We start from the raw sequence: 52,413 nt of genomic DNA, 5'->3' as shown, positions 1-52,413 counted from the left end.
TTGAAGAGTTAGATTGTAGAATAACGGCTTCGGAATTAATTAATGTTGTAAAATCCCTCAAGCGTGAGAAATCACCAGGTAGTGATAATCTATTGAATGAATAGTTTTTGGAAAGCAATGATATCCTAGCTGCGCATATTTGTGACATTTTTAATGCAATTTTAGATAGTGGTTATTTTCCTGATAAATGGATGGAGGGCGTCGTTATACCGATACATAAAAAGGGAGATAAGTCCAATGTGAATAATTATAGAGGAGTTACGTTAGTCAGTTGTCTGTCCAAAGTATTTACATCTGTTATAAATAAACGAATTTGTACTTTTTGTGAATATAATAATGTAATTTCAGATGCCCAGTTTGGATTTAGAAAAGGGAAATCTACTGTTGATGCATTGTATATTTTATCTTCCAAGCAAAAGTATTTAAATGAAAACAAACATCTCTTTTTTGTTGCTTTATTGATCTAAAAAAAGGCATTTGATTCGGTGAATAGAGATGCACTATGGTTAAAGATATATAAAAGTGGTATACAAGGAAAAGTTCTCCGTATAGTCAGGGACATGTAACAAAAAGTTAAGTCATGTGTACGATCATGCAATAGCTACTCTGAATATTTCCATTATGCTGTCGGTTTACGTCAGGGGGAGGTAATGTCACGTACCGATCCTTTTTTCCCTTTTCGTAGAGGACTTAGAATTATATTTACAGGATACCTTAGAGTCAGGATTATTAATAGACGATGTAGTTCTTATTCTGTTATTATTTGCAGATGATATGGTATTATTAGGAAATTCTCCCAAAGAGTTGCAGAAAAATTTAGATTCATTGTGTTGTTATTGTAACACGTGGGGCTTAGAAGTAAATATTGAAAAAACAAAGGTCATGGTATTTAGAAAAAGAGGTCCGGTATTACGTAATGAATCTTTTACATACAATGGAGAATCATTAGAAGTTGTTAGTGATTTTAATTACTTAGGAACAGTTTTCAATTACACTGGTAGCTTTGCTCTAAACCAAGAACAGCTTGTTGGAAAGCTTTAAAAGCATTGAATGTTCTGTTAAGTAAATGTCGTAAATATAAATTGAAACCTAATGTACTTTGCCAACTGTTTGATTCCTTTGTTGGATCGATATTAGGATACTCCTCTGAAGTTTGGGGCTTTAGTAAATCTAAAGAAATAGAAAGGATACATTTAAAATTTTGTTAAAGTATTTTAAAGGTTAAATCAAGTACATGCACAGCTGGTATTTATGGAGAACTTGGAAGGTATCCGCTGTATATTTCACGTTATATGAGAATTATCAATTACTGGTACAAGTTGTTGAATACAGATAATTTGATTTTGCATAAAGTGTACCAAATATCATATGAGGATTGTATTAAAGGGAAAAAGAACTGGGTGTCGAATGTAAATCAGTTATTAAGTGAATATGGTTTCTTATATGTGTGGGAACAGCCTAATTTGATTAATAAAGAGTTTATTTTCATGTTTAAGCAAAGAATTATCGATTGTTTTGTTCAAAAGTGGCAGTCAGACAAGAGACGTAGTGGAGTTCTAGAGTTATATGATAATGTTAAAACTTCTTTTGGGTATGAGAAATATTTAGATGTTCTACCAACTCAGCTGAAAACATATCTTTGTAAAATAAGATTATCTGCCCACTCGTTAAGAATAGAAACAGGTCGTTATGCGCGAAATAGAATTCCTAGAAATGAACGTTTATGTCAGTACTGCAATATGCAAGATATAGAAGAAGGATTCCATTTTATTTTGAAATGTCCATCTTATTCGGAGCTGAGAAAGAAATATGTCAAAAAATATTATTACTGTAGACCAAGTATGTTTAAATTTGTACAATTATTGCAATCAGAAAATAGAAATGATATGATTAATTTATCCAGATATATAAAACACGCAATGTCTGTGAGAATGTCCATGTCACATGTAATTTAAATACAACCATCCTCATTAACCTGCCTGTTGTATTTACAACAATATGCATATTTACCTCCTTAATCACGAGACTACATTGTATTTATATTTTTTTATATTGATATGTATGTATGACGATGTATTATGTACGAGTCAATAAAGTATATGTTCTGTTCTGTTCTGTTCATATATACAAAAACAAGAGACAAAAATACATTCATATAACTAAGAAATTATATATACGAGTGCAACAATAATAACTACTTTATCCAACAAGAGCTGTCGGAGGACAGCAACGCTCGACTATTCAATAGCCTTGTCGCTTGAATGAATATGAAAGTCGAAAAAGGGACATAATTTAGTAAAAAGTAAGATAGGGTTATGGAACCTGCATAGTGCTTATCAGCTCATGACAGTGGACAAGTGTATGAAGTTTCAATCCATTCCCATTAGTGGGTACTGAGATACAAGCTTACATATAAGAATTTAACTCAAAACTCCTAAGTTGAAAAGGGGGCATACTTTTGTAAAATGCGAAGTTGAGTTATTGACCCTTTGCACTGCATGTCATATCATGACAGTGAACTAGTGTGTGAAGTTTCAATCCTTTCCCATTAGTGGATACTGAGATACCAGCTAACATACAAAAACTTAACCAAAAATTTCTATGTTGAAAAAGGGGCATAATTTTGTAGAAAAGCAAAATAAAGTTATGGGACCTGTTTTGTGCATGTCAGATTATGACAGTGAACAAGTGTGTGAAGTTTCAACCCATTCCCATTAGTGAGTACTGAGATACCAGCTTACATACAAAACCTTAACCAAAACATTCTAAGTCGAAAAAGGGGCATAATTTTGTAAAAAGCAAAATAGAGTTATGGAACCTGTGCAATGTAAGTCGGTTTATCACAGTAAATAAGTGTGTGAAGTTTCAATCCATGCCCACAAGTGGTTACTGAGATACCAGCTTACATACAAAACCTTAACCAAAAATTTCTAAGTCAAAAAAGGGGCATAATTTTGTAAAAAAGCAAAACAGAGTTATGGAACCTGTGCAATGTAAGTCAGTTTGTCACAGTGAATAAGTGTTTGAAGTTTCAATCCATTCCCACAAGTGGTTGCTGAGATACTAGCTTACATACAAAAACTTAACCAAATCGGGATGCGGACGCCTACGCATGGGCGAGTCTAATAGCTCTACTATTCTATGAATAGTCGAGCTAAAAAGGCTACATATATGGGATTTACCGAATATAATACACTATATTAAACATTTTTGATAATGCAGTCTTTTTTTTGGCCTTAATGTAGAAAAGTTAAAAATAGGTCATGTTCCAAGGTTCCAATACTCGTTGACAGACCTTGGGTCAATTACTTTAAAATGTAATTAATTAAATCACAATTACATTGTGCAAGGTACAGGTATTTGTTTTATTCAATTTACTAGATCAGTAGTATATTTTTGTTTCTTAGTTTATACTAAATTTATTCTAGCTCGAGTGGGATGAAGCTTCAAGCTTATTTGGACCACTTTAGAGTTCGCTTCCTGGAAAAACACGTACTGGTGTCATACGAGAAGGCGTGGTGTTGATTCTAGTGGGGCTCGATCCCCGGTTTGTGCGGCCGACACCTTAACCACTAGATCACCGCTCCACATCTGTGTCTTCTGTTAAACATTGTCGCATATACATTATGCTTTCATTAACACTGAATACTATTCTAATATAATATTTCATTGTATTCTTGTAAAATTGGGTTGAAGCTGGTCTATGGGATAGCAAAGGCTTTTCAGTAAGCACATATGTACAAAATTATTGGACCTACATGTTTTATCAAATATTAAAATACATGTATATATTACTTACCTAGGAGTAAATTTTGACTACTATTTGTCTCGATGAAGCAATTTTTGGAATTCCATGAAGCGAACTTGTTTCTGCTAGCTCCTGAAAAAGCATCCTAAAGTTTTTATCCTCCATTGTGTATACATTTAAGGATTATGTAACTAGCTCCAGATTCGATACATCGCCAAAAGAAATATTTCAGAGTTGTCCCTCTTTATATCTCTGTAGTCCTCTATGAGGTTGACTCGAACAAGGGTTGTTTATAAAACACATGTGCTTCCAATGGTGATGGACTTTCGGAGGTAACTGGGTCTCAAGTACCATATGACCTTGACCTACTGACCCTCAAAACAGTAGAGATAATCTAGTACCATATGACCTTGACCTACTGACCCTCAAAACAATAGAGATACACTAGTACCATATGACCTTGACCTACTGACCCTAATAATAATAGAGATAATCTAGTACCATATGACCTTGACCTACTGACCCTCAAAATAATAGAGATAATCTAGTACCATATGACCTTGACCTACTGACCCTCAAAACAATAGAGATAATCTAGTACCGTATGACCTTGACCTACTGACCCTCAAAATAATAGAGATTATCTAGTATCATATGACCTTGACCTACTGACCCTCAAAACAATAGAGATAATCTACTTACCTTAAGCAATCATCCTGTAATGTTTAGGTTTCTCGACTATAGGGCCTGGGCTCATTTACTGGCCACAGGCAATCATTCTAAGAAGTTTGAGTATCATCTGTCCTAGCGGTTTCCAGGTATTGATTGGAAAACAAATGGTCTAACGACAGACAACCGGACCAACCAGGATGTGCAAAGAAATTGTAATACTACCATGTTTTCGTCACTGTATAGGTCCTTATAATAAAAGTTGTCTAGACAAGTTGAAGGAGAGAATGTACCGATACATTGTTGTATGTAATGAGATCTTTAAACTGTATGTACCATTTACAGGTCTCTTTGCTTGGTTGCATTCTATGCTTCCAAAGAATCTTCTTAAAGGTTTTATCAACTATCACAACAGCAGTTTTTAAGTGTTGCGTGGTGGCTGTAAATAGTCTCCCCGTACTTGGACTCGTTGTTATATGGTCCCTTGACATCATGGAGTCCATTCAATGTCCATGGATAATAGAGTTCCGCTTAAGCTGATGTTGCACGTATTATTACCACTCATGAACAGACTTAATCAAACCGTGTCTGTCATTTGGTTTGCTTGGTTGTGTTCTATGCTTCCAAAGGATCTTTAGATTTTATTCAAGGAGTCATGGGTCAACATTTCATTTATCTGGGTCGGGCACATTATTCTAGCGTCGATTTAGGCAGGTTTCTTTTGAAGAGTTGAAAAAAGGGACATAATTTTGCCAAAATGTAAGCCTGCCATGTGATACTAAAGATATATCTAGAATCTTGAGTAATTCCAGAGAAACATGCGGACATGCAAAACTCACAAAATTCCTATTTCAAAAAGGGGCACTATTAGACAAAACAATAGCTGTCCATATGACAGCAAATACTTGACTATTCAAACTGTTGTCCCAGAAGCAGGAATATTACCCATAATATTAGAGTATCTATAGAGTTTCAATCCAGTATCTGCATTAGTTTTTGTGATAGTCAATTGCATGCAAAACTTCAACCAGAAGTTTAAAGTTCACAGGGGACATAATTTGGCCAAAGTACATGTCAGAGTTTTGGCACTTAACCCAGCGAGGCTGGTAATTGATCTAGAAAAAGAAAAAAAATATGTTTCAAATCTATGTCTTTTAGTAATAGCTGTATGTACTTGCATACAAATCTTTAACCAGGATTTTCTAGGTCCAAAAGGGGGCATAACTTGGCCAAAATGCATGTCAGAGTTATGGGACTTGATGCTATTAACTAATTCTATAATCCTGAAGATGCATGTAAAGTTTCAATTCAATATTTGCATTTAGTTTTGGAGATAGTAACTTGCATGTAAAATTTTAACCAGTATTTTCTAAGTCCAAAAGGAGGCATAATTTGACCAAAATACATGTCAAGAGTTATGGGACTTAACACAGTGAGGTTGGTAATTGACCTAAAAAAAAGAAAAAATAAGTTTCAAAGCTTCATGCCTTTAAATGATAGCTATAATGTACTTACATGCAGATCTTTAACCAAGATGTGACGCCGACGCCAGGGTGAGTAAAATTGCTAGACTTATCTTCGAATAGCTGAGTTAAGAAAAGCTATGTTACTTGCCATTTGAGGTCACCTCATGATACCGAAGTCATATACAAAATGTATGAAGTTTTAAAGCATTTGGCCTTGTAGTTTTTGAGAAACTTGCTTATATGCAAAACTTTTGTGACGAAGACACCGATGAGAGTGGCAACAAAAGTTCTGCTATTTGAAATAGTATAGCTAAATAACTATCAATTTAGCATTTTTTCAGACAAAGGGAATACTACTTCATTTTTAAGTTTTTTTTGAGAGGACAGACTTTGCTAAGTAAGAAAATCTGTTGTTGATATTTGTACTTCTGTTGGTAAGGCATGTTCTCCAACTGTAATGCTCCAGTGAGCATAAAAATATATAAAACAGTCACATTTTCATAATCTAAATTCATTTTTATTAAAATATTTCATTTTTTCATACTTTTTCAAAACAACAGCATATCTGGTAATACTTCAAAAACTTTGCAAAATCATAAAATTGTTTCACCAAACTTTCTATTGACCCTATTTTTGCTAGCATCCTGATCAACGCTCACAAAGTCAAAAGAATTTTTTATTCCTTAAAATTCTAGCACTGGTATGGAATAAATTTAATGATTTTCCAACACCTGTATGAAGTTCAGTTTATATCATACCAGCAATCTGAAGAAGCATAACCCCATGTAGATCAAGATCAATATACTATACTATATACAGTAACAAATACATTCCTCAACACTTTCAAGCAAACAATATCTTTAACCATTTCCTACACATGAGCTTTCCAAACCTTACTTCCTATTGTCAATATGTATTATGTATGGTTCACATTTTTCATCAGATAAAATCAAAACTTTATCTCATGTAATAATGAAGACAAACAAAAAAACATATTTTCAAAATCAACATTGCTTTACTGGCAACACTATTTCGTCGCCTCAACGCGAAATTGTTCAACACAATTCTTCTTGAGGCCACAATTTGTTAAATTATTTAATTGTTCAACACAATTCTTCTTCTATTATACAAATGCCAGATTTATCATCACATATTTTCAAGTCTTATTGATAATAATATTTAATATGTGTTTTGGTAATGGTCCTGCAACAGATTCAGTGTTTGTTGTAAAGGCCCACGACCTAAGACTGAAAACCAACACAAATCTTAATCTCTATCAATGGGCCAGTCTGAAAACACTTGACAATTTTACTTATTTTTAACCATCACTTTTACTTAACTTTATTCAAATAAATGTCAATAAAATATATTTTCCTTGCATTGAAAAAACACTGAATGTTAGCATTCTAACAGACATTTTAGCAGTGCTGAAAAATTTACATGTTATGAGAAGTAAAAAGGCTGTCTTGATCTGGGTATTAAAAATATTGCCTGGTACTAAAGTCATGTTAAATAATATGCATGCTGGTAAATAATAATACCTAGGCTGGAATGTTTATAATATGAATTAATTATTGTAATTAAGTAGAAGGTACCAGAAATTCGCTTGTTAAAACATATAATCTTTATGAACTTACATACCAGTACATTTAAGATTTATTTATCAACTCAATTATTTTTCAATTAATAAACCATCACTTTGTTTTGATGCAGTGAAATAAAAATGTTTTCTGTCATAAGGCATCTGGGTACCAGCTGATATTACATCACAGGTTCTGAGCTATAGAGGAACCAGCTGACATTAGACCTTCATATGTTCTTAAGATGTTTTGGTACCAGCTGCATTACATCATCATGTATCCTGAGGTGTCTGGGTACCAGCGGACCTCCTTACACCAAGAGTCTGTGTTGAAGTGCTGACTCTATTTGGACTGGAATACACTCTCCAGGGCACCTGTCCAAACAAGCTCTGGAAACTGTTGTCACTTCCTGCATCACCTAGACTGGTTTCAGATCCATCTAAATCTGCTTTTCCAGCTACATGTTTGACCCTGAAACAAACAGAATATATGTCAGGTAAAAGACTATACCCTGATTGTGTAAAAAATGATGCTGAAACTAATATCACTTCCACATATTAAACCAAATTCATTGATAATAAGGTAACACTACAGCTTTCATTAAAAGTAATTCATTTTCATTAAAAGTAATTCCTATTACTACAAAACTGCTTTATCAGAGATAATACGAAGTCAAGATTGCTTGTAATATAACCAATATTTAGTACATGTTACACAAACAAATTCCTTTCAGAGGAGTTATAGTAATTAATAGCTGCTTTATACTATCTGTCACTGTGAAAACAGTTTTCATTTAGTTCTCTTCATTAGTTATGCATATAGTCCTAAATTTTCAAATAGATATGTGTCCAAAGGACACTGGTGCTCCTAATAACTGTCACTGCCACATGTTACTTGTTGACAATGACTGAGAGACTAAGTTAACTTTCATATTATTAAGAGTGGATGTGCTGTCAAAAGGTCAGAGGTTAGGAGCAAGAAACACAATAGAAAAGAAACTGAAGGAGTGAAGAAAACAACACTTTTTTGGTGTTAAAGGGGGTTGAGCGAGGAGATTGGAGAGGAACAAGCGAATCGCAAAGTAAAACTCTGTCTGATTGAATGTTTTCATCTACATATTTTAGTGGCCCGTCTGATGGAATGTTTTCAGCTACATATTTAAGGGGTTATATCTGATGGGATGTTTTCAGCTACATATTTAAGGGGTTATAGCTGATGGGATGTTTTCTGCTGCACATTTCATTGGTTTGTCTGTCGGGATGTTTTCAGCTATCTATTTCAAAGGCAATTGTGATGTAGTTTTCAGTTACATATATAAGGAGTCTGTCTGAGGGGATATTTTCAGCTACATATTTTAGTGGCCCGTCTGATGGAATGTTTTCAGCTACATATTTAAGGGGCCTATCTGATGGAATGTTTTCAGCTACATATTTAAGGGGTCTATCTGATGGAATGTTTTCAGCTACATATTTAAGTGGTCTATCTGATGGAATGTTTTCAGCTACATATTTAAGGGGTCTATCTGATGGGATGTTTTCAGCTACATATTTAAGGGGTCTATCTTTCTGAATGTTCCCAGCTAACTATTTTCATGGTTTTTCTGATGGTACCACTGACCTATAAGCCAACTTGATGGCTTCCTGACATGAAGAATTCATCACCCCAAGCCAGGTTTGAACCTACAACGGTGAGGGGCAAGTGATACGAGTCAGCGACCTTAATGACTCAGTCATGGAGGCCCACATCTGTCTGATTGGATATTTTCAGTTACCAAAACAGATCAAATAAGCTTGCCCTAAAGTGGTCTTCAACTACCCTTCATATCAGCTAGCCCAATGTGATTTTTTTTTTGTTACTTACAGATAATTTGTCAGTGAAAGTGATACAATTTTGTTTTTCATTTAGGCATTAAACCCAAGGAATAAACAGGCTAATGCAACAAGTATTTATACAATCACTCTACAGTGTAGTGATATACCAAACAGCTGGTGTACTTTGTACATACCCAGGTCTACATATATGGAGGTCGCCTCTGTTTGTTCCATAAACAAGTCCCTGTCCAGGCAGTGGAAGCCAGCTTGCAGAGTTGCCACTAACATGTGTACGTACATCTGAACTGCATATATGGTCAACATTATTCACATGCTGTAAAAATACGAAAGTGTTTTGAAATCAAAAGTTGTCACGAAGATTAATATAATTTTGTGCACTGATTATTGGTTCTTTTTATGTCATGTCAACTTCTGTGAAATCCTTAATATTTGTGATGGAGAAATTTCCCAGGACTTCCTGGTTGTATCAATCAATGAAATCTAATCCAGATAAACAAATATTTCTTTTCATTGTATCAGTAAAGTTTGAAATCCATGAATTCAAGTCCCAAGGAAATGGCCACTTCAGTCAAAACAGATCATTTAACCCCCCCCAAATATGAGTTTGCAGTATACAACTCCTGGAAAATATTTATCCCATGATACTAAGAGCTTGGAAAGGAAGGCTTATCCATTGTCCTGAATTGATCAGTTGAAACATTTTTAATGAGCTTATTCTGCCACTCTATGACTTAAAATTCCATATGTAAACAAAGCAATATCTGCGGAATAACCATTTAATAGACATTTATGTGTCATAGGAAGTCATTATTTGCAGTCTCCTGAGTTAAGGCCAATTACAGTGAAATCTTTCATTTTTTATGTGGAAGGGGGGAGGGGGCTAATTTTTGTGGATTTAATGGTAGTATGCCAATCCACGAAATAGAACACCATGTTCTATTCATTCTATTTTTGAATCCAAAAACTCATGCCTCCACAAATTCGTTATCTTTGCAAAAACCACTGAATTTCATGTCTGTAAAATTAAATGATTTCACAGTATGGCAAAATGAAAATACAAACATGTATGGTTACACAGCAGTTTGTTTAAGGACGTATGGTAGAATTTGGAGTGAATTTTTTCCCATTTTTTTTTACTTTCTTCAAACTTTGGATAATGAAGGACAATGATCTAAGAAACAAAAATATGCAATACAAATCATAGGACACGGATATCAAAAAAAAAGAGATATCTGCCCTTGAAAATAGCATTTCCCCCAAAAATGATGTTTTCAAGGGCAGAGAACTCTTTCAATACCAGTTACCTATAACTTTTATTGCATATTTTTGTTTCTTAGGTGACTGTCCATCGAAATCCAAAGTTTGAAGAAATTCCATTACTGGGAAAAATTTCGCCCATCTTATATACAGGGAATTCTAGCATATGCCTTCAACATACTCTAAATACTGAAAACTGAATATTAAATGGGCATTTCTTAAAAATTAAAATTAGAAGACTGGTTTTACCTTCATAGAATTTTCTCCTGCCTGTTTCTTTTCTAGTTTGTAAATATGTGCAACCAGCTAAAATAGAAGGAAGGGAAATTATCAGTGATTTCATGACTGTATTTACAAAAGACTACAGTAAAATAGGAAAATTCTTGATAATAATGATAAATAGTTACCTGTCACAATACCATAAAAAGAACTAAAATATGTTTATCTGAACAAAAAAGTTGTGAAAATCATGTGTGAATTTTAAAAAAAAGTATATAAAATAAGAACTGTTTGTATGGCTGATATGCTCTGACGAAAACTTGTCAGAGGTAATGGGTGTGCAATACTTTAACTTATTTAAGTAGAGGTCAGCTATTTTTACAAGCAAATCATGCTACCAAGTCTGACCATTTTGTATTAGGTTTAAGCCCTCTCTAGTTGCAGAGCAGAAACCACTTTCAGTGTTAAGTTCACCCTGACCTTGATCACTGACCTACTGACCGGTTATCTACTGACCAAAGGCAGTAATGCTAAGTTTTACCAAAGTAGGCCCAATTGTTCTCTAGTTATTGCTCAGAAACTAAATTGTCTACAGAAGGACCTACAGACCAAACACCAGCTAAACAATATACCCCTATATTCTATGAAGGGAGGCATAATAAAAACTGACATTTCAAAGTTAAGTACACTGTGAGAAAATGGATTACCTGTTGATTTGTGAAAACCCAGGATAGACGTCTGGCTGCTAGACACACCAAGATGTGGCTATTAGTAGGTGAAATACTAACAGACACAGCATTTGGACCTATAAAATAATATTAATAATGACAAGATGCGTGGGTCAAGATATAAAATTAGGCATAAAAAATTTTGATTTAAGTTGAATGAGAAGACATCAAATCAAAAAGAACGAATATGGATATAGCTCATATAAAAACGGCAATCCAACAATTACTTATAATAAACTGAATCTTTGTACATGCAGTGATTATCAAAATTTGGAATAGTTTAGACATGGTTAATAACTAGCATAGAAACAACAGTTGTGGTTACATATTTACATGTACCATTTGGTTATTAAATACATGGGCTGTTTAAAATATAGCAGAGGCCAAAGACCATCATGCAGACTTAAAATGAGCCACGCCATGAGAAAACCAACACAGTGAGTTTGCGACCAGCATGGATCCGGACCAGCCTGCGCATCCTCACAGTCTGGTCAGGATCCATGCTGTTTGCTTTCAAAGCCTATTGCAATTTGAGAAACCATTAGCATCTGCACAGTCTGGTCAGGATCCATGCTTGTCGCAAATGCACTATGTTGGTTTTCTCATGGTGCGGCTCAAATGTATTTCAAATCCAATTATTCTGTAAATTTAGTTTTGTTTTTCTTTCACAAAAACTTAATTAATGCAATTTTGCATAATTCCTAAGTAACAGATCTCTGAAATAATAAAATCCTCAAATAGCAGAGTGTGTTAAAGTAACAAACTTTCTAATGTCACATCACAATGCATGATTTCTACTGTCAACTTTGGGGAAAAAATGCACAACTGTGCATTATGACCACTGGAAAGGTAAGAAACTTTCTCTAGATCATCAGTTTTTATGCTTACAAAACAAACTGGTTCTTGTTTAGAAACTAAATGCCACTTGTTTTGTGTTAAAGTACTACGGAATATACTGTCAGGATATTAATAATGATTGCTAAAATAATGTTGCCAATAGCGTTTTATTACTGAATTCCTTACCAAACTGTTTAGTATAGAGGCACTGTCCTCTGGTTCCTGGTAGTAAAGAATACACTGCTAAGATATTGTTGTCAGGGAAACCATGATGATTAGGGACAAATGTGGCCAGCAGTGTGTTATCCTGGGATATGTTGGCACTGGCACTGTTATGTAGTTTACAGTGCGGAACAACAATGTTGATTTTACCTGCAACAAACAAAACTGACAATAACTAGATGACTGTTATACGTCATAATTCCTACGTCTCTTAGCTCTTTTACTAGACAAAAGTGACAATTGGTATGACATGATTTAACCTTTGAGTATAAAACAGCCTTCAAATCAACAAGACTGGAAGTTACTCTCAGTGCTAGAGCTGTCACCAAACAAAAATTTTGAATTAGCATGTCAACTGACAAATACTGACAAAACATTGACACATCAACTGATTCTTCAGTTATACAAAGCATTTGGCAGAATTAATCTATCCAAGTAAAATTTCATAAGAAAACCAAAACCAATCTATCCAAATAAAAGAAAAAGACAGCCTAGTTTTCATTTACAATACAATACAATACAATACAGTAAGTTTTATTTTAAGTCGGCAAGAAGACAACATTACAAAACATAAGCTCTGAAGAGCTTTTGAACCAACTATAAAACAAATTAAAACAAATATAACATATATTTGGAATCGTGTAAGGTTCAGAAGAAAGAAATGGTATACAAGTCAAGTTTTTAAGTTCATACATTCTGTTGTTTTGAATTTTCAGCTTTATTTTTCATTTACCAGATTATATGATTATGTGTTTCTGTAATTTTCTTGCATCGATTATGTAAAACTCTGTATCAATGTTATTGTATTGACTTTATCTTAGATAGAGTGTGTGTATTCGGGTTTAATGTCTTTTTCAACAATTTTTCAGTCATATAAACGACGGTGTCTATTTGTAGCAGTGAGTACAATGCCCAACTTATAGTGCGTCCTCACTGGAATATCACGCCGTAGACATGCGACATGATACCCCACCCAGTCACTTTATACCGACACCAGACTGACCAGTCCTAGCACTACCCTCTTAATGCTGAGCGCCAAGCGAGGAAGCTACTAGTACCATTTTTTACGTCTTTCATATGGCACGGCCAGGGTTCGAACCTGCACTCGACGCAGACACTCTACCACTAGGCTACCGAGGCGGTGCACGCTCCATAATAATTTAAGCATTAATTTGACATCTGATCTCACAGTAAAACCTTGACCTTGAGACAAACACTTGAAACTTCTGTTCTGGTAAAGACTGAACCAAACTGAATAATCACTAAATCAACAACATGATAAATTATTTAAGACCTGTTTAATTTATTGTCTAAGATGTAATATTTGCCATTCTTCAACACTATGTTATGTTATACCAGTTATTAAAACCCTCAAGTCTGTACCATTACTTACCGTACCTAATCTCTGTAAGTAACTGAAAATTCAGCTACAAAACACTTGAATTATTTTGAAAATAAGGCTTTATGCTGAATAAAGAAAGCTATGTACTTGAAAGGTTACTGAGTCTATCTCTAATTCAAAAGGTAAGTAAATTTTCAGCCTTTTCAGACCCTTAAACAACCTTCAGCTGTTAAATGTTAACCATTAGCCTGCTGGTGGCAAAAGATTTTGCTTTTGCGACCAGTGCACTGCACATCTGTGCAGTCTGATCATTGTCTGCACTGTTCAGTAAGAAAATTTTCAGCAAACACCCCTTTGAACAATAAGCGGCCATGCCCAAATTGAATGATGTACAAGTCCATATTAGAAATTTATCTGGGTAAAGCTTAATTGTACTTACTTTGACTTATATCTGGTATGACACACTTGGAGAAATCCCAGTATTGTATTCTGTGTGTCTGGCTGATGATATTGTTAGCTACTGCAGACTCACCAGTACCCATAAAAGCACCTAAACAAAAATATATTTATTTCATTACAACACATTATGGTATAGATAACAAGAGCACCGCCTTGCAGGTGCTGACGCTCATCTGATTTTTTTTTGTATGATAGAAAAATTGTCCTACCCATGATTTTCTAAGTCCAAAAAGGGCCATAATTCTTGCAAAAAGCAGGATGGAGTTATGTTTCTTGATGTACATAGTCAGCTTATGATGGTGAACAACTGTTGCAAGTTTCAAAGCAATAGCTTGAATCGTTTAGGAGAAAAGCTGACCTAAACATAAAACTTAACCAATAAATCTGATATTTTCTAAGTCCAAAAGGGGCCATAGTCTTGCAAAAAGCAGGACAGAGTTATGTTTCTTGCTGTACATGGTCAGCTTATGATGGTGAACAAGAGTTGCAAGTTTTAAAGCAATAGCTTTGATAGTTTATGAGAAAAGCTGATTTAAACATATTACTCAACCAAGAAAACTGATTTTCTAAGTCTAAAAGGGGCAATAATTCTTGAAAAAAGCAGGATGGAGTTATGTTTCTTGATGTACAGGGTCAGCTTATGATGGTGAACAAGTGTTGCAAGTTTCAAAGCAATAGCTTTAATAGTTTAAGAGAAAAAGTTGACCTAAACATAAACTTAACCAAGAAATCTGATATTTTCTAAGTCCAAAAGGGGCCATAAATCTTGCAAAAAGCAGGATGGAGTTATGTTTCTTGCTGTACAGGGTCAGCTTATGATGGTGAACAAGTGTTGCAAGTTTTAAAGCAATAGCTTTGATAGTTTAGGAGAAAAGCTGACCTAAACATAAAATTTAACCAAGAAAACTGATTTTCTAAGTTCAAAAGGGGCCATAAATCTTGCAAAAAGCAGGATGGAGTTATGTTTCTTGATGTACAGGGTCAGCTTATGATGGTGAACAAGTGTTGCAAGTTTCAAAGCAATAGCTTTGATAGTTTAGGAGAAAAGTTGACCTAAACATAAAACTTAACCAAGAAATCTGACATTTTCTAAGTACAAAAGGGGCCATAAATCTTGCAAAAAGCAGGATGGAGTTATGTTTCTTGACGTACAGGGTCAGCTTATGATGGTGAACAAGTGTTGCAAGTTTCAAAGCAATAACTTTGATAGTTTAGGAGAAAAGCTGACCTAAACATAAAACTGAACCAGGCAACGCCGACACCGATCAAGTGATTACAATAACTCATCATTTTTTTTCAAAAAATCAGATGGGCTAAAATTTGAACAAGTTCTCCATGTACTTGTATTTGTTTTAGGTTCATTAGGGTTAAGTAGTACAGTTGCTTCTAAAAGTATTTTGACATCAATAGCAGTTAACCTAACTAATGTTCCTAGATTCTGTTCCATAGCTTTCTTATTCTCCTCAAGAGACTCGCAACTTCTCCACAGGAATTGGAAGTGGAGGATAAATAATTTCAAATACAATGGCTTCTATCAAATCTTAATAGAGAACATACTCCTCATCTGCACTTAAATTCCGAGTTGTCTTTTGACATATACCAATAATATTAATGTTATCATATCATATGTTGCAGTAAAGATCAATGGGTTTCCGTGGTCAAGGTCAGTGACCTCGAATAACTTGCCTCTCATTGCTGTGGGCATGAAACCCGACTTTGTGCACTCGCTTGTACCTTACATAATACCAGCAATGTCATCTGGTGTAGTAGTTAGAACGATAGTCGTGACATGATGAGTTCATGCATGTGAACTGGCTCAGACATTTCTCTGTTAGTTACTGATAAAAATGTAGTCTGTTGAGGTATATAACTTTCCAGTTGCCGGTTTATAAAACTGTTTATTATCATTAACCGGAAATGCCAACATACAAAAACTGTCCCTAACACCTTTATAGTTTACAGAGTTTATCAAATGAGCTTAATAGTTAATGTTTACTTATTTCAGATATCAAATACTTTATTCTCAAAAATTATTCCAATAATTCATTCAAAGCTGGTGACTCCAAGCTGGTCTCCCCATTGAGCTAAAATAAATCGGTAAAAATTAACAGTCTGCTCTATCTTGGCCATGGTGGGGATCAATACTATCTTCATGAACTAACTTCATGTATTGAATTTTATGTAACATTCTGATCTTCAAATTATAAAACACAGCTTGAATTATCTGATTTCTGACATTTCATTCCTGGTATAAAATGCATCACAGATGCAAATAATTAATATTCTAAAAATGAGAAATTCTACGAGACAAATTAACATATCCACTAATAGACTTTTTACCTGCTATCGCCCGGTTTATTGCAGACTGTATTACATTATTTGGTCTGTTTATTGTATCGTCAAGAATACTTGAGGAATAGTGTGGGTGGAGATAATGTCTCTGTAATGTACGCCAGTGGTGCGTGTCGTCTTGTGCCTCGTCATCTCTACAAATATTTAAATGCTATCAAAAACTGCCAATGATGGTATAGAATGTGGCATTCATTTGAAATTGTAATTTTTATAGAATTGTTTTCTGCATCTATTAACTGACATCATTTCAGTCTGAATTAGAAGTAATGTCAGTGATTCAGACATTTTTCCCTTATTCTCCTATCAAAAAGAAACTCGCTGCAATTAAGTTGTTTTAATTAACAGTGAAGTTCCTCCATGTAAAATATCTGGATTAGCATTAAATACATCAAAATCTATAGTATTAAAATTGGGAACCCTTAAAAACATTAAATTGAACTATGCAGAAAATATGAATTTTACTTGGACATCAAAACAAGCAAGAACCCTTGGTATAACTTTTCATACAGATTTAAAACGCAATACTGAACTTAATTTAGAACCAAAATTACAGGAATTTACAAATTGTTTAAAACAATGGCAGCACAGAAAACTTACTCTGATGGGAAAGGTAACAGTAATCAAAACATTTGCTTTACCTAAACTTATATATCCCTTCACAGTACTTGAAAATCCACCAGAAAGTATTGTCAAAGATATAACAACAAAAATTTTTAAGTTCTTATGGGATGGAAAAAATGATAAAATCAAAAGAAACACTCTCTTCAGTAATTACAGTTTAGGAGGCCTTAAGTTAACAGATATTAATACATTCCTAACTTCTATTAAAGCATGTTGGGTAAAGCGCATAACTTCGAATGAAAATAATGGTTACTGGAAAGTCTTTTATGGAAACATACTTAACAGGGTTGGTAATACTTTCATTCTACAATGCAATATGAACCAGAAAGATGTATCAAGAATATGCACAGGTCACCCTTTTTTGAAAGATGTACTTGTTTCATGGTTTTTAATAAACAGTTATTATGCTGAAAACAATGAATTACAAAAACATATAATATGGAACAATAGTGAAATTAAACTTGGAAATAATGTAATCTACTGGACAAGATGGCATGAAAAAGGTATACAATTCATTGATCAACCTTTTGATTTTAGAACAAATACATGGTATCAATTTGAAGACGCAAAACAAATACTTGATCTGAATGAGACTGACTTTTTGAAATATCATCAGTTAGTATCAGCAATTCCGAAAAATCTTAAAGACCTTATTTCAATGCAATTTCTTTATGGAAGCAAAACCAACCACCTTATTGAGAAACTGAAATCAAGTAAAACCCCAAACAAGTTTCTTTATAACCTTTTAATGAGTAAGAAAACATATGAAAAACCAACAGCTATATTCAAATGGGAAAACATTCTTGATGATAAGGAAATTGATTGGAAAAAGTTTTTAGTAACCCATTCAAAGCCACAATAGATAACAATCTTAGAAGTTTTCAATATAAATTGTTAATGCGCTTGCTCCCAACAAACAAATATCTTTATAAATGTAAATTGTCTCAAAGTAATTTATGTGATTTCTGTTGCATGAGTAATGAGAGTATAGAACATTTAATTTGGGAATGTCCAAAGGTACAAATTTTCTGGAACAGACTACAAGTCTTTCTGGAAAATAAGGGATACAATGAGTTAAAACTAAATATAAAGGATGTTTGTTTTGGTTACATAGGTAACACAGATAAAGAAGATATCCTAAACTTTATCATTATTCTTGGTAAATTTTTTATCTTTAAAATGAAATATACAAAAAATGTTCCTTCTTTTGATAACTTTTTTACATTTTTCAAGCAGAGAATTAGAATTGAAAAAGAAATAGCAATGATTAATGACAGGCTCCATAAATATGAAGAAAAATGGTTAAATTTTACTGAAGTGGACTAATATTGAAATAAGCCAAGCCTCTCAGCTATACAATACAGTACCAAACTATCAATTACGAAAAACAGGAAACGAACAACACTATCCTTTAAAAATATCCTTCCTTATGCCTTTTAGGATCATGATTCCAAGTGACATAACTCAACTCGACTTACTCTTCTCACTCTCCCTTCTCATCCTTCCATTCTTGCCTGAATGATTATTATCTTTCCCACTGTCCTTTCACTTCTAAACTCGTTAACTTTTATTTAAATCTCTTAGATATAAACATGTAAATCTAGTTGTATTATTGTGTTTGAGTGTAATTTGAAATATAAACGATTTGTATGTTTGTATTTATGATTGAAAAATAAAAGAGAAAAAAAAAGATTCAGACATTTTTCCCTTATTCTCCTATCAAAAAGAAACTCGCTGCAATTAAGTTGTTTTAATTAACAGTGAAGTTCCTCCATGTATTTTAACTACAAATTAAAGTAGAGGAAAACTATTTAATTAAGATTACCTAGACTGATTAGGAAAATGTACCTGCAACTGTAAAGAAATCACAAGTTAGGTTTGGGATCAAGATTCAATTCTGAAGGGATGCTGAAGAAATCCCCCTGATACCCACACACACACTGCTCAATCTGACCAAGACATCCAAAATCACCATTTATTTTTTTCAATGATATGCAAATTTTCACTTCATTTGCGGATGCACAGGCTGGTCTGAATCCATGTTGGTCGCAAATGCACTATCATGTTGGTTTTCTCATGGCGCAGCTCATATTATTAAATACTTGTAGTTTAAACTAATGTACTTACTACTACTATACTAGATATTTACCCCTGTAAAGGATTTCTGGGATGTAGTGGCCTTCTTCCCTGTGTGTGAAAACGAAGTGATGTCTCCAGCAATGTCGAAGGTTGAGATACAGGTATACCTGAACCTGTAAAATCATGTGCTGTATTTAGTATTGAAAATAAAATATTGTACCTACTAGTATAGTTGTATTCAATCTTCCAGATAAGGAAAGTCGTGATAACATAGGTCTACCAAACTTCAATTCACAAAACTGAGACTAGACTAAGTACAGTAACTGTTTGAATGTACACAGTATTGCGCTTGCAATTAAAACAGCATTGTTCAATGCATATGCCTGTAACGCTTTGTCAGGAAAGTTGTTTTGAATTATTCTATAGTCCGACTTCTACAGTAAATAATGATGAAAACGTAAAACTTTGACGAAATACCATAAATAGTAAAAAGAAGACCTCCTTAATGAAATACATTTAAAAACTTTATCATTCTTATTTGGCAAAGTCAAACTCATGCATGAGGTCTAAACTAATTTTCCAGATCAATAAGCTTTCATTTGAACCATCATTTCCAATATTTGTTAGTAATCTGAAGGACAAAAATGGTCATAATCGTTATCTTGGTTATGTTCATTATACAAATATTTAAAAACTAGAAGTTAACAAAATAATGCCGTCTCTCACCACTTTGAACTTCATCAGGAGTATGAAGCCCTGCTGCCCCAGGCAGTGATAGCACATCTGTTGCTCCTACATCTGCTTGCAGGTCTCCAACATCCTGTACATCATGAGGTCCCAGGTTTGTTGCTGTCTCCGCTGGCAGATGACCATCCAGGGTCTCGTACCTACGTCTATCATGGCGTAGCGATCTTATACTCTCGCTGAAACTATCACGTAAAGCGTTTATCCGCCTATTCAAATCGTTCATTTCTCGTTCAATCTGATCAGTCATTGAAACAAAGCTGTCTCGCAAACGCACATAATCAGTATTCCTTTGATCAACTCTCTGACTGATAGAGTTCAAAGCTGGGTTATTATTCACAGATATATGTATGGAATTGTTGTTGCTGTCATGACTCCGATGCACAATTTCCTCCCTTTGAGGGACATCCGGATGAACATTCCGATTAGTTGTGTAATTTTCATTTTGGTCCACAACTAATTCAACTTCATATTCCTGTGAATTTGACCTAGATCTATGTTCCTGTATGCTACCTGACCTTGACCTCTGACTATGAGCACTTTCTGACCTTTGGCCTTGAGAACTGTCTGAGGCTGATGTGCGACCTTGTAAACTATCAGCTGACCCAGGCGATACATTGAACCTCCTCAAAACTGAAGGGTCAGTGTTACGGTCTAAACTTCCCGATGACCTAAGAGATGCAGATGATGCTGCACGACGTTGATCTTCAGGAATCGGAAGGAAATAAGCTCCAGATTGATGTAGATGAGAGCTCAGCTCATTCTCTGTATCACTGGAAGCTTGGTCGCACTGAAAACTGGCAGACTCCCGACCAGAACTCTGTGACCTTAAAGGCAGACCTTCGTTTGAAGAAACTTCCTCCACAGGATATGATGTATGTTCAGGAGCTTGGGGATTTACACCCCTACTCTGAAGGTATGGCCCCATGAGAGAAAGGTAACGGCTTCTATTCTGCCAACTGTAAGGCTGTGAACGAAATGAAGGGAGGTAACTACGTCCTCGTGTGGAATGGTGACCAGAATTTACACCAGAAGTTTGCATCACTGTATTCGAATTGTGAAAAATGTTCTCAAATAAAGTAGAATGACTGCTGGTACTGGCCACGATTGTAGGTGTATTTATTGCAACAGGAGGGAGTAATTCACTGGTCACAGTTGTAGTGCAGGTCTGCCTGCTTGAACTAACAGTAGAGTTATTAGCACTTAATGGGCGCCAAGCATCTTGACTGTTAAATAAAGACTGACTGGTAACATCAGTTTCTGTAGCTGTAGCACTTCTTGGACATAAATTAGCACTTTGAGGTTGGTTAGCACCAACTCGCAAACAACCAGTACTTCCGTTCACAGCCTGCGAACGCGTAACACTATAGGCAGCCGAGTTTGTGTTAGATATTGAACATACCGGTATGGCTAGAGGAGTATGGGATACTCTAGGCTGATTCAGAGAACATGGCATATTTGTTCCATGACCTGTAACTTGTGGACTTTCATCAGTATGACTGCTCATTATCACAGTTACTTTAGGAATACCAGTAGTCTGTGAAAGAGTCACCTTAGGTTTGCTTGCAGACGTCATCTCTGTAGACAGCGGAATCGACAACTGTAAACGTTCTCGAATACTTGGAAATATCTTGGTAGTCGCTGATGACGAATTTGTTGTTGACGTTGCTTCACTTGATTTCTGTGACGACCTTTGTAAAAATCTTGATAAAAGTGTAGACATTGGGGCTGCCATTGAAACTTTAGTGTCATTATTTGTTGTAGTCCGAGAAGTTTCATTACTAAAATTTTTCTCCCTATTGTTTATGGAATGATTCTCTACTGATTGACTAACACTTGATATACAACTACTTCTAGCATTATTTACAACTACACTTGTATCAGCACTAGTGTCCGTCTGTTCACTGTGAGATGACACAGTATTAGTTCTTGGACAGTTTGCCTGTGGCCTTACATATTGACCTGTTACGGCCTCTAACGGAATTTCAATTTCCTCCGTAATATCAATGGCAGGCAACTGATGTCTGCTCAACGATGACTCAGCAGAAATTCTTCTCAAAGCAGTTGTCCTCTGTCTCAAAGTGCCAGCTGTATTAGGTATTAAACCTGAAATGAATCATTCGGATATCTTAGTAACACAAAAACACGAGCTCCTTTTACTGAAAATCATTGATAAATGCATGGCTTTAATAGTTACCGGTACATGTCATTTTCATTGTACTCAAAAACTTGAGTTCCCCAGTCAGAATCGGACCAAAAGTAGTTCTCTGTTCACTGTAAATTTCCCCTATAACTATCAGTCTTGCTGTAATTGTAATAGCCATGTCAGGCAGTATGACATATTTTTTTAAGAATCTCTTAAAACTTCAACTATACTTTCAGCCTTTAAACAGTTTGGGTACTTCACTGATATTTAAAATTCTGAAGGATTATTATTTTGTTAACTTTGTTATCATTAAAAAAAGTATGTATCAATATTCTTTATATTGGTATTACTGCTTGATAAATCATACAATTACCGTCATACAGAGACTAGTACATATCTATTCACCATTTTTTTTACAAAGTAAACTACTGTAGTTTTGGTAATTTTTCCACCATTTTTGTTTTGTGACTTCATAAGCAGTAGACATATCTCTACTATGTGGTTGACTACTTTCAGAAATTATTCTGCACAATATACATTAGTCTTTTGAATAAGCATGTTGCTCTGTTCAACAAAATATATAACCTATGTGATTATCCCAGTATAGGCTTTTAAATTATTACATTATTTTGCCATTTATAATCATATTTGTTCTAGTATATATACGATATAATTACGAAAACCAAACAAATAAAATCTATTAACCAGCTGATGGATTTTCAAGCTCATTGCCACTTGATTCCCTTGTTGACGACAGGAAAGGATCAAATGTTGGGTTTAGTAAGAGATCCCTCTCTGTTTCCGGCAAACTTCCAAATACAGACTGTGTGCTTGGCCGTACGTTTCCCGTCCTGTCAGATGCATTAAATCTTGGATAATCATAGCACTGCCATCTTCTCCTGCGTCTTATATATTCAGGACATGGCTGAGATTCTGGGGGTCTCGATGCACGTGAAATCTGACTGGCATAGGAGGCAAAATTGTTCTCGTTGCCCCTAAGGGATTGACCTGCTACTGGATGACCACTGATTCCTGCCACTGGTGGTCTTGGTGGGGAAACAGGAGAGGTGGGTCTTCCCATGTCCTCATTATGGAGGTCAGGGAAAACATCATAACCTGCAAAGAGAAAAATAAAACTTTTGAATTTTTTGTGGTTTTTGTTTTTGTTTTGGGTTTAACGCCGTTTCTCAACAGTATTTTTGTCATGTAATGGCGGGCATTACATTACCAGTACAAACCTGTTCTCCGCAAGTAACTGCCAACTTCTCCACATGAATTATCAGAGGTGGAGGACGAATGATTTCAGACACAATGTCTTTTATCAAATCGTCACAGAGAACATACGCCCGGGGATCGAACTCGCGACCCCGTGATCCGTAGACCAACACTCTCCCTACTGAGCTAAGCGGGCAGGCTTGTTTGGGTTTTTTTCAACAGTATCTGAGTTTTGTAAAGATAGAGATTTTTTTTTTTTTTGTGTTACATTATACTGATCAATTCAATTTTTCAAATCTTTAAAGTTCACTGTTCTAACTATTACACTGCCAAGCTGAACATTAAATCTCACTGATTTCCAATAACATATGTCTTAAGTGTTGCTGGGTGAAATTCTTCATTTGCAATGAATATATCCAGATGGTTCTACTGAAGAAACTCAAAAATCTCCCTTAACTTCTACTCGTGCAAACTGAGCACCTTTTACATTCTTCCATCACTGAAACTGGAAAGTCTCAGTTTCACCTTTAATCTTTAGCCTGCTGGCGGCAAGTGATTCTGCCTTTGCGACCAGTGCAGACCAAGATCAGCCTGCACTTCCGTGCAGGCTGATCATGGTCTGCACTGTTCGCTATTCAGTCAGTAAATTTTCAGTGAACACCCCTTGGAATAATAAATGGTATTGCCCAAATTGAATGATGGACCAGTCCATTTTAGAAATTTAGCAGGCTAAGGGTTAATGACAGAGTGACTTCAAACCAAACAAATGTCTTCATCTTTAACATTTTCTCCATTTTTTGTACTGGCAACTAAATAGTACAAAATCTTTTGCACACTTCTACATATGCCCGCAAAGCTGCAAAGACTTTAACACCAAAGAAACTTTTCACAATTCTAGCAACGGCAACAAAATAGCAAAAAATAGTGTATAATTCCCACTTAGGATGATAAATTTATCAAAAGCGGGATCCAAGGCAGATGATTATACCTTGTCCTGTCCCCATGCTCCTCTCTACTATACTGCCAATTCCTGTTGCCACCGGCAACCCCGAGTTGTCAGCAGGACCTAGTTGACTGAAGAGTCTATCCCTCCTGTAGTCTTGGTAATAGCTTACAATATTATTGTACACAGAACTTAATCTTGATGGCTGGCTTGTTGGCGGTGGCCTTTCTTCGCTATAAAAACAACAACAAAAACCCTTCATATCAGAGTATTTAATTACCAAATATTGAGCAACAAAGCAAAAAAGTATGGTATTAAAAAATATAGCTGATCATTGAAATTTTAACATTCTCTATCAATCAGTTTTGTTTAACCCTTATCATGCTGGGCATGACTGATTCTGCCTTTGCGAACAGTGTAGATCATGATCAGCCTGCACATCCATGCAGTCTGATCAAGATCTGCACTGTTCCCCATTCAGTCAGTATCTTTTTGGTAAGCATCCCTTTTAACAGTCAATGGTACTGTCCAAATTGAAAGATGGACAAGCTCATTATAGAAATTTAGCTGGGTAAGGGTTAATTTCCATAAAATTAACTAAGACTGTATTGTGAAGAGAGGTTACAGCTTATCTGAACCAGTATTGGCCTTTGCCAATAAATCAATTAGAATATAGGTAAAAGGACCTGAACCTCAGAAATCAGACAATCAGGTAATACAGTGACTTTCCTGCTTTAATGGTAGAGGATGACCACAGGTGCTCCTCAGGAAATCGTTTCAAGCACAATCATGCTGGTACCTTGGTAGAACCACTGACCTTCAGTATGCAAACTGGATGACATTCTCACATGATATCCTGAATCAGCAATAATTGTAAGATTTTTACAGCAAGCAATTCTTACCCCATGTGGGATATACTAGTCAGCTGATCTCTATGAACAGAAGTGTTGTTGGAAATTCCCGTGTATAAAGTGTGTCCAAGACTGTCAAAGTGAATCCACCTGAAATACACGAACAGCATTAACTGACAGACAAATGGGAAACTGTTATAGCTCACTGAGTTTAAAGAATATTAATTTCTCAGTACATGCATTGAGTCTGTCTAATCCATTCTACCTAAGAACTGCTTATAACAGGAGCGGTAGTAAGGACATTGTGCTCCAGTATTCAAAAATGTTTGCCATTAGAGAAGTGAAAATGCAAGAAGTCAGAGAACTGAATGCAACAGAAAGTTGTACAGATGTTTTTGTGATCCTTAGAGTGTTAACAGTAAAATTATGATGATGGGTGACGCACACTGTTGGACACAGGTGTGTCACAACAGCTAACCTTGAGCACTTTGGTAAGCTAAAAACAATATGAGGTATAAAATATGAATTGGTTTAGAAATGTAAAACAAAAGTTTTAATGAAAAGTGTTTAGGTGGGTTGTCATCTATGAGGGGATGGGGATAATGTGAGGGATTCTAAAGAACAATATGAGCTGTAAAACATTACTAAGTGTGTGAAAAGTAAAACATTTTTTTCCAAGGTAGAAAAATGTAAAAAAAAATGTGGGAGTGTATAATATTTGTGTTTGGGAAGACGGGTTGGGGGGAGATGTCAGTGTGAGAAAAGTTCTTAAAAACATTGTGGTGGGTATGGTAGGGAGGGAGGTTGTTGTTTGGGAGGGGAGGTGGGGGGTGTAGAATTTGGAAAAATTGTGAAAAAAAAGTCTTTTTACATCCCTGCATCCTAGGTAATGGTGTAGGCATAGTAAGTATTACACATGCCAGGCCTCCAATATATCAGCAATCTTCTAAGTATTTTCAATTTATGTTAGGAAGTACACTAAAGATAACAAATTTAAAAGTACACAGAAAAACTCTTCAATGTGAAAAAGTTTGAAAATACACTGAAATGACCATACCTGATTCTTTCATAATCATGACTGGTACTACATTTGGCAAATGGCTCCGGCTTTGTCCAGTCCCAGAAGTAGATGGTATTGCCGGCTGCAATAACAAGCACCTGGTCCGTCGGGTGAAAAGACAGTGCTGCAACAACGGAATTATTATCTGTGTCCCATACTTCACAACCATGGCCCTACAAAATGTTAATTTATAACTAAATGTTATAGCTTAATTGTTAATGACTTTAAAGAAGGTCTCTGAATCAACAAACTTTTCTGATAAATATTTACTCTTTTAACATTAAGAGCAGAGCTAGTATTAAAATCATATGTTCAATAGCTTGTGATCGAAAGTTACATGTACATACCTGACTGGGATTACAATCCGAGCCAGAAGTCTTATACTAAACCAAAACATTGGCACTGCTTGATTCGTTTTTACATTTGCTACAGTGCACATTTGTAGTGGGGGGCCCCCTGGCCAAGCGGTTAAGGTCGCTGACTTCAAATCACTTGCCCCTCACCGATGTGGTTTGGAGCCTCACTCGAAGCGTTGAATTCTTTAATCCAGCTGGCTTACGGAAGGTTGGTGCAGGGCTTTTCATCAGGAAATTGGGAAGAGGCCTTGGCTTTTAAAATTGGGAAATTTATGCGCGATAATTGTTCATTTTGGGAAAAATCATCAACCGGAAGTAAACATCGAAAGACGAAACAAATTTATCTCCCCTGAAACTTGGATTAAAATCCAGGCCATGGAACATAATTTATTAGACTGGCAATGTGTCACAACTGGTTCTGTGGGCTGTCAGGACATTGTGCGACAAAAAATCGATACCAGACAAACACTTCCACTGGAAATACTAAAATGTAAACAAAATCTTAACCATCTGTTGCATGATTTGGAGAAATTTTACCTTACATTTTGGGAAATATCTCTGCCACAGCTGGGAAAAAATAGTATATTTTTGGATTGGGAAGAGACCTTTTATAGGCCTCTGTTATATAAGGATGAAAAGCCCTGTGGTGGTTCTACCCAGGTGCCCGCCCGTGATGAAGTAATGCACAGAGGGGCACCTGGTGTCTTCCTCCACCATCAAAGCTGGAAAGTCGCCATATGACCTAAATTGTGACGTTAAATCCAACATAAACAAACATTTGTAGTGAATGTATACTTACATACAGGTCCCATATCCTGACCTGTCCTCCTAAACAACCACTAGCTACTATGTTACTGTACGACGGATGATATGCTAGGCTCCATGGTGTACGTGGGTGTCCTCGCAATGTATGCAGACATTTCCCAGTAGCTATCTCAGTAACTCGCACAGAGTGGTCTCCGTGTGTTGATGCTACTTTTGTCCTGTTACAGAAAATGATAAGTGATTAGTATTAATAGAAACAGGGCAATTTTTATTACATAGATGGAACCAGCATCATTTAAAGTGGAATAAAACTGAAATACCTATAAAACAAGTTCACTCCAGCTCTAAAATGACCAAAAGTATTGTAGCTAATTTCTTTTTTTTCTGAAACCTAATGAAACTGGGGCATAATTGGTTTACAAATCATTGATTCAATTATTTAAGTTTCCACAATAAATTGCATCGGTATTACAGGTCATAACTAAAGGAACAATTTTAACAAGAGCTGTCACAGAAGACAGCGCACTCGACTATTTCGATGCTGGATAGTGAAATTGGGTACATCTGAGAAAACTGGAGCTGTCACTGAAGTGTTTAATGACTCAAATGTGGATGAACATATTGGACAATAGCTTAAGTCTCAAAACATTAAATCAGTATAAAAGGAACATAATTCAAGGAAAACTTCTGCAAAAGTAATGCAGCATGATGATTGTGTCATATCATGCGGCTAATAATTCGGAACAGCTATTTAAAGTTTGAATCAAATCTATTTAGTAATACTGGAGATACAGCAAAACTGCATCACAACTTGAACTGAGGTCAGGTGATGTCTGAAGATGAGGAATGGTCACAGGTTACATCTGTATTAGTATCAATTCATTCTTGTAAGGGGTATTGATGCTAGACAAAACGGTCCCATTTGGTTAACCAAGAGATGGCCCATATAAAGCAACCTAAGTCCAAAATGAGGTCAAGGTCAAACTGAGGTCAGGTGATGTCTGAAGATGAGGACTGGTCACAGGTTACATCTGCATAAGTATCAAGTCATTCTAGTAAGGGGTATTGATGCTAGACGAAACGGTCCCATTTGGTTAACCTCGTACGGACAGACGAACGAACGGACGAACAGGACAATCACTATATGCCCTGCATCAGTAGATGCTGGGGGCATAAAAAGCGGGCATAACTCAGAACATTCTGGGGCCAGCATTATCAAACTTGTGTTGTATGATGTGAGTGATGATGTGGAACAACTATTTTAAGTTTGATTAAATCCATTTAGTAACAACAAAAATATAAAAGGCATCAAAATTAAACTGAAATTCTAAGTAAAAAGGGGATATAACTCATAAAATATTTGTGCCAGAGTGACTGACCTTGTGCCATATGATGAGGATGATGATCTGGAAAAACTAATTTAAGTTTAATTAAATTCATTAAGTAATGACAAAGATACATTTGTATAGTGAAAGTGCACCACAATTAACCTGAAATTCTAAGTAAAAAGGGGGCATAACTCATGAAATATTGGTGCAATAGTTACGACCCTTGTATCATATGATGTGGGTGATGATGTAGTACAAATATTCTAAGTTTGAATCAAATACATTTGGTAACACCAGAGATAAACTGAAAGTGCATCAAAATTTTAACCTGAAATTTTAAGCAAAAAGGGGGATAATCAAATAAATATTGGTGTAAGAGTTATTGTCCATGTGTCATATGATGTGGATGATGATGTGGTACAACTGTTTAAAATTTGAATCAAATCTGTTTCGTAATAACATAGATCGAGTGAAAGTGCATAAAAACTTTAACCTCAAATTTTAAGTAAAAAGGGGGATAACTCATAAAATACAGGTGTCACAATTATGGCCCTTGTGTCAAATGATGTAGGTGATGATGATGAACAATTATTTTAAGTTTGAATCAAATCCCTTCTGAAATAACAGAGATATAGTGAAAATGCATCAAAATTAATATACAATTCTAAGTAAAAAAGGGGCATAATTCATGAAAAATTGGTGCCAGAGTTATGGACCTTGTGTCATATGATGTGAGTGATGATGTGGAATAACTATTTTAAGTTTGAATCAAATCCATTCAGTAATAACTGAGATAAAGTGAAAGTGCACCAAAACTTTAACCTGAAATTCTAAGTAAAAAGGGGGGATAATTCATGAAATATTGGTGCCAGAGTTAAGACCCTTGTGCCATATGATGTGGGTGATGATGAGAAACAACTTTTTTAAGTCTGAAGCAAATCCATCAAGTAATAACAAAGATAAAGAGAAAGTGCATCAAAACTTTAACCAAAGTGCGGACGCGGAAGGACACCGATGCCGGGTCGAGTAGGATAGCTCTCTATACTTTGTATAGACTAGTCGAGCTAAAAACTATGTTTTTTTCCTATTAAACAAATAATTATATACGACTTATCAAAATAAACTTAAATCTAACCGCAAAGCAATGAAATCATGATGCATTTCTTAAAGCTTAAATGTTAATGTAAAGCTTAAGTACACAAATAGTTCCATACCCATCAGGACTGAACTGCATCACAAAAGTAGCTCTACAGCTCCCCGATATCTCACATGCCTGAAATATGTATCGGCAGGATGAGAAATATAATTATAAAACTCAAACATTTGAACCTGAACATATACATGAAGAGCGATTTTTAAAAGAAGTGTTTTTTTAAATGTGGTACGAATTTTCATAAGTTAAGAGTCATAATGAAATGCAGACAATTTTGGATGAATAAACAGTATGAAACTTGATTTTGTGTGTAGATAAAATCTGACTAAAATGACATGTAAAATATTCAATAATATTTATCGTCAGCATTTTATCATATGTATCTGGCATTTTTTGTGAATTTTAATAACAATAACCATTTAAAGTAATTACCTTATTAACAAATGATTTAGTCAGTTTTGTTTCCAGGAAGTATTCCATTTTTCTCTGTGAAGTCTTCCTTCCTCTTGACAGCCCATACTGGCGCTGCTGTACATAGCTTGTAACATTCATAATTCACTCCTGTAATTGAATCAAAGTTTTATATTACTATCATTAGATACCTTCTTAGGCTTCTTGGCCATTCATGAAAAAGTAACAAGTGTTTGCTACACATACTGGTCATTATAGCAGACTTATCTCTTTGTCCAATCTGGCCGTTATATAAAAGAAGTATGTAGGTGTATATACAAGAGCTGCCACAGGAGACAGTGCGCTCGACAATTTCGATGCTTGATAGTGAAACTGGGCACATCTGAGGAAGCTGGAGCTGTCACTGGAGTGTCTAATGACTCCAATGGTGGATGAAGATATTGCGCAATAGCTTGAGTCTGTGTCAAAAATATTAAGTTATAAGAGAGATAAAGTGTATCAAAACAATAAATAAGTATAATTTTAAGCAAAAACGGGGACATAATTAATAAAATATTGGTGCAAGAGTTATACACTTTGTGTCATATGATGTGGGTGATGATGTGGAACAACTCCTTCCAAGTTTGAATCAAATCCATTTAGTAATTACTAAGATATAGTGAAAATGCATCAAAATTAACCTAAAATTCTAAGTAAAAGTGGGCATAATTCATGAAAAATTGGTGCCAGAGTTATGAACCTTGTGTCATATGATGTGGGTGATAAGGTGGAACAACTATTTTAAGTTTGAATCAAATCCATTTAGTAATAACTGAGATAGAGTGAAAGTGCACCAAAACTTTAACCTGTAATTCTAAGTAAAAAGGGGAGATAATTCATCAAATATTGGTGCAAGAGTTATGGCCCTTGTGTCATATGATGTGAGTGATGATGTTGAACAACTGTTTTAAGTTTGAATCAAATCCATTTAGTAATAACTGATAAAGAGTGAAAGTGCATCAAAACTTTAACCCGAAATTCTAAGTAAAGGTGAGGGATAATTCATTAAATATTGCTACCAGAATTATGGACCTTGTATCATATGATGTGGGAGATGATGTGGAACAACTACTTTCTGTTTGAATCAAATCCATTTAGTAATAATTAAGATAAAGTGAAAGTGCATCAAAACTTTAAACTGAAATTCTAAGTAAAAAGGGGGGATAATTCATGAAATATTGGTGAGAGAGTTATGGCCCTTGTGCCATATGATGTGGGTGATGATGAGGAATAACTATTTTAAGTTTGAAACAAATCCATCAAGTAATTACAGAGATAAGGAGAAAAAAGAGAAAGTGTAAAAAAACTTTAACCAAGGTGGGGACGTGGAAGGACGCTGACATCGACGCCGATGCCAGGTTGAGTAGGATAGCTCTCCATATACTTTGTACAGTCGAGCTAAAAAGTGACCGAGAAGATAAAAATTTCGAAATAATTTAGACGTCATGGTATCAACTCTACAGAATCAATGTGAGTATGTAACTAACTTTCATAAGAAGGTCATTTTGTTAAGGTGACAATGTAATTCATTCCGTAGTGTTGATTCTCAGGGGTGCTAAAGCAAGTCTCACAATCAAATAATGTTCTCTCTTCACTGCAGTGAAATGACTTCTATGCTGCTATGTACATGTGCCTTGGTAACTTCCGGCGAAAGTTCTTAAATCTATCAATGAATGGAAATACACTCCAGTTTCCATAAAGCTTAATTGCTTCTCTCTTTTACTAAGATAGATTTTTGGGCATTATCCTGTTATTTGTACTGCGGTACAAATAAATTCTGGCCTACTTTCCAGAATAGAATATGACTGGTTCACGTTTTATTCCGTCAATGTTAGCAGTTACTTGGTCATGACCGTATTTTGCAATTAATCATGTGATCTATTCAACCGCCTAAAACGTATTATTACTCCTGTTTTTTGAACCGGTACAAAATATCGGAGTATATAATGTAGGAAAATAACTACGTTCACTATATAATATTCCTGTTTTTTGTACCGGTACAAAAGACCGGACTATATATAAGGAGAGTGAATTCCTAAACAAACTGTTCATGAATATTAATGCCTTCTGAGGGGAAGATTTCCCCGGGAAAAGGGTTTTCTTTGGGGGATATATATATATATATTATAATATAGAAAACGGGGCTTGAAATACTTTTGGGGGTAGATATGATTTTGAAATGACAAAATTTAAATGAAAAAGTACGATTTTAATAAGCGGTACATAAGGCCGGAGTATAATAGGTGACGACGACCTTTATTGTACCGGTACAACAAAAGACCGGACTAAATTATAAGGAGAGAGAAATAATGAAAACCAACAAACTATCATGCCTTGCAAGAGGGAAGGTTTCCCCCAGAAAAGGGTTGTCTTTGGGGGATAGATATGTTTAGAAAATGGGGCTTGGAATACTTTTGGGGGTAGGTATGATTTTGAAAATGACAAAATTTGATTGAAAAGTACGATTTTACTAAGCGGTACAAAAGACTGGAGTATAATAGGCAACAAACTTATTTGTACCGGTCAGACTGCCTTCCCTTGATGCATCGCAAACATGTATAATGTAATCTGGGCCGTGTTTTATTTCCTCCTGAATTCATAATACTCTTTGGACCCTTAATTAGCATTTGTGTTCTAACAAACGTGCAGAATTAGTTAGTGTTTGAGATGGATAGAGAAAAAAATTGTGCAATTTATGAATTGTGGAGTTTAATTCAGGACATAATTGGTTCTGCATCACAGTGGCCTTATAGAATTAGACATCTGTTTTGGACACAAAACATCAAGCATTTTGATAGAATAACTGTGGCAACATTTTTCTATGTAAATGGATTAAATCGCCGACACATTTTTAGAATGGGCATGATTGATAAGCTAAGACCATGATGAATCTTCATACAGACATTTTGCAGCACCGTTTCGTTTATTCCCATCACAAAATGATAAGTATATAATGTAGGAAAATAACTACGTTCACTATATAATATTCTTGTTTTTTGTACCGGTACAAAAGACCGGACTATATATAAGGAGAGAGAATTCCTAAACAAACTGTTCATGAATATTAATGCCTTCTGAGGGGAAGATTTCCCCGGGAAAAGGGTTTTCTTTGGGGGATATATATATATATATATATATATATATATATATATATTATAATATAGAAAATGGGGCTTGAAATACTTTTGGGGGTAGGTATGTTTTTGAAATGACAAAATTTAAATGAAAAAGTACGATTTTAATAAGCGGTACATAAGGTGACGACGACCTTTATTGTACCGGTACAACAAAAGACCGGACTAAATTATAAGGAGAGAGAAATAATGAAAACCAACAAACTATCATGCCTTGCAAGAGGGAAGGTTTCCCCCAGAAAAGGGTTGTCTTTGGGGGATAGATATGTTTAGAAAATGGGGCTTGGAATACTTTTGGGGGTAGGTATGATTTTGAAAATGACAAAATTTGATTGAAAAGGAAGATTTCCCCGGAAAAAAGGCTTTCTTTGCGGGATAGATACAGGGTTTTCCTTACCGCGGTAAAAGCGCGGGATTACGCGATTTTTGGCAGTCATGTCCCCAAAAATCTGCAGGAGTGCGACCTCGATGTCGCGCAAAAAGTCCTTTCCGATAATTTCTTTCTCGTAGTTCTTTTTCGTTAGTTTAAAAGCAAGATGCTTTAAACAGTACATTTTAATAAGCGTCTATGTGACTCGCACCATTTTTGCGAGTCCTGGTTGCCTGTAGGGCTTTTAGGGGCATGAAAGAACGTCGAAATGTTACATGTATCAGAGTCACCTGTATCATGAAAATAAAAGTTTAACAAGAGGACCATGATGGTCCTGAATCGCTCACCTATCCCCACATGACCAAGTGTTGAACTGAGTATGACGTCGTTATTTCTATTATTTGACATAGTGACCTAGTTTTTGAGCACATGTGACCTAGATATCATCAAGATAAAAAATTCTGACCAATTTTCATGAAGATCCATTGAAAAATATGGCCTCTAGAGAGGTCACAAGCTTTTTCTATTATTTGACCTAATGACCTAGTTTTTGAAGGCACGTGACCCACTTTTAAACTTGACCTAGATATCATCAAGGTGAACATTCTCACCAATTTTCATGAAGATCTCATGAAAAATATTGCCTCTAGAGAGGTCACAAGGTTTTTCTATTTTTCGACCTACTGACCTAGTTTTTGACCGCACATGACCCAGTTACGAACCTGACCTAGATATCATCAAGCTGAACATTCTCACCAGTTTTCATGAAGATCCATTGAGAAATATGGCCTCTAGAGAGGTCACAAGGTTTTTCTATTTTTAGACCTACTGACCTAGTTTTTGACCCCACGTGACCCAGTTTCGAACCTGACCTAGATATCATCAAGGTGAACATTCTGACCAATATTCATGAAGATCTCATGAAAAATATGGCCTCTAGAGAGGTCACAAGGTTTTTCTATTTTTAGATCTACTGACCTAGTTTTTAACCCCACGTGACCCAGTTTCAAACTTGATCTAGATATCATCAAGGTAAACATTCTGACCAATTTTCCTGAAGATCCATTGAAAAATATGGCCTCTAGAGAGGTCACAAGGTTTTTCTATTTTTAGACCTACTGACCTAGTTTTTGACCGCACGTGACCCAGTTTCGAACTTGACCTAGATATCATCAAGGTGAACATTCTGACCAATTTTCATGAAGATCCATTGAGAAATATGGCCTCTAGAGAGGTCACAAGGTTTTTCTATTTTTAGACCTACTGACCTAGTTTTTGATCCAACATGACCCAGTATCGAACTTGACCTAGATATCATCAAGGTGAACATTCTGACCAATATTCATGAAGATCTCATGAAAAATATGGCCTCTAGAGAGGTCACAAGGTTTTTCTATTTTTAGATCTACTGACCTAGTTTTTACCCCCATGTGACCCAGTTTCAAACTTGACCTAGATATCATCAAGGTGAACATTCTGACCAATTTTCATGAAGATCCATTGAGAAATATGGCCTCTAGAGAGGTCACAAGGTTTTTCTATTTTTAGACCTAATGACCTAGTTTTTGACCCCACGTGACCCAGTTTCGAACTTGACCTAGATATCATCAAGGTGAACATTCTGACCAATATTCATGAAGATCTCATGAAAAATATGGCCTCTAGAGAGGTCACAAGGTTTTTCTATTTTTAGACCTACTGACCTAGTTTTTGACCCCACATGACCCAGTTTCGAACTTGACCTAGATATCATCAAGGTGAACATTCTGACCAATTTTCATGAAGATCTTGTGAAATATATGGCCTCTAGAGAGGTCACAAGGTTTTTCTATTTTTAGACCTACTGACCTAGTTTTTGACGGCACGTGACCCAGTTTCGAACTTGACCTAGATATCATCAAGATGAACATTCTGACCAACTTTCATAAAGATCCCATGAAAAATGTGACCTCTAGAGTGGTCACAAGCAAAAGTTTACAGACGCACGGACGCACGCACGGACGGACGATGGACGACGGACGCCGCGCGATCACAAAAGCTCACCTTGTCACTTTGTGACAGGTGAGCTAAAAATTTACAGTTTTAACAAGAGCTGTCTCCATAGGATGACACATGCCCCCGATGGCACTTTGAATGAATAGTTACATGTATGGCTGATGTTAGAGTTTAGGACCTTTGACCTACGGACCTGGGTCTTGCGCGTGACATGTCGTCTTACTGTGGTACACATTCATGCCCAATAATTTCAAAATCCATGCATGAATGACAAAGATATGGACCAGACACGAAAATTGCGGACAGACGACAGACGGTTCAAAAACTATATGCCTCCCTTCGGGGGCATAAAAATGATAAATAAAGAACATGAACTGACTTTCACTGTTTTTATTCCATATTTTGTTGTTATACAATACAGGACAAAACTACAGTTAAAACTTCTCAACAACATTGAAAATGTCCCCCAAAATCATGTGTATGTCCCCTAAAATGCAAACATAAGGGACATCATGTCCCCCAAATGAAAAATCTTAGGGAAAACCCTGTAGATGTATATATATTATAGAAAATGGGACTTGGAATACTTTTGGGGATAGGTATGATTCGGAAAATGACAAAATTTGAATAAAAAGGTACAATTTTATGAAGCAGTACAAAAGACCGGAGTATAATAGGCGATGAAATAGGTCAGTGAGATGCTTCAACTTCTCCAGGCAATTAACTTAACAACCACTAGATAATGCAGGGCTTCCATTAAGATTCAATTTCATGGAGTCAGGACTGCCTAACATTCAAATTTTGGAGTCCCTCTTAAATTTTCTTGGAGTCTTAGGTAGTTTCACTTCGTACAATGACCTTCAATATCATCATCATCATCGTCATTAGTATCATCATCATATCCAACTGGTTCAAAACAATGTGTAAAGTAATAGAATTTAGAGAAAAGGACCACTAGAATGATTAGAAAATATTTTATTTTACAAAAAAAAATATTTTATTGTTTCATTATACGTAATAGCAACAGTGAGCATTTCTATTAAAATCAACAGACTTACTGCATGTTGTTCAGCTACATAATGAAAATCCACTTTAAAAAATCTAAAGTACATTTTACTTGGAGTAGAATTATGTCAAATTACGTCATTCACCAAACCAGTTAACTTTCATCCCACATCAAAGAAAATCAATACAGGAAAATTTTGCCTACGTTTAGCTGCCATGTGCTTGTGTTTGTTTCAGGCTATTCATCAAAATGTGTGAGAGATATCATTCTTAATAGAAGACAAATTGAATGGGTTTTTTTGGGTTTTTTCTTTTTTCTAGAAAAAAAAAAAGTGTGAAAGTAGGATTTATCATTTACGAAAATACAAAGTAAGTAGCAGATTTATTACCAATTTGAAAAAAATGTTTTTATTTAAACTGGATGTGAAATGTCATTTGCTAGAACTTCTTCTAGTAGAAGAATATAGTTACTTGCTGAGGTTTTTTGTGCTGGAATTATCAATAAATTTTGTAAAATTAGTTACTCTGTCTTCCGACTTCGTAGCTTGTTTCATCAACTTAATCCGAGCCAAATGCATGTAATGTTTTATTGTCGGCAATTAACAGCGCCTTCTAAACATGTCAACTGATCTGGATTTATAACGGTTTACATTTACAGACGGCCTCTATCAAATACGATGCTTTCACACTAGTCTCACACTTCAAACAATGCCGGCAGTTTTTACGAGGCTGTCAATCAAGAGTTAAACCACTTTGATTAGTTATGGGGCGGAGCTAATCGAGTCATTCGAGTGAAGTTATGTCACGATGTATTGATTTTGTAGTCCTTTGAAAATATCGGAAGTCCTTTGTACGCCTCTGACATTGTGTATTGGCGTACGGATCATAATTTTTGGCGTATTTTACGCCGGGACGCCCCTTAATGGAAGCCCTGATAATGTAAACATATTAAGCATGGACCTAACATGTCTGGCATTAACGGTACTTGCACTAACAGTATAAAGCTAAACAATTGTTACTGCATGCCACAATTATGCTGGAGTCTGTAAACACATTTATTTTTTATGCCAACAACGCACAGTAATGGCTTGTCACGAACGTTAAATATGCAACTTTGAAGCCAAATTGTTATCTATTTGTTTTCTTTCAATGTCTGTTAGTACTGGGTTAGAACTGGCACTGTTGCGACGCCCATAGATTTGTAAAGCTTTCCCTGTATCGTACCCTAAGTTTCAATCACTTTCTCTTAAACTGGATATTTGACCTGAGGAGTCCTTTTACATCAGGTGAGTAACATTATTTATAGTAACAAGCATCACACTGATTAACTGATTCTTGTGTTCGTAACACAGTCTAGGTGTTAACGGAATAAACACCCATCAAGGTGGTGAAAATTGAACCAAAATATATTTCGTGGCCTCAACGCGAAACTAGTCTATCTGCTTCTATTTCTATATACACATAGACTAGTTTCGCGTTGAGGCGACGATTTGTCCCGCGGTACAAACAACAGCCTGGATAATGCCGATTTTTGTATTGTAAATTCATTTGTACATTCTAAAATATGTGTTTTAGATACTCTTTCAATGACATCCTTCCTGGTGACCTGACTGACACTGCAGAGAAGTACTCAAACTGCAAACTATGCCAGGGAGTGATAAAAATTCATTCGGGAAAACCCAAGGTTTTTCCGTCTATAGATAATGTATACCTGTATATGTCAAAGTAAACCTATATACCGTTCGACTTGGGAATATTTTCTATTATATACTACCACCATTTTGTTGTTGTTGTTTTCTAGTATTCTACCCATGATTCCCGGAACTGCTGCCGCGAAGTTCGCAGTAAATAATTTTCAGGACGACATTCGATAAAATAAAACTGCTTACAATCGTAAGCATAGCTACCGGCGCCACATTACCGTTATAGACATGTGAAAAAGAAAACAGAATCGGTGTTATTCGGGTTTCTTCATTGTACTTATGTAACGAGTTTACGGATGATTCAAGTGTCCCGATTATTGTTTTTCGAATGTTTCTCATTACAGATCTGGTGCAGCCGTTCTGTGCATGCCCGGAAGTGATTACCCATTGGAGCGCACGACAAAAATACGCAAATTTTTGCATGTCCGCATGCATTAGGTGTATAGGTTTGGGTTAGTATCACCATGGTTACAAAATATATACTTTTAAGATACTTTTCGTTTAAATTGCTTGAATCCGGTATATACCGGAGTCTGTAATATATCACAGGCGCACCAGATCTGTTTTTAGTCAAAGCCATTGTTTTTTTTATTATTGAGTAATAATGTACATTACAGTAGTGTTTGAATAACAAAATCATCGCCAGTTTATTTTTTTATGTAGAAAAGCCAGTAAATTAATTACATAAATGTCAATGTGAAACGAATCTCGTCACGCTGCCTTACCAACATTTATTTATATACATAATTTTGCCTTCATCACGCCACAGTTCCCTAAGGTCCAATGGTTAGCGTACATGCTTCACATGCACAAGGTCTGGAGTTCGATCCCCGCCAGATGCTTCTTTTTTTTGGCCCAGTTTTAATTTTTTTTATAATCATTTATCATGAATTTTGCAAATATTGGAACAGAAATCATTAATGTGTATAGTTAACCAGTGTTCTGCCTGTAACTTTTGAACAAAAGTTTTGAGGTTCAAATTGAAAGACATGGAAAAGCATATGTTGCTTATAAATCTCCCCTCCCTTCCACATACATTGCAACTTGAACTATTTTCTCAAAAAATCATTGACTAGAACTTTACACTTGGAAAAAAATGTTGGTTATAAACTTGAGAATTAAAATTCAAAATTTTCAAAATGGCAGCGGCTTACAATATTGATAAACTACAGTGGGATATTAACGCTATGATTGGTTGAAGTTTGACAGGCGAATAGGCGGAGTTAAGCTTGGATTTATCAATAATTTATATCTATTGTATTACGCTGTGTGTGCATCAAGTTTTACAACTTTAAGTAAACAGATTACAACAGTGTGAAAAACTCGGCGATTCGGATTTTGCCCGGCTGCGAGAATTAGGCGAAGTGGCCGACTTTACATCGACGATGTAGGATGATCCTTGGTGTCATTGAAAAAAAAATGCCTCGGCCCGATCTTTGCTTTGTTGTCGCCAGAGACTTTCGCCAATTGATCCAAATTAGCACCAGATTTTGTAAATCGGCGCATTTGGCGCCATTGGCGACAGACAGCGCGACCCCTGGTGAAGGTATGTACCAAAGGGGGTATACTGGACAATTTTAAATATAAGTATGTAAATGGTGGCCTCTGGTGCATTTTTGAGACTAGATTCTGAGCACGCAAATATTACTTTTATCTTTAACTCATGCATGAACACTACTTTCCATCGTCAGTCTAGTCTTGACACATTTGAAGAAATGATTAGATCTATGTTCATTTAAAACGACAAATTTTAAAACATTTGCCTTTGTTCCTTATTTTCATAACAAGAGCAAAACCGTCTGGCTTAAATACTGAAAATATCAGAAAGAACAATGGCAGTGGCTAGGGTTACGGTACCGTAATCCTAGCCTCCGATTCTAGGATTACGGAAGTTCCGTATTTCTAGACAACCCTATGGGGATAGGCTAGGATTACGGAAGTATTTAAGAGGCAAATCAAATATATGTTAGGACCTGCATAAATGATGTTGTCAACTTACTTATTTCACTTAAACATGTTAAAATAGCGACTTTTTATGCCTGTCGTATTATTTCGTGTTATCGATCCGCCAATTTGGGTTAGAAAAGAAGAAAGGGAAAAGAAAAAAAATAGAGAAGAACAATTAAAAATGAAAGAAATAAAATGCAAAATCATGACTATGAAATAATAACGTACTCTAAACATGCTAAACAAAAACAAAATTACAACAATATTAAAAAAAAAAAAAAAAAAAAAAAACACGATTATTTTTTTTTTATAGAAATTGAAAACAAAAAGAAATAAGCCATGAAGTGAGCGTCTTCTCGTGATGTGGCCCGGATATAGTTGGACAATTATGCAAACATTGAAACACTGAGCATCATCTATGCATGTCTTAACATATATATTTGATTCCTCTTAAATACTTCCGTAATCCTAGCCTATTCTCATAGGGTTGTCTAGGAATACGGAACTTCCGTAATCCTAAAATCGGAGGCTAGGATTACGGTACCGTAACCCTAGCCACTGCCAAGAACAATTTATATGAGTTCTGACTAGGTTTCCCGTCAGATAGGCATCGCCTAATTTCATATTAATGTACTTTCACGTTTCTTGTCTTAAAACCTTTTGTTGGTGTGTCTATTCAGAATGTGATTTATGTGTGACAGTGTATCCCTTGTCTGACGACCTGTCATTTGCTGCCCTTTTACATATCCGATTCACTTCAGCTATCCGAATACACATTCACTGCTCTCTTCAATGTGCAAAAGTGCACTTGATACATTAATAAAATATTAAAAACATGACTTTCTTTACCTGTTTTTAATTTCGTTAATCATTTATAATTTTCATTATTAAAATAAGGACATGTTTACGTAATTTTAATCCAATCCGTAAACTTTTAACCCCACTCGGAAATTGTAAGTCAAAATCAAGAGCATCCATTGGAATGCTCGATTAGAACAAACCATTAGAACAAGTTCAATACACAAAGTTTTAATCGGAGAGTTGTCAGAAATTTCTGTTGAGATATATTATTGATCAGTTTCAGCTGGAATTTTAAAATCAAGCAGAGTACATAAAATTTTATGACCTATGGTGAATTTAGTGTAACTCCTATAAGACTATATCTTCATTGTTTGTTAGAAATAATGTTAAGAACTCTTTGATATGTTTTGTGTGAAAAAAAATCTTATAAATACAGCCTTGCAATGGTTTATCTAATTACTGGTTAGATCAGTCGGTTGGTTGTTCTGTTAGCTTTAAGAAACAAGTTAATTAATGCTAGACTTCATAATAAATTTGTTCAGAATGGGAAGAATGCCGTTCAGACTTTAAGTAAACGTTTGAATTACCGTATTTTTAAGGCTGACTTTGTTTTTGAACAGTATCTTAAAATATTTTGCCATATAGTTTAGAAATGAGGGTAATAAATTTCTGCCGGAGTGCTTGGTACCGTGTGATAAAAAAAGCCTCAGTGCCTAATAAGCACTCTTTAATTAAGTTTAGATGAATGAACTACAAACTACCATGCAGTTGAAAAGGATATTTTTTAAAATCACAGATAGAAGTTTACCTGTCTGTACTCTATGTGATGACAATCAGTTAGACGATGAGTTTCATTACCTTTTAAATTGTAAACACGTAAAGCCATATTACTGCAGAAATCCAAATTCAGCTTATAAACAGCAAAACAAAGCAATATTGGAAAGACTTGCCTTATTTTGTAAAATATAAGTAGTCAGTTAAGCACACCAGACTTTCTTTCTCACACTGATAAATAGCTTCTTGTATTAATTTGATTACTCATTCACCATTAACTCTAGTATCATGACCAAAAACTGATATATTTCTTAAGCTGTATTTAAGTACTTAAATAGGCCTATACCTTTTAGTAAGTTTAGTCAAACTAAATAAAGTAGAAAAAACATTTAGATTTTACATTCTAACACCAAATTTTACATTCACACATAGTTAAATATGTTCTGTTACTGTGATTAATGTTTTTTATTTGTTCTGACTTTGACATAAAATCTTGACAATCTTGAAATCTTGTGAAAAAGTGCCCAAAAGACATTTACAGTACATTTTAAATCTTAATATCTTATCATCAATGAAATAGTGAAAATATATGAAAATGATAGTCGATCATAAGTTATCATTCCTTAAAAATTCACTTGGCTGTACATCTACATAGATGGTGCAAACATTGACTGTACATTGACTGTAAATAAGTGGTGCCAAAGTATATATGGATCAATACTCATTGGAGACTGCTACTATACGCCATGCGAAGAGACCCACACTAGACCGGCGGGTTTGTGCCCTGGAAGCGTCGCTCAAACCAGATTGGTGGCATGATGGGAGGGCAAATACCATGACAGAAGGGATGGTCCATTAGTGAGTAGGAATGCTCTCCATATCTATTTATCTTCTGATACTGTCGCAACGAAAACACTTCTCTTTATTTAAAGTTTATGGAATACTCCAATGCCATGAATGCAATCTTAGCTGAATACGGAGGTACAAGTCAGGTGACATTTGTTATAACAGAGGGAGAGAAAGATCTCATGAAAAAAGCCCAGTGCTATATTTAAAAAAGAATAAACTTTCGCTTATATGTTGATTTTCCTATAAATTGTCTTAACGTTATATTTTCTTGTCCTTTGGGATCATGGAGAACATTCAATTTTATTATAATAGAATTCCGCTTAAGACGGTGCTAGGGGACTCGAGGGGTGTTGCACATTTCATTACCTCTCATAAAACCGAGTCTGCTATTATGTTGCTTGGTTGCGTATTATGCTACCAAAAGATCTTTTCATGGATTCTCTTATCATTTCTCTCCATGAAACAGAGAATTATTTGCCTTAATTAGATGTAATCTTATTGATCTAGTTTGACCACATAAGATCATTGGAGATTTGTTGGTGCTTTTTAGCTAAGTGCCTTAAATAATATACGGGAACATTATAGGCTTCCTTTTGCGAGTTATCTGCACCACCTAACATTTATCAAGGTTGATTTCCATAGATCAGTCTGGCGGGGATTACTTTTATTTACACTGTCCAGTGGCTTTGGAACATGGTGGTGGTGGTGGTGGTGGTGGGTTAAGAGTGAGATTGGGTGCGCACCATAAACCGGTTTAAGCTTTCCAGTGGTGTTTTTGCCACTGACCGTTCCAAGGCGGTGCCCTGCTGTGTTCCTTTATTTGTTTGTTTTGTCCTCGTGTGTTTGCTTTGTGTGTGTGTGTGTGTGTGTGTGTGTGTGTGTGTGTGTGTGTGTGTGTGTGCATGTGTGTGTGTTGGAAGTGTGCACATCTGCGTGCTGTGAGTTTCGTTTTGGGGAGGCTGCGATTTTGGAACGTGGCATTCCCTGTTTGACATTTATCCTTGTTTTTTGATACCGCTGTTTAAGAGCATATAAATCTATTGGCAAGGTAGGATTTGCGAGTCTGATGGCTAATTCTCTGTCGGGTATAAAAAGGTATCCTGTCGACAGTCTGGCTTTCCTTTTATTGAATCAGAAAATTGTTATTCATTGAGGAAAAAAGAAACAGGTATTATTGGGTAACTCCAGACAGGACAGACAGGTAAGGTGTCTGAAGTGCAGCCATTGACTACAGCTCTGAAATGTGCCGTCGTTTGAGATTGACTTAATCTACTGTGATGCTAGATAAGAGAATGGACTGTGAACAACCTTGTCGAATGCCTTGCTAAAATTGACAACAGTAGGATCAGTTTATAATTGGATATGATTTTCATTGCAAAATTGTTTACGATACACTATCATCTTCAACCTCTACCTACTACGTTTTACCAAAGAGCTATAACAATCGTTCACGATATAAATGGATTACGTTAAATCTGAACGGTTAGCTTACAGTACTGGTACATAAATTAAAACTGTTTAACTGGTACAAGTGTACAGTGTCATACGCTATCTAAGTTGTAGAATGTTACCATCTCAAGCCTCACAGAAAGGAAACTTGTGTGGGAAGATCATTCCAATATTTAATGGTTTTTGAGGTTTAGTGGTATTTGTCACATTGTAGGACCGGTATACCCCGGAGCTAGGATTCAGATGACTATGTTTAGCAAACACAATCTGGTATTGGATCTGTTGAATATTGTACGTGCGGAGGAAGACTCATTTTTCTGTCTTCGACGCACTTCATTTTATCAAAATCCGTCAAGTTATAAGGAAAATATAGGCAAAATGTTACCTGAATTGGGACATTTTCTCCGTGTGTACCGTATCCAAAAGTCACGTCTGTTGGCCTGAAATATTGCGGAATTTATACATTTGTCAAAGTACTTTTATTCAAGCTGAGAAAGTAACGTCATAAAACGCGAGGAAACTTTATGTAAGAGAAAACTGACGAATGGCTTGCTATGAATTGTGATAGTTATTGTGATAGTTGTTATAAATTGACACATATTTGCAAGACGTTTCAACACTTTATATAAGCGCCGTAAAGGTTAAAACAAAGATAGATCAAATAATATTAATGGTAGAAGTACTTAGGAACATACTGTACTTTTAGATCAGATTTTGTGGTAGATTATTATTGTAAACTTGTTCTTCCTCCAAGTCACAGGTCATCATGCACTAAGAAAGTTTCGTTGTGTTGTAGCCACAATACGAATTGAGATGGCGAGGTATAAGAACCTGAATGTGAAAAAGTGTGAGTCTCCGTTTCGTACAAACTTAAAAATTCTTCTAAGCTAAGTTATGAGCGTTGTCGACGATACGGTATTTTGCATCATCCACTCGGGTTAATATTTAGCCATAAAGCTGATAGGGAGTGTAATGTGGAATTTACTTAAGTAGACGTGCACTACCTGGTACTTTAAGGATTGAATTTCATGCCAAACACCTGTTCCCACATTTCAGCTATAAACTTAAGGTAGACAACTCGAAGATGCACGCAGGAGAAAAGGTACATGGGTAATCTTTATATAACAGAAATATGATAGGGCTTAGGGCAGACCTCTTAGGCACACCGTATTTTTAAGGCATTTTTGATGGATGTGAAATCCCGTCTACTAGAACTGATTAACTTTTGGGTCTGCCTATAAGAAATATAGGGTCGAGGACAAATTTTGTTCTGAGAATCCGTATTCTTGAAGTTAGCCAAGTGGTTGACCTTATCGAAGGATTTGATAAAAACCCAGGAGAATTGGATTTGCCTGTATACCCAATGAAAGACGTTGGAAATGAGAATTACTCATTTGATTAGATTTGAGTAAACAGATCCGTTTTTACATAATCTATGTTACTGATCTTACAAGAGAATAATATCGTTTGAGAAAATTGCGGGTCGGCTATATTCCATTATGGCATTTAGAAGTTTACATAGGACCCATGTCAGGGTATCAGCCTGTAGGCACAGTAAAATGAGTCACTATCATATTTTAAAAAGAAGACATAGTTTTGCTTTCGTTAAAACACATGGAAACTGATCAGTATTAAAAGATTTTGAGTGATTTAAAATTCATAAATCTCATGTCCAAATTACTTACTTTATGAGGGTTCGATGTTTTCAGCGCCTGTTGTTAAATGAATATATAGCAACAACCGTACCACGTACAACAAAGTACTTAAAATAATGTCCATTGACAAACTAGGACGTTAATGAAATCAAACGGTTTTATATAAAAATATGTCAGGTGAGAACCATTTTCATTGTAATGGTTAATGCGTTTTGACAAAATAAAGTGTTGCAACTTAAGGACGCTCGCTACAGTTTCGTAATTTTTTTCTCAATAATAGATTTTGATGAAATGTTTTGTATTAAAGGATCATGTTATGATGTATTGAAAAATGAAATAAAAATACTAGGTCACCAGCTTTGTTTCAATTTAATTTGCCCCTAGATATGGTGCTATTTTCAACATTTTTCAAAATTTCTGTAATCCTAAAATATATTTCAGTAAAGTACAATAATCAGCATAAATTTGATTAAGCATTTTTATAACGGAAAACAATATATCTATTTGAAACATGCTCAGAGAAATCAAAAGAACATGATTTTGTAACGAAAGGTATACTTGCTCAGCAGACCCAAGGGCTATTTTTGCATATTTTTGTCAATTTTAAGTTGGTACTTCTGCTATTTTATCGAGTTTCACATAATAGAATTTAATCAAACTTTGCACATACCTTTGGTTATGTCTACCTTATCTAAAACAAAAAGAAAATTGATAGGTCACCATATTAGATTTTGCTTAAATCAAATTACAACGAGTACGGGATTAGAAACAGCTGTGACACAATGCAGAGTTTGAGCGCTGGTATAAACAAGTAGGCTTCTGTTCCTTTTAAAGTTATATCAGAGACATAGATAACAATTGTTATCTGGTTATATGATAGGTTTTGCTATAGATGAAAAACAGTTTCCCTGTTGCAGGTCACTGTGACCTATTAGGGGTCATAGTCCCAGTGACCATGAGCTAATGACTTCAAAATCCATAAGTCATCATCAGGTTATGATCAACTTCCGCCAATCCGAGGACTGTGAGCCCAAGCATTTCCTAGTTACTGAATTTCATTTAAAAAGGTTCAAAATCTACAACTGCAATAATTGTACACTGAACCTGGCCCTGGTGAAAGCTGGCAAATTAGCATCTTACAATTTTTGCGGGAACCTCACCTGCCAGGCTTGTTTGTCAACGGGCCCAAGAGAATAGCTTCCGAGAAGCTTTAGAAAAGCTTAGAAGAAAATCCCAATCAAACGGACGTCTGCCGGAAGTGAAAAATATATCATTCTTTTTTTTTTTAATGATTTTTTTCAGATATTTTTATTGTTAATGTGCTATTTGAAATTCTAAAAATTTTATTTGTTCTAGTTTATTACTCATTTTGTCGAATTGTCGCCTTGTTTTGATCACGTGATTAACATCTTTGACTATCAGAAGCTCGGAAGAACTCTTCTTATTCCGGCAGATCTTCCAAACGGGGCAAACAAACCCACCAGTTAAACTATAAATTCATTTAATTGAACGAAATATATTTTAACGTGATTCCTTTCATATCCATATCCTTGAATACTGCGAACAAAGAATAGTAACAATATATCTATATATACATTTTGTTAATAACTGAACCGTTTCCAACATTTGTAAGAATAGTATTACACTATATTTCTTTATTTTAAACGAACAATTATTTTCGTCTTAGAGGAATTCAAAACTTACTTGTGCGCAAGCGCATTGGGCCATTTTAGACTGGCTTACCGTAATTTGCGCTAGAAAGTGAAATCTAACGCCGTAGAATTAGTAGATTAGTCTAAATTCTCCTTGTTTGAAAGCCAACACTATGGAGAGGTCTTGAAGTTTATGTCCTAATAGTCTTTCTGTAGGGACGGATGTTGCCTGTATATCCAAGTTTTGCAAGGACTAGACAATTTTGCTCATTATCTTGCCAGTAAGATAAAACATCCCTATTTTCAGCACACACTTCCAATATCAAAATGGCTTTTCCACGACATAGTGCCTTTTCATATCATACTATACCTTTCGAAAACCTTTATAAATTGCTAAAAAAGTCATGGACCCAAAAACGTCACAGTATCACAAACAAAATTATGATATTACTGATATAAAGCCTTAGGACTTTACAATCATTGAAAACCTAATAGTTATTTGTTAGGACCCTGTTAAATTGTGAATGAAATAATTGGAAGCACAATAACAAATAAATAAGGTGCAAACATTTCTTTTGTGATCTGAAAACTTTTAACAGGCAGATCAAAAGTAAAACATTTATTGCAGAAAACACCTGCAATTATTGAAGAGTCAATGATTTTTTTTGAAATTACTGATGATAATTAACAAAGACACAAATAATGAGTTAATTCATAAATCTTGGCAATTCAATACCACAATTTCTGTAATTTCCGCATGTGAATTGCAAAACCTACATGACAAGAGGAGCGCCGATTGGGACTAAGGGAGTTGCATACAAAACTGGTGAACTATATTGAATGTTTTGATCACTTCATCCCGTACAGCCATACTTCAAAGGAAGGCAGTGGCTAGGGTTACGGTACCGTAATCCTAGCCTCCGATTCTAGGATTACGGAAGTTCCGTATTTCTAGACAACCCTATGGGGATAGGCTAGGATTACGGAAGTATTTAAGAGGCAAATCAAATATATGTTAGGACCTGCATAAATGATGTTGTCAACTTACTTATTTCACTTAAACATGTTAAAATAGCGACTTTTTATGCCTGTCGTATTATTTCGTGTTATCGATCCGCCAATTTGGGTTAGAAAAGAAGAAAGGGAAAAGAAAAAAAAAATAGAGAAGAACAATTAAAAATGAAAGAAATAAAATGCAAAATCATGACTATGAAATAATAACGTACTCTAAACATGCTAAACAAAAACAAAATTACAACAATATTAAAACAAAAAAAAAAAAAAAAAAAAACACGATTATTTTTTTTTTATAGAAATTGAAAACAAAAAGAAATAAGCCATGAACTGAGCGTCTTCTCGTGATGTGGCCCGGATATAGTTGGACAATTATGCAAACATTGAAACACTGAGCATCATCTATGCATGTCCTAACATATATATTTGATTCCTCTTAAATACTTCCGTAATCCTAGCCTATTCTCATAGGGTTGTCTAGGAATACGGAACTTCCGTAATCCTAGAATCGGAGGCTAGGATTACGGTACCGTAACCCTAGCCACTGCCTCAAAGGAAAGGTCCGTACAACCTCAAAAGCCATATCTCAGTAGCAGCTATTGATCATGCAAAGGAGAATGGTGTAAGTATTTTGGTATTGCTTCCACACGTACTGTTGTCACAAGATGCAACCTTCAGATAGAACTGTTAATGGCTCTCTGTAGAAGCATAATAATACGGCAAAAGTCAATTTACAAAGTGACAGAGAATTTATGGAAGGGCATTTCCACTAGAATTCATTCCTGAAATATCGCTGGGTTTAGATTAACGGGTATTCATCCACTTGACAGAAATGTATTTTGACACGACTGATGCGTTCCTAGCCTCTTCGGTTAAAAGCAGACCAGATCAGCAACACTGATGTTCAATCTTATGACTTTTTAACATAGGCACCCGATTTTTTGGGCTACGCTCCTGCACCGCAGAGCGCGCGCGCGCCGACATATATCGTACCATGTCATGCACTGTAATTCAACCTACCTATATAAAAGGTGAAACTAGTTTTTTTAAGTAACAGGAGAAAATATGCCATTTCTTAAACGGGAGATTTGTGGACTTTTCACCTTTTATATAGGTAGGTTGAATTACAGTGCATGACTATGGAAGGGAATCTCCGCCAGGACATGCATGCTGCTAAATGACATTGCTATGTTATTTACTTACATATGCGTTCTGCAACATTGCAACTGCATTTTAGTTTCTTACATTTGCCTTACAAGAAATTCATCTTTAATGCTTCTTAATGCTAAGAAAACAGTCCTTTCATGAATATCGGTTATTCTTGCATGTAATTGACACAGTGTGGGGAATCACGTGACCCAAAATGGTACGGAACACGGAAATCAACATGGCGGATTTTTTACTTTTTTACCGATTTTCAAAGGTTAGTAAAAACTACAGCATCTATTTCGCTCGTTTTATAGCGCAGTCTATGCGCATTTTAATACTCATTCCAGCGATGTATGTGTCTTGTTTACGTTCTCTCTAGTTTCTGAGTTACCTTCGAGGTTTTGACCGAACCGATGATAAATTTCTGTAAAAACGCAATGGTACGATACACGTAATTACTCTTTACACATAAAAACCTATGTAATTTGTAGCTTTTCGAACTTGTTTAAATCTGTAACTGTTAGATCTTTATCATAGAGTAACTATGCACAGTGTTGGTTAATGATTTTTCGCGAATTCTTGCGAAAAATGGACAAACTATTGAAATGGTACGCGACACTTGCTATGATACGCAACACGTACTAACTGTTGGCAGTCTGATACGCAACACGTGCAAGTGTCACCGACGGCAATTTAACTTCAAATTCGTGTCATAATTAATTTACGAACTATTTAAAACGTGTTTTTTAGTTTTTAAGATCGTTCGGAAGCACTGCAATCATTATTTATGTTTAAAGAGGTCAGCACGCCAAGACTTTCATGTTTCAAAATTACATAAAATGCGGAAGGTACAAGTCAGGTGACATTTGTTATAACAGAGGGAGAGAAAGATCTCATGAAAAAAGCCCAGTGCTATATTTAAAAAAGAATAAACTTTCGCTTATATGTTGATTTTCCTATAAATTGTCTTAACGTTATATTTTCTTGTCCTTTGGGATCATGGAGAACATTCAATTTTATTATAATAGAATTCCGCTTAAGACGGTGCTAGGGGACTCGAGGGGTGTTGCACATTTCATTACCTCTCATAAAACCGAGTCTGCTATTATGTTGCTTGGTTGCGTATTATGCTACCAAAAGATCTTTTCATGGATTCTCTTATCATTTCTCTCCATGAAACAGAGAATTATTTGCCTTAATTAGATGTAATCTTATTGATCTAGTTTGACCACATAAGATCATTGGAGATTTGTTGGTGCTTTTTAGCTAAGTGCCTTAAATAATATACGGGAACATTATAGGCTTCCTTTTGCGAGTTATCTGCACCACCTAACATTTATCAAGGTTGATTTCCATAGATCAGTCTGGCGGGGATTACTTTTATTTACACTGTCCAGTGGCTTTGGAACATGGTGGTGGTGGTGGTGGTGGTGGGTTAAGAGTGAGATTGGGTGCGCACCATAAACCGGTTTAAGCTTTCCAGTGGTGTTTTTGCCACTGACCGTTCCAAGGCGGTGCCCTGCTGTGTTCCTTTATTTGTTTGTTTTGTCCTCGTGTGTTTGCTTTGTATGTGTGTGTGTGTGTGTGTGTGTGTGTGTGTGTGTGTGTGTGTGTGTGCATGTGTGTGTGTTGGAAGTGTGCACATCTGCGTGCTGTGAGTTTCGTTTTGGGGAGGCTGCGATTTTGGAACGTGGCATTCCCTGTTTGACATTTATCCTTGTTTTTTGATACCGCTGTTTAAGAGCATATAAATCTATTGGCAAGGTAGGATTTGCGAGTCTGATGGCTAATTCTCTGTCGGGTATAAAAAGGTATCCTGTCGACAGTCTGGCTTTCCTTTTATTGAATCAGAAAAGTTATTCATTGAGGAAAAAAAGAAACAGGTATTATTGGGTAACTCCAGACAGGACAGACAGGTAAGGTGTCTGAAGTGCAGCCATTGACTACAGCTCTGAAATGTGCCGTCGTTTGAGATTGACTTAATCTACTGTGATGCTAGATAAGAGAATGGACTGTGAACAACCTTGTCGAATGCCTTGCTAAAATTGACAACAGTAGGATCAGTTTATAATTGGATATGATTTTCATTGCAAAATTGTTTACGATACACTATCATCTTCAACCTCTACCTACTACGTTTTACCAAAGAGCTATAACAATCGTTCACGATATAAATGGATTACGTTAAATCTGAACGGTTAGCTTACAGTACTGGTACATAAATTAAAACTGTTTAACTGGTACAAGTGTACAGTGTCATACGCTATCTAAGTTGTAGAATGTTACCATCTCAAGCCTCACAGAAAGGAAACTTGTGTGGGAAGATCATTCCAATATTTAATGGTTTTTGAGGTTTAGTGGTATTTGTCACATTGTAGGACCGGTATACCCCGGAGCTAGGATTCAGATGACTATGTTTAGCAAACACAATCTGGTATTGGATCTGTTGAATATTGTACGTGCGGAGGAAGACTCATTTTTCTGTCTTCGACGC

General features: G+C 35.6%; 1 protein-coding gene across 2 annotated transcripts; it reads right to left on the bottom strand.

The window, feature by feature from the left end:
- Positions 1 to 7,484: 7,484 nt before the first annotated feature.
- LOC123551012 (activating molecule in BECN1-regulated autophagy protein 1A-like) lies at positions 7,485 to 41,552 on the bottom strand. Of its 2 annotated transcripts, none has more exons than XM_045339606.2 (17): positions 41,426 to 41,552; positions 30,405 to 30,533; positions 30,034 to 30,092; positions 27,526 to 27,709; positions 26,368 to 26,543; positions 25,362 to 25,460; positions 24,505 to 24,692; positions 23,007 to 23,417; positions 20,138 to 22,261; positions 19,482 to 19,584; positions 16,700 to 16,845; positions 14,340 to 14,450; positions 12,523 to 12,708; positions 11,479 to 11,576; positions 10,802 to 10,858; positions 9,469 to 9,608; positions 7,485 to 7,934 (listed from the first exon to the last, which is right to left on the bottom strand). In XM_045339606.2, the coding sequence occupies exons 2-17, from the start codon at positions 30,522 to 30,524 to the stop codon at positions 7,736 to 7,738; spliced, it is 4,401 nt and encodes a 1,466-aa protein (XP_045195541.2). In that variant the 5' UTR covers positions 30,525 to 30,533; positions 41,426 to 41,552; the 3' UTR covers positions 7,485 to 7,735. The 2 variants fall into 2 exon arrangements, with proteins under 2 accessions (XP_045195541.2, XP_053396422.1); XM_053540447.1 differs by having other exon boundaries at positions 41,485 to 41,551.
- Between the last annotated feature and the right edge of the window lie 10,861 nt (positions 41,553 to 52,413).

Source organism: Mercenaria mercenaria, chromosome 4 (genome assembly GCF_021730395.1).
Source record: "Mercenaria mercenaria strain notata chromosome 4, MADL_Memer_1, whole genome shotgun sequence".
NCBI classification, from domain to species: domain Eukaryota; kingdom Metazoa; phylum Mollusca; class Bivalvia; order Venerida; family Veneridae; genus Mercenaria; species Mercenaria mercenaria.
Note: the sequence above shows the minus strand (reverse complement) of the source record. Positions and strands in the feature narration are given on the sequence as shown.

What these genes read in the sequence shown, in the direction of transcription:
- LOC123551012 (XM_045339606.2), bottom strand. Translation starts at nt 30,524, where the DNA reads ATGAATGTTACAAGCTATGTACAGCAGCGCCAGTATGGGCTGTCAAGA. An exon ending in CATGATTATGAAAGAATCAG is followed by an intron (nt 25,461 to 26,367) that starts GTATGGTCATTT and finishes CGTGTATTTCAG; the next exon opens with GTGGATTCACTTTGACAGTC. An exon ending in ACTAGTATATCCCACATGGG is followed by an intron (nt 24,693 to 25,361) that starts GTAAGAATTGCT and finishes TTGTTTTTATAG; the next exon opens with CGAAGAAAGGCCACCGCCAA.